General features: G+C 42.3%; 1 protein-coding gene and 1 pseudogene across 3 annotated transcripts in view; both read right to left on the reverse strand.

Moving 5' to 3' along the window:
• Positions 1 to 23,868: 23,868 nt before the first annotated feature.
• Positions 23,869 to 45,550, reverse strand: NNMT (nicotinamide N-methyltransferase). Of its 2 annotated transcripts, none has more exons than XM_081241434.1 (3): positions 45,278 to 45,550; positions 44,083 to 44,290; positions 23,869 to 24,339 (listed from the first exon to the last, which is right to left on the reverse strand). In XM_081241434.1, exons 1-3 carry the CDS (start codon positions 45,429 to 45,431, stop codon positions 23,907 to 23,909), a joined length of 795 nt encoding a protein of 264 aa, XP_081097560.1. In that variant the 5' UTR covers positions 45,432 to 45,550; the 3' UTR covers positions 23,869 to 23,906. The 2 variants fall into 2 exon arrangements, with proteins under 2 accessions (XP_081097560.1, XP_081097559.1); XM_081241433.1 differs by having other exon boundaries at positions 44,083 to 44,293.
• Positions 45,551 to 67,486: 21,936 nt separating this feature from the next.
• LOC308620050 overlaps positions 67,487 to 72,089 on the reverse strand; it is an 8,109-nt pseudogene continuing 3,506 nt past the window's right edge. The window contains exon 3 of the transcript in view: positions 67,487 to 67,573. The product of the transcript in view is annotated as an uncharacterized misc_RNA (transcript). The remainder of the gene's footprint in view (positions 67,574 to 72,089) is intronic.

A 72,089-nucleotide genomic window follows, 5' to 3' on the forward strand; every position in this document is an offset into this window, starting at 1 on the left:
TGGGTGTTCCTGGCCACAGCTTTCCATCAGGCATGCCCAACTAACCTTAGTTGTCTCATCTGTAAAACATAGGGAATATGCCCTATCTGTAGGCTTTTTCCATCTTTACTCGTGTATGATATGTCTATAAATAATATTAAATAAAAGAACAAATAATTCTTTGTATATTGTTTCCAACTTTGTTTAGCAAACTATAAATATGGTTAAAGACTAGAAGAGATTAAAAATATATAAGTAGTTGCATTATGGTAAAATTGGGGATATGCTTTTAAAAATAAGCTATTGGAATATTAAATAATTTTGAAAGAAATGGTGAACAACAATGAAGGGATGTCAAGGAGGGTGAGAACTAAGAAAAAACTTATGAATTTAAAAAAATTTTTATTTTATATTGGGGCATAGTTGATTAACAATGTCATGTTAGTTTCAGGTGTACAGCAAAGTGATTCAGTTATACATATACATGTATCTATTCTTTTTCAAATTCTTTTCCCATTTAGCTTATTACAGAATCTTGAGCAGTGTTCCCTGTGCTATACATTATAGACTTTTGAATTTGAATGTGGTGATTGTGACATCATTGGTGACTTTAGACAGAGCAACTTAGCACAGCCATAGACATGAAAATCATCCTGGGATGAAGGAATATGGGGGTGGGCAGTAAAGGGAAGTGAAAAGAAAAAGGGTGAGCAGTAACTCCAGGGAAAGGCAGAGTGAAGACAAGATATCTTTCAAGATGGAAGAGTTCTTTGTAGAGAAACCAAAGTCCCAGGAGACTGTAAAATTCAAAGCACATTGTAAGGAAATAGACTTAGCAAGAAGATGTGTTTTCTCATAGAGGAGGAAGAAGAAAAGATCTAGTACGCATTGTTCATCCAAGTTGGGGACATCAGTCAACTTCCGAGCAGTGCCTATATCTTATGCCACAACGGTATATGCCCCCTTTCTATTTCCGTGGTTTCAATTACTTGTGGTCAACCGTGGCCCGAAAATATTACATGGACAGTTCCAGAAATAAACAATTCTTAAGTTTTAAATTGAGCATTGTTTTGAGTTGTATGATAATATCTCTCACTGTCCAGCTGTGTCCTATCCAGGAGGTGAATCCTCCCTTTGTCCAGCGTATTCCACCCATTAGTCACTGAGTAGCTGTCTAGTTGTCAGATCCACTGTCATGGTATTGCAGTGCTTGTGTTTAGGTACCCTTATTTTACTTAATAATGGCCCCAAAGTATAATAGTAGTGATGCTGGTAATTCCAATATTCTCTCTGTGCCTAATTTATACATAAACTTTATCATAAGTATGTATGTAGAGGAAAAACATAGTATATCTAGGATTTGGTACTACCCACAGTTTCAGGCAGCCACTGGGGGTCTTGGAACATATCCCCTGCAGATAAGAGGGGAGTACTATAATACATTTTTTTTTTTTTTTTTTTTGCGGTACGCGGGCCTCTCACTGTTGTGGCCTCTCCTGTTGAGGAGCACAGGCTCCAGACGCACAGGCTCAGCAGCCATGGCTCACGGGCCCAGCTGCTCCACGGCATGTGGGATCTTCCCGGACCGGGGCATGAACCCGTGTCCCCTGCATCAGCAGGCGGACTCTCAACCACTGCGCCACCAGGGCAGCCCTATAATACATTTTTATTCAAGCACATCTGGAGGAGAAAAATCTCCTAGCTAACAATCAAGGTTCTGGTGCTTGGAGGAGAAATGTTTCTTACAGAACTGACATCTGTATAAGGCCAATTCCCAGGAGAGAGCATCACTCCTTACATTATCAACTGGGGCCTAGTGCTACCTTACATTTGTGCTTGTTTTAACTTCTCAGATACCTTCAAATATAGAATTTCATGCCATTGGCACGACTCCCCTAATAAGGCATTAGAGGAATAGGCTAGGCCTTTATACCCACTTCTATCTTCTCTCTTCCCTTGCCCATTTTCCTCAAGTCTTACCTGGGTTCCTGCCAAAGGAACCCATGCACAAAGGTCAATAGCCAACTGGGAAAGAACACTAGTTTTTAGAGTTGGCAGGACAAGAAGCTAATATTCTAATGCAAAGGTCTGGTAAATGCTGAATGGGGGGCCATGAGCTCACATCAAAGTGGGGTCTCCTCTCTCCAAACTCATATCCAAATGCAAGAGCTGCACCCTCAGGGCACCTGAGGCTAGAGAGCTGACTGGATTCCCCCAAGGGCTCTGCTTACCAATTTCACTACAAGAAGTGATGGGGAAAGGTGTCTAGGTGTGCCAGGACAGGTCCTGACTGGTCCACTCACCCACAGCAAGGGGCTGCACCAAGTAAGTATGGGAGCAGACCTACACCACCTTCATACATAACCCCGCCCCCCAGTGTAACTTATGAGTGATAGATGGCTGACCAATCAAATGTGTGACTCCGCTTTCCTTTGGGAAGGGCTAGCACGGAGGAAGAAAGAGAAGCCAGCGGAGGTGGGTGTGGGGTGGAAGTTCCCACCATTATGGGCCAAGACTGAAACATGGGACAAAGAGCAGAAACGTTCCCTCTTGAAATCCTCAACATAAAATAAGCAAGGCAGTTACCAGGATCCCATTATCCTCATTTTACAGATGCAGAAACGAAGGAACAGGAAAGTTCACTGATGCAGTTATTATCATAAAACTGGTGAATATTCGTATTGATCTGCTGATGCTTCTTTCACGGTTAGTGGTGATAAATGTGAGAAGGTGGCCGACATCCTGAATCTCCACACCCTATGCCTACCAGCTGCCTACTAGGCTAGTCCACGTGACGCCCCGTGGACCAGGAATCCTGGCCGATGCACACTGTTACTAGGGAGGGTCTTAACCAGGTGAGCTGGGAGGACACGGGTGAGCCTTTTTGTCTCTCCAACCCCGGAGCTAGACTAGAGGCTGGCCTACTCCGGGCTTCCTTTCCTGGGGCCTCATTCCTGTCCTGACTGAGTCCCCAGTTCTTTACCCTCCAAGCCCAGAGAAGGGAAAGTGAAGACACTTCTCTCTTGAAGAAATAGGCCGTTTGGGAGAACCTGCCATCCGGTCCCTCTGACTCAGTGCCTTGATTTCCATTTGGATGTCCATCCCTCCCTCACGCAGCTCATGTGCTTGAGGGGAAGCTGACCACACACAGATTCAAGGCATGGACCCTGACTGACTTAAAGCAATCCGTAGGTTCCACCCCTCCCCCACCGCCGTGACTGGTTTAGGGATGAACATCTCACCTAATTAGGGTCAATCAAAGCAAAGACACAGTTTCTGAAGGATTCTGGGGGAAATGGCTTCGCTCTTCCTTTGAAACGTCCCGAAGATCCTTCTTTTTCTTTTGGATTTGAACAAGTCCTTAGTGCTCACAGCTACTTACAGCCATCTTGTGGCCATTTAGGGAAGTACAAGTTGAGGAAGGCAAAGAGGAGGAAAAAAAGCAACTGGGTCCTCAGTGTTAACCTGAGTTGCTGGGTAAAGCCTTGACTGAAGCCTGGTGTTTCCAGTCCTTTCAGCATGTGAACAAGTACATTCCCTTTCATGTTTAAGCCAATCTGAGTTGCATTTTCAGCAATTGCAGATTTATAATTAATATGAACCGCAACACACAAGTATATAAAGGGATCCTATTCCACTGTTTCCCCTAATCCTGCTAAAGTTTTCCAAGGGCAAGGTGATCTCCAGAGTAGAAAGTCAGATTTTCCTACAGATGGGAGGGAAGAGAGAACCAAGCTTAAGAAAACAGAAAGATCTTTAATAACATTCCTCCAACACACACATGTCCAAATGGAATAGGATAAGTAAAGGGCCTGGTATATAAACTCAGGATCAAAGCTAAATACTATTATTATTGTTAGTAGTAGTACACTTGTAACACCTCTCACTGAATGTTCCATCCCCTAATATGGTGGCTCCGCTGTGTGTCTTTGCAAATTCCATTTTAAACTAGTTATGGTGCTTGGGGGGAAAGGACAAACCTTCAACTACCTTCATAAGTTAGAAAACATGATCAATAGACCCCCCACTGATACTTTAGCTTCTCCATAGACAGGGACAATCACAAAAGATACAGAGCTTTGCCACATAGGATCTTGTGTCATCCAAGAAACTGTGCATTTTCTGAATCTTTGAAAATGAAGCCAGTGTGGAAAGCCTTATACTAGGAATCTCCAAATTCCAAAACCAATCAGGATGCCTCTTCAACTTGCTTGGAAACAGAAGTAGCCACCCCAAACCTGCTGGACAAGGGAAGGAGGTGATAGGAATAGATAAACATCCCAGTGATCCTTTAAAACATAGGTCTGGGGCCTCTCCCCTTGTAATCAGTGATTTTTCTTACTCTAATGAAACCCAGATGCTTCCAATAAAGAGAATGGCTGGTGTTGAAGCCATTTGCTAATTCTGCCTAGAAGTAGAGAGAGAGAGAAAAAAAAAAAGCTGTGCTCCACATCATTAATTTTAAATATCCTATTTTGTTTTATTTTCAGAATGAAATGGTATGGAACAGAGTAATGAGCAATAGAAATATGGAACCAAGAAGCAATTATATCTTCAAAGGAGCAAAATGAGAGCGAATAAAAAGCCTTGCCCAAGTTAGCACACCAACAGGCAGATCAGAACGTCATTTTCAGAGTCCAAATGCATGCCTTTTGGTTATGTCTGTAAATTGTCTTCCACAAACATCGTGTTATATCAGTGGAGACTCACTTCTGTGTTACAGTAAAAAATTGGGTTTCTTAAGAGGCCCTAAAACCCCTCAAATTCAGTTTTGCTAATCTACAGCTGTTGTGCTAGGCACTGGGGCAGCAAGACAAATAGGGCATGATCTCTGCCTTCAATGTGCCTACAGTCTAGTTAAGATGACAGGGCTATACATAAATAATCATAATATAATGTGTGCTGGGTAACACAGAAGAGAGCACATTTAATTCTGTTTGAGAAGATAGAGAAAGCCTTTATTAAAAAGTAGGCAGGAGCTGAAGCCATGCAGTACAAGCAAAACTGGGCCAGCTAGAAGGTGTGGAGGCCAGGGCTTCAGTCGTTCAGTGAGAAAGGTACCAAGAGCATCCTGGGAGTGGAAGGGAGTCAGAATCTAGCTCCTGCCTGAATCCTGGAGCCAAGCCAAAGGTATCCACCAGTGAAATGGGACTAAGATAGTACAACTAAATTTTTAGGACCTTTCTGTTTGGAGTGACAGGAATGGGGCCTATGTATAGCATCCAAAAATGGTGCTATATATAATGGATCAAATATTGGATCAAGCTGATATACTATACATAATGGGTCAAAATGCTTAAATCTTTATACAAAAACTCAGGTCAGAGCTGTGCATCTCAGAGGATCAGGCTGAGGCTACAATGAAATCATTCAATAGGGAAGAGCAAGCATGGGGAAAAATTCCCATGTACGATCAGCTTTCATACAAAAATTACAAAGCGTATAATGACATCAATCATAATAAGAGCTGGTTGGCAGATCCAACAAATAGGACAAATCACACCTAAGGAAATTAAAAAAAAAAAAATGGAGTGACTAGCCCAGGTATTTAAAACAAGTTTTTTTAGAATCCTCAAAGAAATAAGTGAGGAAATAGCATACTTAAAATGATAACAGGTTATTAAATTGGAAAAGTTATATATAAAAATGAACCAAAAACTATTGAAAATTTAAAAACTGAGTCAAAAAAGTAGTAATGTGATAATAATAGACTAGATAAGGTAAAAGAGAATCAGTATACTGGAAAGAGAACTAAATGAATGTGGCAGACACTGGCTACATGCTCACCCATTCCATTTCCTCTTCCTGAGCACATAGGAAAACCATATTTCCTGGATGCCCTTGCAGTGAGATCAGGGCTATTTGGCTGGAATGTGAATGAAAGTAAAGTTTGTCACTTTTTGGCCTGGCCACAAAACAACCTGGATGACCATCTGCTCCCTTGGAGATCATGAAGACCACATGTTGATGACAGCATCCCAAGAAGAAAGTCATATCTTGGAGGATACCTGTCAGAAGAGACCACCAACCTGCTTTAGATTGTGACATGTGCAAGAAATAAACTTTTGTCCTGCCTTCTGAGTGTGTTTGGTGTGCAACATAGCATAGCTTATCCTGAAAAGAAAATAAATCACCCTGAATGCAATAAAACAAGATAAATACATAGAAAAATGAAAATGAAGTTATAGAAGATAGACTGAGAACGTCCAACATATGTATAACTGGTGCCCCAACTGGTGAGAATAGTTAAAATGGGGGAGAGAAAATACTATAAGAGTATAAACTGACAATTTTCCAAAATTAACGAATTACATTAATCCTTAGACTTGAAAAAGTCATTCATTGTACTGGTTTACTTGCAGTCATAATTTTCACTATAATGATTATTTTAAAATTTTTGACCAAAGCTTAGAAATACACTGTTATGTATAGCACAGGGAACTCTACTCAGTATTCTTTGATAACTTATAAGAGAAAAGAATCGAAAAAAGAATGAATATATGTATAACTGAATCACTTTGCTGTACACCTGAAACTAACACACTATAAATCAAATGTACTCCAATAAAATTAAAATATTAAAAAAAGAAATACACTGTAATCTTTTTATAACTCTTTATTTATTCATTAATTCTTTCATTCATCCATACAAGAAATATCTTTAAGAACCCATTATCTGTCAGTTTACTTAGGGACTGGGAGTAAACAATCTAGTGGGAAATCAGAGAAGTGACTGACAATTACTGTAGAGAGCATAGGATAAAGAAGGGAGGGATTGAGGGCATTCTGACATAAAATGGCATGATGTATTAAGCCAGTTGCTAGTAATCAAGCAAGGTTAGAGTGAAGGAAACATGTGGGCAAGTAGATAGAGGTAATACTAGAACAGAAGTCAGGAACCAGATTCTGAACTGATCCATTTGCAAGATAGCTTGAAACCTTAGAAGCTGCATGCTCACTGGATGATTTTAAGAATGGTAGAAGATTTTCCTAAAATGAAGTCCCTGCTCTGTTCACTGATCTAAAATACTAGCACAGCTCAAAGGAACCAAGAATTTTGAGCAGGACAAAACACTTTGCATACCTCCCCCCAACACATGCATTAGAGAAGAAGCATCTTAGCCAGAAAACACCATGGCTGTGACCCATTCCTCTTATCGCCTTCCTTACTACCTCACAACATCTCTTTCTGTTGCTCTATTCCCAGGCTTTTATTGTGACAAGTGGGAAAAAGGATGAAAATGCAAAACTGAAGAAGCCCAGAAGATGCAGCAGATTACGGGGCTACAGAGCGAAGAATATCCAGGAGGCAGGAAAAGGTATCCCCACAGTGGGGTGGCTGGACCATGAGGCATAAGTGACAGCCAGGTGCTTGGGGCAGAAAAGTTTTGGGGAGAGGAGAGAAAATCTGATATTGTGAGGAATGAGACTAAAGAAAGAGATTCAAAAGGAGAATTTTTGGCAGTCTTTCTCTATGTGGTACAAAATAACACACAACTGCTTCAGGACACCTCTGAACACGCCTGTATTACTTTTCAATGCTTTTGGAGTCAGATTGGTTTTTTTCATGTTAAGATAATATTGGTGGAGGTTGGTCATTCATTTTATTTGATTTATGTATTTGGGTTATGTATTCATGCACTGTTTCCTAATCATGAAAGCCCCAAGGGTCCAGCACCCAAAACAGTAAAAGGAACCTGGGTGGGAGAAAAATGAAGTCACAGAGAGCAGCAGATTGGGAGCAGGAAGTGTCTGGAGAAGGAAGAGAACTGTATGGTATAGGTTAATGGAGATAAATTTCACCCACTTCTTCATTTTGACCAGATCCACTCTTGTTGTACAAATGATCACAAGTCCATAGCCTAAGACCCTGGAGAAATTAGATTAGACCTAGATAATATAAATTATGATCAAGGGAAAATTCATGAAAGGTGGAAATGTCCCCTGCTGGGGGCAGTACCCACCCTGACCCTATCCACACATGCCCCCTCTGAAGGAGGGAGAGAGAGGAGTGATGGTCCTTGAGAGGGTCAGTGTCTTGAGAAATGCTGGGGTGGGGAGGAGGTCGGTTTTTCACCAAGATGAAGTCATCAGAATGATGGCAGGTGGCAGAGGGCCATGAGGGAAAGGCTGGGCAGAGCTGGCGCTTTATGCATCTTGTGGGGGTGATTGAGACAAAGGCCAGGACTCCCTTGGGCAGAAGGAGAATCTGCACAGGCAGTGGCCATCCCTTCATCCCTTCTCTAGAGATCTTGGCCTTTCTGTTCCTGGAAACATCTGACAACTTGCTCTGAAGTATGTAAATTGCTCTCACTGGAGACAGTCCAGAGTCTTCTTCCAGCCACAGACAGTCTAAGCCGGCTCCCTGGCTCCCGTGACCATTGGAAGGACTCACAGGAGGCCCGTGAGCAGCTCAGCGTGTGAGTGGTACAAATATGTGTTGAGAGCAGAGCGCAGTTGTACCAGAATCAGAACATCCAGGCCACAAACAGGGCTTTGGGTGTTAGTTCCCTCCAAGAGGGAAGGAGTTATGGATGGCCCTGTACCCAACATGATATTTCTTTAATACTCATTTATTCCCTGAGCCATTTCCTCAAGACCCAGCAGCCTGGTCACACTGTCAGACAGATAATGGCCAATGACCCAAAAGCTAGGGCTCTGGCCTGGTCCGAGTACCCCACTCTGACCCTAGAGAGCATGGGAGACGATCGCTGAGGTGTCTGCCCTACAGAGGCTTCTCTCAGGCTAAACATGGCCTTCTAGACCTCGGGTAGTGGAAGCACCATCTTACCACTTCTGACATAACCAGGTACCAGGCTGCTACCTAAAAGACCCTCATACTCCAAAGTCATGCTCCCTCTGGGCCCCAAACTTTGCTGTCTGGGTGCCAGCTTTATCATGCTAGTGCCGCCTTGTCCCCAGCAAGGCCCATGCACTACCTATGCCACTGCTTTCAGGCAAATAGGTCCAATCTGGACAATTCACTGTCACAGGTAAGTACAGACATTTCACCCATAAGCAGAAACCGTTCTTTCCAGACAACAGCCTTGGCCACTTGTCTCCTCAAACTGAAACCGAGCAGGACCCTGTAGGGCTCCTGGGCACAGAAGCCTTTCTGTGTCCCCCATTTCTTGATTACAGGAAATAGACTTCATTCAGCCTCCATGACCTTCCCTGAGTTCCAACAGGCAGGTTCAAACAGTTGTTAATTAGGGAAGGGAGGGGACACGGAGACAAGGGAGGAGCAGCCAGGAAACAATAGTGCAGCAGCCAGGAAACAATAGTGCAGCCTTGGGGCAGGGTCCTGGTTCCCTCTCAAGGAATATACATAACAATATCTTTGAGCTATTTTGCAGATATTCCCCCACCAGGTGGGAGAAATTAACAGTATGCTGCCCACAAGCAGGTAGACCCAAGACCAGTTGGAACCAGAAGGCTGATGATGCTGACTTACCTCACCACCAACCAATCAGAAGAATGTCCACGAGCTGATCACGCCCTCCTCTTTGAACCATTACTGTAAAACTCCTCACTACCCGCTCCAGGTTGGGACACACAGTTTTGAGGGCATTAGCCCCCTGTGGCCTCCTTTGCCTGGCAAAACAATAAAGCTATTCTTTTCTACTTCACCCAAAACTCTGTCTCTGAGATTTAATTCGGTGTTGGGGTACAGAAGCCAGATTCCACATCAAAATCAATGAGTGGACTCAGTCACCTGGGCAACCACCCATGAGCGCTCCTGCCATCGTCTCTGCTTCCTCCTAAAAGCCACTCCTTCCTCTCCAGATGGGTTGATTGCCACTCTCAGGGGCTGACGAGAAGATTATGCTGAAGGTCTCATGTTTCCTTTTCAGGCAGTTCTCCACAAGGATTTAGATTCACAGGCAGGATAGCCCAGCAATTAAGCATGTGGGCTCCCAAGTCAGATAGCCTGTGCGCAAATCCAGCCTTTACTACTTACTATGTTACCATAGGCAAATGTTACTATCACCACTAAGCCTTAGTTTCCCCATGTGTAAAGTGAGAATAATAATAGTACATAATTCAGAGAATTCTTTGAGAACTGAATGAGAAAATGCACACCTCATATTAAATCCTCCATGTTAGTTGCAGTCATTATTTCCTGTTGTATGCTAACTCCTCAAAAAGCTCCCGGTGTAGTCACTTCACACTTTTGGAGGAAAAGAAGTGAATATCAGTTACTAACTTCAATTCAGAATAATAAAGATACAGTCAGTTCTCAATATTCACAGATTCCACATTTGTGGATTCGCCTATTCCCTAAAATTTATTTGTGACCCTAAAATCAGGACTTGCAGCGCTTTTGTGATCACTCCTAGACATGCACAGAGTAGTGAAAAATGTGAGTTGTGAACACGCACATTCTTAGCTGGGGTTGAACAAGGCAAACTCTCTCTACTTTCTTGCTTCAGCAGTCCTACTGTATGAAGTGTGCTTTTCGTGATCTATTAAGTGTTACATTTTTCACATTTTTGTGCTTTTTGTTGGTGATTTTGAGGCAGGAGATAGATGGGCTCCAGGCTAGACATTTACAACTGACCGCCTGTTCACACTTCCTGGGCTGAGAAGAAGATGGGCTCCAGGCTGGACATTCATTACCAGCCTCCTGTTTACATTTCCTGAAGCAAGAGACAAACGGGCTTCAGGACTACATATTTATGACCAGACTCCTGTCTGTATTTCAAGATCTGCACCTCGATATAAATACCAGCGACAGAAATAGGGTAAATAACCAGACACTGGACATTTTTATGGCAGGGCCAGAGTGGGAATAAACCCTGTTAAAAGATCAAGAGGTCATACATTTCCCACCCTTGGGGCAAGGGAAACATTGCACCTTGGGGATCAAAAAGGAGGGGGCACCACCCCATAATATGTGATGCTAAGGCCTCTGGGCTGTAATCCATCTTGGAGAAGAGTTGCACACACATGTTGAGGAGGGCCCTAGGGCAGGTCAGGTGTGGAAAAAGAAACCAGGTAATTGGCCAAAGGTAAACAAAGACCCGGAAGAACTGCCCTGTATAAATGACCACCCAACCGTGGCTCCCAGGGGAAATACGGGGTTAGTTTTCTGTGAGCCTCTGGTCACAACATCTTCATCAACCGATCAATGCATAACTTTGTTTTACGTGTTGCTATTTAAAGATAACTTATTTAATCCATATTGTTGATTCATTAACACTGAACTCACAGCCAACAGCGCTACAACTCATGCTTGAATGAAGCTTGTGTTATTGAATGAAGCTTGTTATAAATAACTGCCTCTTTACTGCGCTCCTCCTCATTACAGGGGAAGCCCACACCCTTCCTCTCTGTGTGTGCATCTCTGCCTTTCTTCTATCTTCAGTAAACAAACTGTTTCTCTGTGTGCTCTCCCACTTGTTGTGTGCTATGGCTCTAATAATAAACTTTGTACCTGTTTTTACAGTTTTGCCTGCGTGAGAAAGGCGTTTTTCACTGGGGGCAAGAGCCAGTGGGTGTGGTGGCTAGGATTCCTGGTTTTCATCCAGGCTACCCAGGTTCAATTCCTGGGCAAGGAGTTAAGAACTCGCTTCACACCACCACTCACTGCTGCCTCTCTGAGATCAAATTTGCTGTTTAAAATGGTCCCCAAACGTGGCGTTGAAGTGCTACTGTTCTTTAAGTGCAAGAAGGCTATGATATGCCTTAAGTGGAAAATACATATGTTATACAAGCTTCATTCAAGTATGAGTTATAGTGCTGTTGGCTGTGAGTTCAGTGTTAATGAATCAACAATATGGATTAAATAAGTTATCTTTAAATAGCAACACGTAAAACAAAGTTATGCATTGATCGGTTGATGAAGATGTTGTGACCAGAGGCTCACAGAAAGCTAACCCCGTATTTCCCCTGGGAGCCATGGTTGGGTGGTCACTAACCCAGTGTCCGTGAAGACTTTATACAATCTACCTACTGCGAACAAGAATCAACTGTGTGTAGAAAGAGCCCAGAGAACCCAGGGGAGGATCTATCCGCTCTGCCAGAGGAAAAGGCTTCTTAGAGGAGACATTTCTGAGCCCACTTGGCAAGAGAACAGTGAGAGCTTCTGTGGGTCCGAGGGCTGGTGTGAAGAGAGAGGGGGCTCAACACATGCAAAGCTCGGAGGCCTGGAGTCATGTTTGTGAGCGGCTGAGATAGAAGCCCAGAGGCAATCCATCCTCCTCTCATTTGAGAATATTTATTGAGTGTCAGGCATGCAGGGCTGAGGGCTGAGGCTTGCGGGGTGGGAGTGGGTAGAGGTGTGGGGGGCAGAGGTAGAGAAAAGCCCTGGATGCCACACTAAGGGCTGGAATTAATCCCAGGCCTTTAAGGCAGGAGCCTGTAGGGACCCAAGGTGGCCAAGAGCAAAAGTCTTGGGTAAAGCTAAACGCTTCCTTTTAGTGACACAGTAGACTGAACAACCCGAGGAAGCTACATTTCCTTCTCTGGAAATACTAGAGGACAGTAGAAGTCTCTACGTTTCTCAAAGCCAGGTTTTGCTATTTGCTTAGGCAACACCATCCAGGATCTGTCACTGTGCTGAGATTTAAGTACAAAAGCCATCAGCCTCTCTGACTCAGCCTCTGTTTCCCTCCTCAGTCCACCTTTGGCCACTTCCTTCTCACACCTTCCACACCAGCCACACAGAACTCCTCTTATCCTTCCATGAGCCGCACCCTCTCTTGGCTCCAGGTTTTGCTGTGTTTTGCCTGGATTATGGTTTCTCCTCCCCTCAGCCCTCTGCCTGTAACAGGCTTTGTTTACTCTCTTCATCCTCTAGGTCTCAGATTAAAAGTCACTTTCTCCAGGAAATCATACCCATGCACATTCCCTATAGGACACTCTCCATGCTGACTTGTTTTGCTTGATTTATTGTCCATCCTTGACAAATAGACCATAAGCTCTGAGAAGGCAGGAACCGTGTATGTCTGATTTACTGTCTGTAGCCCTCCTACCTAGTGCCTGGCACTTAGAAGGTGCCTGTGAGACCAAAGGCAAGGAAAAAACAGGTTTACCCCAGGGGACTTTGGCATCCAGCTCACTATGAACTACTGGGGTTTACCACTACGTTGAATGTTGAATGTTCCATTCTCCACTATGGGGAATGAACGGTCTCCCGAGCTCCAGATTTCTTGAAGCCCCATCCACTTCTAATGATTATTAGAAGTTACTGGAGGTGCTGAGTTTACCCTCCAGCCAGCAGGACCCTCTGTGAACTGTGAAACAATTGATTCTCCTCCAATGCATTAAATGCACTTAAATGTCTATAATTACAGTTGCATTTTCTAGAAGGACACTAATTAACTTTAATTCATGGTTTATACTTATTGCCTGGGAGCAAGAAACTAAAAAGTATATTGTGTTGGTGGGGAGACAGTCTGCTTCTTCGCTTTGAAGTGGGTCTTGTTGGAGTTCTTTCCACTCACACTTCAAGATCCAGCTCCCATCCTGTTCTACTGTGGTAGGTCATTTGCCCTGATCTCTAGGGGATGAAGGGAGAGAGGAAACCAGGAGACTATTCCAGGTTAGTCTCTGAGAGTGTCCGTGTCTTGATTTAGTGTCTGGTTTTGTAGGTTCAGAAACTTCATTTGTCACTGCATCCATGGCTGGTCTCTTCACTGATTCACACTGATCAGACTCGTAAGAGAGTGAGTCATAACCAGAAAGCAGACTCTTCTCACTTGGTGGGAGGATGGTGCATTGTCAGAATTTGGGATATTGGTGGTTGTGATCCAGGCATTCCTGTCCTCATATCCCAGAAGGTCAAAGGACATGAGATATTCTTGAGGTATATTTTATTCTAGCTATACCCCAATCAAGCAGAGAGAGCGTGGATTATTATTCCCACTTTTCAAAGAGACTGAGGCTCAGAGGGATTTTACCCAAATGTCATGATTTGCTGAGTCTTTGGTGTCCTTAATTACAAGTTCAGAAAGTTGGATGAAGTCAGGGTCGAGTTTTATGAACTGTGATCCTAGTCATCAGAAATCTAAATGGATATAACTCATGAGAATTTTTATTGAAAACAGCAGTAACTTAAGTCAGAAGAGCCCTAACTTGCTAATGGGATGGGGCTCAAATTTGGACCAAATGCGTCTGGAGATTTCAGTCTCAACCATTTCCCTTTGCCTCTGTCTTAGCTCAAGCACACAGTCACAATCCCCACCTCTCCCCACCCCGACCCCCAGGCAGGAGGACCAGCCTTTGGAATCCCTGTATTAGTCATTCACTGGCTGTGGGCTGACCTGGGGTGCAGGAGGGGGCAGTGGCCTGTAACTTCCTAGAGGAGGTGCCTCCTGTCAGCTAAGAGCAACTCCCCTGGGAGGGGGACAGCTGGGCCCTTAGTAGCCAACACCACAGCAGCAGCAGTGGGGACTGGGTGTGCTGTCCTGGAGAAGGGGATCTGGGTGCCCCACGATGGCACCTGCTACAGTCCCCAATCCTATGTATCGTCCCTCTCACCTCTAGGCATCTTGCTCAGGCTCTTCTCTCTGCCTGGAACTCATTTCCCCTCTTTATGGTCAGATAAATCTTACCTCCCCTTTAAGCCTCATCTTAAGTATCACTTCCTCCAGGAAGCCTTTGCCAACCCTTCAAGACTAGTCAAGGCTCTCCTGTGTTTTCCCATTTACACCACGTTATGCATCAAAGCTGACCTCCTGCTTGCCCGTGCCCACCTCTACTGTAGATGGCCAGAGACCATCTCTGTCTTGTGTTCTTCTCTATCCAGCATTTTGAACCATTATTCCTGGCACTCAATAAAGGCTTTTAGTGTAGGGAATTAATAATGCTCTTCTAGAGGATTTAAACTTGAAAAAAAGTCACTAATTGAGCTAGGTATACCACAGTAGAGGCAGGTAGGGGGTAGTGATAGCTATACTATCCTCCCCATTATCATGAACTGCAGGAGAGTTTTCAGAGCCAGAAAAAGCTGTGCTTATGTTGAACAACTGCTGGTCTATTTTGAATTCATAAGCACAGTGAACCTTGTAATGCATATTCCCCCTCTTTGCTTTGGGTTCTAGGAAGCTCAGAGCCCAAGCCCCCAATTAAGTAAAAAGAGTGAATTTTCTAATTCTAAAAACAAGTAGCAAAGTTCCTTTTAAGGAACCTTGAAGGCTTAAGGGAAGTGAAGATCCCAGGGTGGCATCTGGACTTGAAGCAAGTGAAATGAAGAGATGGGTACAGGTGTTTGGGAAGGGAGGCAAGAAGCCAATGAGGAGGGGGCTGGAGACCAGAGAAGGGAGGGGAGATAGCAGAACAGCATGGTGAGGGACCATTAGAGAAAGTGAGTCGCTGAGAAATCCCCCATAAGGATAAAAGCAAGGGTTTCGAATACCTTAGGTTGCTGTAGTCCTAGGGCATGAACCACTTCCATTGTCTTGAACCTTCAGCTACTCATATATTTTAGGGCCAGTGGAATTTCAGAGAATGAAGGGATCAGGAAGTGTCTGGTCAGGGGTCACGTGATACAGAAAAGAATCAGCCTATGCTTGAAGTGAGATGACTCACAAACTGAAACTCAGTGCCAGCAGGAGCTCAGATCCGGGGGGGATATAAGTCACTGCCCCTCCAAATTCCCTGACACATCAGAGGAAGCACGGGTTCATTTGAATCTTAAAGTGATTACCACATTAGAGGTAATCACTTGATTACCTCAGGTGGCACCTATATTAAAATTCTATTTTAACAACTATTGTTCTCTAATTCAGAAATCATAAACTGTTGGCCCTCGTAGCCACTTGATTCAACCCCTCATGTCACAGCAGAGACCGAGGCATGGAAAGGTGAAGTTCCTTATCCCGGATCACCGTCTCAGTTTCTTCACCTATAAAACAGGAGGTTTGGACTTCAAATTTTGTAAATCTTAACTCACAGGTAAGATCATAAATTCCACTAGGGCAAGGGTCACATCAAATAACTGGAATTTCTGTAACATTTAATGAATAGTGGAAGTGGTGGAAAGGTGACAGAAATTGACCCTTGGGAAGAAAGGGAGTGATAAACTAACAGCTTACCCTCCTCCTTCTAGAAACATCTTCCTCCTCTTGTGGCACATGGAGTGCTTAACTCTCTGCTCTTAAGGAGACTACCAGTCAATAGGGTGGTAAGCTGAAGATAAGTGAGTTGTTCCTGCTATCACTGATGTTTCTGAAGAGCCACCTAACTAGTGTTTACGATTCTTTAACTCCTCTTCTGTTTAAATGTTCAAGAGCTCTTCTCTGAGATGAGAGAGACCATAACCTACCAGGGAAGAAAATACTTCCTGGTCCTCAACATTGAAGTTGGAACAAAGGCAATATTAACTCATAACTATTTGTGGAGGGTTTGAAACTCAACCCCAACTCTTCCTCTGAATTCATCAGACACAATTAAATAAACATTAAAGTTTTAAGTATCATGATTTGGCCAGCAACCATAGGAAGACTTCTCCATTTTTTAAATATTAAAAAACTAGGTTTTGAAAAAGCACAAAAACTTCTTTTTCCTACTTTGAATAAACAGGAAATAGAAGGTAGTGGTGAGTTAACTGCATAATCTAATAGTTAACATTTCTTATGCTAATCTGGCAAAGAGCCTCTGTGTGGTTTATTAAAATTTGCATTTTGTGTATAGACCTAAAAGGGAAAATTTTTAATGTATATATCTATAAAAATAATTATATGTACTTTTTGTTAAAGAAAAATAGGCTGAATTCCCCTTCCTTTTTCTCTAGCAACCTCAGAAGTGGAGTATACAAAAGGCAATGCTGGGGAGAAGCTTCTTGTTTTGGAAGATTCAACTCAATTTAAATTCCTTGCTGTGTAAATGGGTAATTTCAGGAATGAAGGTCTCCAACAAGAGCTGTGTGCGCCCTCTGCTGGCGATCAGAGGGCTAAGGAAAGCATTTCCAATTCAGTGATTCTGGGCAGAAGTGCTGCCAGCCAGGAAGAGAGAAAGGGAGACTCCAAAAGGTTAAATCACTGCTTCCGCTGGAAAATAGGAACACAGCACAGTGGGGTTTTTCTTTGTGATAATCTTCCTTAAGCACTTTATCTGTAGCTCAAAAAATTTTTTTTGAGCAAAGCTGATCTATAAATGGACAAGTACGGCTTTAAGAAAGGCTTGGTTTGTCTCATTTTGGTGAGCTCTGTCAGAAAGGGCAAAGGTTCCTGACAGGCTGGACCTGAGAATCAAAAAGTCTAGTATTTATTCTAAGGTTCTGTACAAATGCATTACTTTCTGGTCTCCTTCTTAGGGAAATAAATCCCATGAGGCCAGAGGCTGTATCACCTTCAGCATAGCATCCTCAGCCTCTGAACCCAATGCCTGGCCCTCACAGGGGTGTAATAAATATCTGCCAAATGAATGACTAGCTGTGAAGAAGACTCTGGATTCAAGGTGCCTGTGCTGCTGACTTAGATATTGAGCACAGGCAAGACAGCTTTCCCTAGTCATGGCTGGACCCTCTCCATGACAAGGCTGAGAGCTTTTGAAGGGCTCTTTAAAGAGCTTATGAAGGCCATTCTTACTCAGTTTGTGAAGGGAACCTTCATGAACGTAGCACCGTGTGGCTCAGCGCCTGCCCTAGAAGGGGTTAATAATATCCAAGTCATCTAACAGCTATGAATCACTTCACAGGTTACACTATGCCTTCACAGGAATCTCAGTTGATCTCAATAGTCCTTCTAAATGATCATTCCTCCTCTTTTACAGAGGTAGCCCTGAGCCTGGCAAAGGTGGACTGCTGCTTTCATGGCAATCAAGTCATAAGACAAAAATGCACACATGGTTTCTGTCCCCCAATCCAGAGCTTTCCCCACCTCCTCCTAATCTCCGTAAGACTGAATGGTCCCCTCCCACTCTCCGAGTTGGTTGAGGCTAAAATTAGAGGGCGCAGTCGCAGCTTTTAAAGATCAGCCTAGTAAGTCATGTCGCGGACATCTTCTCTTATTACTGGTGACAGCCAGGTGATGGGAATTACAAAGGCTGGGCTGCCCAGGCTGCCTGTACCAACTGGGTGAACAACCCTGTAAATGGCTTTCTCTTCCCGTTGTCCAGGACATTACACATCGACTTCGGTCGTCATGCAAGTTTGCTCAGGGAGAGACTGTGAAACACTTCCCCAGAAAGCAGACTGAAAACCGCCTGCGCTGGGTCAGCAGTCAAAGAGATTTATACATTAGGACCGGAGTGACCCCTAGTCAGGGTTTGCTAGTGACTTGGTTGGTCTGTTTGATTTCTGGGAAAGCAAACAAAAGCCCAGCAGCCAAATGTTTGCTTAGGTCCTGGCTTCACTGGGAGAACAAACCCGTGAGGAGCGTGACGGTGGGAGGAGTTGCTTCGTGCCTTCGTACAGGACGTTCCTCATGTTGCCCTTTTATTCCTCATCTGCCAAAAAACACATCTCTGCAGCCAGCAAGACCCAGAGCCAATGCCAGCTTTCCTGACATCCCCCTTCCAAAGCACCCCGGGCTTACTCATCTCAGAGCCCTTATCACCCTGAGTTTTAACTGTTTACATGTCAATTCCCCCCAGTGACTCAGTTCTTTAAGAACAGGGACCAAGTCCTTCATCTCTGTATGAAAGAAAAACGTTGGCTACTACACTGAGTCCCAGAAGCCCAGAGCACAGTCCAGTGGCTTTTAAAGTTTTTGACACTACCTACAGTAATAAATACATTTTATATCATGATCCAGGCGGAAATATATGTGTTATATATATATAAACGTGTATTTATATACCTATGCATATACATGTAGTATTTTTGTTTGCTTGTTTGTTCTCGGCTGCGTTGGGTCTTCATTGCTGCGCGCGGGCTTCCTTTATTTGCGGTGAGTGGGGGCTACTCTTCGTTGCGGTGCACAGGCTTCTCATTGCCGTGGCTTCTCTTGTTGCAGAGCATGGGCTCTAGGTGTGCGGGCTTCAGTAGTTGTGGCATGCGGGCTCAGTAATTGTGGTTCGCGGGCTCTAGAGCGCAGGCTCAGTAGTTATGGTGCTCGGCCTTAGTTGCTCCATGACATGTGGGATCTTCCCGGACCAGGGCTCGAACCCATGCCCCCAGCAATGGCAGGTGGATTCGTAACCACTGTGCCACCGGGGAAGTCCCTACATGTAGTTTTTTTTTTTTTTTTTTTTTTTTTTTTGCGGTACGCGGGCCTCTCACTGTTGCGGCCTCTCCTGTCGCGAAGCACAGGCTCCGGACTCGCAGGCTCAGCGGCCATGGCTCACGGGCCCAGCCGCTCCGCGGCATGTGGGATCTTCCCGGACCAGGGCACGAACTCGTGTCCCCTGCATCAGCAGGCGGACTCAACCACTGCACCACCAGGGAAGCCCCCTACATGTAGTTTTTAATAAAACTAAAACAAAACTTCACAAAATAAGACTATACGGAGTGCTACTATCTGGGATTTTTTTTTCTAGTTCATTCTCTATTATTTTTCCAAATGTTTATTGTGACACACTAATTTGATTTTAATGAATGAATGTCAACTTGCAGTTTGAGAACTATTAGTGTAGTTGATTTCATCTGCCCCCCCATCCCCGCCCCCACCTCCATCTTCTGTCATTATTTATTGAATGCTTCACCCTGGGGGAGGAATAAGGAGTTATAATTGGGGGATGCAGCAGGGAAGAGAGAGACGGAGCACAGATGGAACATGGAGGAAACAGTGTTCTCTGTATTCCCCTTTCAGCCCCTTGGATTTGGGTTTGAGCTCCTATAAGTAGAATGGAGTATTTGAAATTAACTAGAGAAACCTTGTAAAACTTCGGGCACAAGTAAGGCTGCTTCAGGGTCTAGATCAGGAATCGGTACACTACAACCTTTGGGCCAAATCAACCTGTTCACCTGTTTTTGTAAATAAAGTTTTATTGGAACAGAGCCACACACATTAATTTGCATATTGTCTAGGACTGCTTTCCCTATAACTGCAGACTTGAATAGATCAAGATCCTATGACCGGGACTTCCCTGGTGGTCCAGTGGTAAAGAATCTGCCTTCCAATGCAGGGGACTTGGGTTCGATCCCTGGTCAGGGAACTAAGATCCCACATGCCACGTGGCAACTAAGCCCATGCACCACAGCTATCGAGCTCCGCGCCTCAATGACAGAGCCCACGTGTCACAAACTACAGAGCCCACATGCTCTGGAGCCCATGCGCCACAACTAGAAAAGAGACAACCCACATGCCACAACTAGAGAGAAGCCCGTGTGCCGCCACAAAAGATCCTGCATGCCACATCTAAGACCCGATACAGCCAAAAAAATAAAGACAATAAATTTTAAAAATAAATAAATATTTTTTAAAAAAAGATCCTATGACCTACAAAGTCAAAAATATTTACCATCTGGTCCTTTTTCAGGAAACGTTTGCTGACCCCTGGTGTAGATGGAAAGTGTTTTCTACTTCTCCTGGAGGAAACTGGCATGGCTCTGAGGCATCCAAGGCAGAACCCTGGGCATGGGGAGTATCTTTCTCAAGACAGGCCACGTCATTCTTCCCCCAGCATTTGCCTGCTGTGGACATGGACCACCAGCAGCACAGCCTGAGCAGGAGAAGCTGAACAGGGTGGATTCTGAGTGGGGACCACTGCTGCAGGCTGCAGTACTGCCTTTGGAAGTACCGGGAAGCACTAGATGTATCACTGTGACTGTAGTGACCTGCAAGCCAGCTGACACAGGGTTTCATTTGCATTCTCAGTGCCTGGAGTAGGAAAGGTACTTGGAGGGTGCTAAACAAATGTTTGTTGAATATTTCTTTAATGAGAAAGGAATTGGTGGCATGCAGTGTAGAAACTGAATTTTATCACAACCCCTCTGAAAGACAATGCCAGTAGTAAAAAAAATTTATTGTCTGGATGCCTGCAGCCCAGAACTGCAATCCTCTCTCTTACTTAGAGCTCAAGATATCTCTTCTCAGCTACTTTGGCAACTAATATCAAAGCTAATAAAATTATAGCTAACAATAAATAAATATTGTGTGCTTATCAAGTGCCAAGCATTTATTCTAGGTCCTTTATATGTAGCAATTCATTTGTATTCTTTTGACAGGAAATTCTATTTTAATCTCATTTTACAAATAAGGAGGCAGACACAGAGAGGTTATGTAACTTGCCCAAGGAGAAACAGCTGGTAAGTAGCAGAGCCAGATTTTGAAAATGGGATGATCTTTGTAGAAAAAAAAATTGGATGCTGAGATTATCAGAGCTACTGGCTTGTTCGCTGAATCCAGTGAGTTTTCTTTTTTCTTTTTGCTGTCACTTAAGAATTTATTCATTCATTTAACAAATCTTTAGTAGTGTGCCCTGTGTCTTTTCTGTTTTGTCTGCAATTGGTCTAGAGGTGGGCATGTTAGTCTGGTCAGTAAGAGGTAGGAAGCCTGCTGGGGCTTCTGAAACAGATTTTCCCCCATGAAAACTCCACTCACAGGCACAGGCAGAGTAGAAAGATGGATATGACCGGGATGCCTGATCATGCTATAGAGCCACCACTTTCTCCTGCAAGTGCCTACCTCTGAGTTTCTTCTTTGTGAGATTAATAAACCCCTATTTTTAAAACCATTTTTTAGTCAGATGTTCTGTCAATCAGACAGTCTCCAGCCCATTATCCTGTTATAATGCCTTCATAGCTCTGATTGCTATCAGAAAATATCTCATTCATTGATTAGTTTCCTTATCTTCCTGTCCCCCCACTTCCTCTTCTAGAACATAAACTCCCAGAACAGGGTTCTAACCTCCGCTATTCACTGCTCTGTGCCCAGAGCCTAAACCATGTCTGGCCAAAAGGTTGGGGAATCCAAATATAAACCCAAGAGGCTCACAGTTCAGTGGGGAAACAAAAAGTGTTACCATAAATGTCATCTTAGAGGTAAAATCACAGAAGACTAACCTGCTCAGGGACTGTGCCTTACAAAGCTGTTGTGGGTCATCTGGTCTCAGTTTCTTCCCCTGGCATCCACTCCCCTCTTCCCCGCCACCAGCCAAAATTGCATAGGTCAAAGTAGAAAACCTATAGTTTGAAAGCTTGTTTTAAAAAGAAATTGCTGTTTTTAAAAGAGGTTGAAACCAGGAAATCCTGTTTTAAAAGTAGGCTTATGTTTTTCTTCGCTGTTATGCAAATGTAAGCAAGGGCCATTGCCTTGGGTGGGCTGGGGTGTAACCAAATGCAGACGTTTTCAGACGCTGTGACCTTCATTCTGGGTGGAGGTAGATGGTACAGTTTTGGGAGAGCCCAGTCTCCACAGACTTTGTTGCTTCCTTGGAGCCGGGGTGACTGGTGCTGGCTGCTGGGGAGCTAAGTGTGCTGCCTTCTGGGAACAGTTATTTGGAGAAAGGATGCGCAGGTCTGACCCTCCCCACCTGCTTACAGGAACAGAGCTGGACTTGGCCTTCTTGAGGCAGCCTGGACTGGCCTGTTAGTGGCCTTCAGGACAGAATCTCTAGAACTCGTAAACAGGTTAGAATGTTGTGATGTGAATGTCCTATGATAATTGAACAATTGGAAATGTCTCGGAAATGGACCAATACTGTGTTATTTACAACCAAGTAAACAAAAATGGACTGGTGTTGGACTCTCGTGCCCTGATGTGATTGTCATTGCATGTCGGGGGACTGGGGAGGAAGGACTCTCCCTTGTGAGAAGCAGAAATGTCCACTGTCAGTAATCCTAGGAAGAGAGAAATCTTGGGATGAGAAATGAAGACCAGAGAAAGGGGCCTCAGACCAGGGTGAGGAGGAAACTCCTTCTCTCTCTTGGGTAGGGGAAGGCAAACTTTTTTAAAAAAAAACATCCAAATAATAGATATTTTAGCTTTTTCAGGCTATACATACAGTTTCTCTCATAATTACTCAGTTCTACCATCACAGCAGGAAAACAACCACAGACAGTATGCAAATGAATGGCTATGGTTATGTTCCAATAAAACTTTACAAAATGGGCAGCAGGCTGGATTTGGTTCCTGGGTCGTAGTTTGTCAACTTCTGTTTTAGAGCCTCGGGGTGACAGGCATAGGACCCAGAAAGGGTGGCCGTGCCATATGGAGGAATGCTAACTCCAAGTAGATAAGTAGATGCTTGGCCAAAAGCTATGCCAACAGGCTACCTTCCAGGACCCTCTACGGATGTGGGCTCTGAGATACTTGTTTCTTTCTTTCTTTTTCTCTTTTTTGGCCACACAGCCTGCCTTGCGGGATCTTAGTTCCCTGACCAGGGATTGAATCCAGGCCCTCAGCAGTGAAAGCATGGAGTCCTCACCACTGGACCACCAGGGAATTCCCAAAGATACTCGTTTCTAATAGCACCTGTAAGACAGGGTCTCTTTTCTCTCTTGCTAACTCCTAAACTTCTCTTCAGGTATAAAAGTCTCAGCCTTGGCTCAGGTGTGTTGAGGGAAGTAAAAGAAAGGCCTACCCCATTCTTGAGACCAAGAGGCAAAAGTGACAGCTGTTCTCTGACCCTGGGTGGTGGTAGCACCAGTAGACCCCAGAGGAGGACACTGTCCCCAGAGAAGGCAAGAAGTGAAGAACAGGGCAAGCCTGTTTCTGGGAGAGAAGAAGGCATCAGGGCCCCCAGGAAATGAGGAGTGAATAACCGCAGACACTTCTCTATAGGCATGTGTGGGCTTAAGCCATCATAACTGGGATATTCAAGGAAAATGAGGTATTCTTTTGTAATCATAGGCAGGGAAGACTAGACATGCCCATTTGTCATGTTGGAGTCCTCATAACACCAGCACACATGGGGAGCACAGAGTAGGTGGTCAACCAATGGCTCTAGGCAGACTGACCACTCCAACCCTGCCCTAGATGAACCATTGGGCCCCAGCCATTAGCCTCTACTCAGTACAATGACCATGGCGGTTAGAACCAAGGATTGAAGTCAACTGGGTAAGCCAGAGGAATTGCTTTAATGGCGATCCCAAGGTATCATACAGATGTGCTCAGCTTCCGCCCCACCAGGCAGAAAAGCCCTTCATTGTTGGCCATGTTGGAAGAATAACTTTGGGAAATCACTTCAAACTGTTCAATGGTGTAGCCGGCCTCCCTCACGGCAGCCTCCACTGCCTCCCGGCCCAGGCAGAGGCTGGAGAACCTCTGCTCGCCGATCATGTAGTAGCTGCTCTTCAGAGCATCCACGAGCACCAGGAAGCCCCCCGGCTTCAGCAGGCTGCCGAGGTTCCTGAGGGCCGTGCGGTAGGCAGGGAGGTTCGGGCAGGCGGTGTCCAGGCACAGCGTGCTGAGCAGGCAGTCGGCCGGGGGCAGTGGGACAGACCCCAGCGGCCAGCTCTGAGTCACGTCACACTTCAGGACCTGCTTGATCGCCCGCCTCAACTTCTCCTCCTTCTCTGGCCCCTTGACTCTGAAACACACAAACCGACAAAGATCACTGGCTACCCCACTCATGGGAACCCCAGATCTCTTAGGTCAGCAATGAAAATGGCATTGTCCCAAAGGTTATAACCTTAGGGCCATCCCTGTTGTAAAAACAGATAAAGAAGAAATGAGGGACCATTTTGGTATCTGAATGTGACCATATTACCTTGTGCTGGGTTAAATCTTTTTACAAAGTAAATAATAATATGGAAATGATAATAAAAATACCTAGTTGCCTGCTTCTACAGTGGACTGCCCCCATGAAATTCTTCTTCTTCTACTGCTTAGAATAGTGCCTAGATCATTTATTATTGCTGTTATTATTATTATTATTATTATTATTATTATTATTATTACCCTTGTTCCCTCTGCCAAACTGTAAGGTAGTGACTGTTTGGCCACATGTATCAAGCAATAATGGGTTTAAATGTAGAAATGGTATCTTTGTAGTAGCTTCAGATCAATAGGAGGTCATCCATAGACATTCGTAGAAACTGTTGATCATGTCACACAGCCGTGGCCAGGGCCTTTCTAGAAAGATGAAAACTCCTTGTTTCCATTCTCAGGCTCCAAAAGATATTGCAGATAGGGAGTATGTTTCCTGATGGAGATAGTTTTCTTGGTAACCTTGCTAGGAATCCTATCCTTTTCTGCCAAATCAATGGGGTTTCTTGAGAGAAAATTCGTTAATGACAGAAGGAGAAAAGGCAAGGGCAGGAGATGGAATCCAGTGCCTCAGATCCTTTTGGAATTTATTAGTGGAGGAATAAAGGAACAAACTAACCAATAAATGAAATTAAATAAACACATAGAGTGAGCAAGAGAAACTGGAGAAAGGGAACAGACAAAGGAAAAGAAGTAGCAGAAAATCAGAGAGGTAAGACAAAGAGAGGAATTGCTGAGTGTATAAAGTGCCCAGAAGGCCACTGAGCCCAAATAGTATGAGTGATGATGAGTATCCAACACTTTGAGGAAGTTAATCAACAAAGCACCAGGGTTGCAAATCCAGGCTTATGTGCAAGGAACACACAGTCGCTGGCTCCAGAAGAAGACAGCCACTCAGGCAACGATGCTTGATAGAGAGCACAGAGGATGGCCCAACATCAGAGCAAATGAAAGAGATTGATACTGGGACCATTTCTGGTCATGAGGAAAAGTTGATGGTTTAAAGAAAACTTGGAGATTTACCTCCAGGTAGAATGATTTGAGATAATAGCAATTAGCTGTGGGCATCCTATTTAAATACTTAGTTAAAATCTTAAGCCTAGTGTGTATGATCAGTTATTTACAAACATCCTTTAATTGTGCTATAATTTTCCATTTAAGAAGCTTAATAAGCATATGAAAAGATGCTCAATATCGCTGACATCAGAGAAATGAAAATCAAACCATGAGATACCACTTCGCACCAACTAGGATGATTATAATAAAAAAGACAGATAATAAGTAAGTGTTGGCAAGGACGTGGAGAAACTGGAATCTACATACACTGCTGGTGAGATGATAAAATGGTCCAGGTACTTTGGAAAACAGTCTGGAAGTTCCCCCTCCCAAAAAAAAAGTTTTAACATAGAGATTTAACATGACCCAGGAACTCTGTTTGTTTTTCTTTTTAAAATCTTTATTGGTGTATAATTGCTTTACAATGGTGTGTTAGTTTCTGCTTTATAACAAAGTGAATCAGCTATACATACACATATATCCCCATATCTCCTCCCTCTTGAGTGTCCCTCCCACCCTCCCTATCCCACCCCTCTAGGTGGTCACAAAGCACCGAGCTGATCTCCCTGTGCCATGTGGCTGCTTCCCACTAGCTATCTATTTTACAGTTGGTAGTGTATATATGTCCATGCCACTCTCTCACTTCGTCCCAGCTTAACCTTCCCCCTCCCCCTGTCCTCAAGTCCATTCTCTACGTCTGTGTCTTTATTCCTGTCTTACTCCTAGGTTCTTCATAACCATTTTTTTACTTAGATTCCATATATATGTGTTAGCACACAGTACTTGTTTTACTCTTTCTGATTTACTTCACTCTGTATGGCAGACTCTATGACCCAGGAATTCTAATCATAGGATTATACCCAAGAGAAATGAAAACATGTCCACACAAAAACTTGTCCATGAGTATTTATAGCAGCATTATTCATAATAGCCAAAAGATGGAAACAACCCAAATGTCCAACAAATTATGAATAGATAAATAAAATGTGGTCTATCCATACAATGAAATATTATTCAGTAATAAAAAGGAATGAACAATTGACACAGGCTACAACATGGAAGAACCTTGAAAACATGATGCTCAGTGACAGAAGTCAGACACAAAAGGCCACATATTGTATGATTCCATTTATATGAAATATCTAGAAAAGACAAATCTGTAGAGACCAAAAACAGACCGGTGGTTGCTAGGGGCTGAGAGGACTGGGGGAAATGAGAATGACTGCTTATGGGTATAGGGTTTCTTTGGGGAGTTATGAAATGTTCTAAAATCGTGCTGAGGATCACACAATTCTGTGAACATACTAAGAACTACTGAATGGCACCCTTTACATGGGTGAATCATATGCTATGTGAATTTTATCTCAATAAAGCTGTTCTATTAAAAGAGAGAGAGAGAGAGGACTTCCCTGCTGGTGCAGTGGTTAAGAATCCGCCTGCCAATGCAGGGGACATGGGTTTGATTCCTGATCCGGGAAGATCCCACATGCCGCGAAGAAACTAAGCTCGTACACCACAACTACTGAGCCTGTGCTCTAGAGTCCACATGCCACAACTACTGAGCCTGTGCGCCACAACTACTGAGTCTGCGCTCTAGAGTCTGTGAGCCACAACTACTGAAGTCCGCGCGCCTAGAGCCGGTGCTCTGCAACAAGTGAAGCCACTGCAATGAGAAGCCCGCACACTGCAACAAAGAGTAGCCCCTGCTCGCTGCAATTAGAGAAAGCCCGCTCGCAGCAAAGAAGACCCAGTGCAGTCAATAAATAAATAAATAAAAATTTTAAAAAATGCCAACCAAAATATTAAAAACAAAAAAAGAGAGAGGAAAAAAAGCTTTGCAAGATATTACTTTCAGGGAATTCCTACCGACCAATAAACTGGGAGATACAGGGAATGATAATTTCTTTTGACTGGGTCTACCTGTTCCCCTTCTTGGGGTAGAAATGGTAGTAGGGTGACAAATTTGTCCCAGTGGTCTGGACTTTTCTGGGTTTTGCACTGAAAATCCTATGTCCTGGGAACCCGTCTCAGTCCTGGACAAACCGGGAGGGTTAGTCGTTCTAAAAATAGGGAAATTAGTTACAAAGCTTCCACCCCGCCTGACAACATGCATAATTTGACAGATCATTTTAAGAATAAAAAATAATAATTCAACATTATGAAAGTCTGTGTGAAACATGGCTTTGAAAAGGTAAATTAATCTAGAATAGAAAAAATTCAAATAACCTATCTTCACCTATGGATAACTTAAGTGTATACAAAAAGCTAAACAAGTGACAATGTAGTTAGTGTTCTTTTGAACGTGTCCAAAGATGATGCTGTCTCTTGGGAACATTACGGTAATGTGTATTTAAGTGATTACGTCAGAGGCCGGTTGGACCTCTGGGCCCTACTGTGTACGAAGCTATTTTAAAAACACAAGTTGCCACAGAACTAGTACTTGCCAGTTAGATGATGATGGAAATTGTTCCCAAACTGTGAGACACACTGTGAAGTCTGGAAAGCTGGCAGAGAAGGTGCCAATTTGAGAGGGAAATTTGTTAGAAACACCCACTGTTGTGGATACCTGCTTGTCTTCGGATGCACTACAAACACTGGTGAACTCAGTTGCCAAGGCAGCAGTGTAAAGATTACACCTCAGGGCTCCTCAGGGCCTGTGATACACCTGCAACGAAATGGACTCGCCTGGAGACACAGGCAATTACCACTCAGCTTCATGTTTAGCTCAAGGGGTAGGGAATAAATACACACCAGAAAAATGTTATGCAGTTTTACAGAAAGCTAACCACCGTGTGGCCGTTTCTCTAGCTCTAAAGATCTAGCCTTTCAAAGGAATCAATATGCCAAAGAAAAAAGAAAAAAAGGAACCACATCCTCTATAAATATGCTGTCTATAAAAGCCTGAAGGAACTGGGGAGGGAGAGGGGGAGGAAAGGATAGAATGGGACTCCTGGGAAGAACACTTCGTAAGATTGTCTTTCCAGAACCTAGGTAGTTATCCTGAGATTTAAAGCAGGATCTTCCTGCTCTGATGCTGCAAGGCGGGGGGTGAATCAGAATCCCCTGGACAAGCTTTTTTCCATTACACCTACCTCCCCAAGCCCCATCCCCAGAGGTTCCAGCAAAACTATCAAGACGTGTAAAGGAAATGAAAAGCTGAATAAGCTTGGTTGTCAACGTGAGAATTGTAAAAGCAAAAGGACTCATCACTGGTGAACCTTCCATACAGGCCACAGCTGAGTGACGCTAGGAGGCAGCGTCTGGAAAGCAAAATGCATGCAGTCACTTCTTTTATAAATATTTTTTGACCTTCTATTGTGCGCCAGGAAGAGCACCGGGCAGTGGGGACCTAAGGTGGGTCAATGAGAAACAAATCCTATCCTCATGGAGATTACAGTCTGGTGTGGGAGGAAGACATAATCCAACGATCATCCACAAAACTGAAACATTAAAGCTGTGATGAATGCCAGGCAGGAGGGGCACATGGCACTAAGAGAAGAATACTGGGAGCTTGACTCAGTGTAGAAGCATCAGGGAAAGCTCCTCCAGAAAGGCGTCAGGTGAGCAGAGAAACAGAGGATAAATAAGTAGGAGTGAACTGGACCAAAGAGAGTAGGGAGGGAGGAGGATACTCCAGTAAGAGGAAATAGCCAGAGCAAAGGCCCTTTGGTGGGAAGAAACATGGAGAGGAGAATGCCAGTGTGGCTGAACCTCAGAAAACAAAGCAGGGCATGGCAGAACGGGAGGCAAAAAGGTAAGCTCCCACTAGTTGACATGGAAGTTGCTAGTCTGGGGACCACAAGGCAGGTGCCAGACTAGACAGGGCTTCGTGGACCATGTTAAGAATTTTGCTTTTTATCCTAAAAGCCATGGGGAGATATTAAGGGGGTGCTAAGGAAAGGAGTGATATGATCAGATTTATACTTTGAGGCAATCAATTTGGGACAAGAATGGAGGTGGGAGGCCATTTAGGAAGGAGAGGTTGGTAGCTTGGACCAAGAAAACAGCTTGCATGGAAAATACTGGAAGAAATATACTGGTTTAAGAGGAACTCAGGAAGTGAAGTGGACAGAACTTGCTGCTGGTCATGAAACATGACTGACAGGGAGATGACAAGACTGACTTCCAGGTTTCTGGCTTCTCCAATTAATTATATTATGGTGCCATTCTAGGAGATAAGAATACCAGAAATAAAGCAGATTTGGGGAAGATCATAACTCTATTTTGGGCACATTCAGTTTGAGATGCTTTGACACACAGGAATAGATATATTTACCATTTGAAGAAATGGACAGTTGAAGGTTTTTCAACCTGTCCTGTTAATTTCCCCCAAGAGATAATGCAGTGAGAGCCCGTGTTCAAGAGAAAGTCATCCTTGTAAAAGGCAGAAGCTTTTCCTAGTCATCCCTGAGACAATCATCATAACCACCAAGATTGCGAGCTTGAGAAAGAATATCAATCTTTTACAAGACTTGGGAATAAAGAGATGCTTTGGGATAGAGGCAGTTCACTAGTTCACAGAACAAATTTGGCACAGGTATGTCTACTGAGGGCCCTAGACAAACATCTTTTTCAATAGATATGAAAATCTTTGTATGGAAAGTATTTATTTCAGAGAACCACCACCTCTACAGGTGCTCAAGCTTTCTCCTGTCAGGTACACGGAGGTAAGTGGAGGAGCTGCTGTCTGTAGAGGCAACCAGGAGGGGCTGCAACCTCCCCAAACCCCTCCCAGCTGCCCCAAGGGCTGAGGGCTGAGGAGAACCTGCAGAGCACACCTCTAACACATCCCCACCAGCGTATCCTGACATACCCATTGGGGAGCTCCGTTCCAAACACCAGTGCTTCACAAACTGTAAAATGCATACAGTCCCCTGCAGATCTTGTTAAAATGCAGATTCTGATTCAGTAAGTAGGCCTGAGAGTCTGCATTCCTAATAAGTTCCCAGATGATATGGAAGCTGCTCATCTGTGGACCACAAGGCAACGTGTTCCAGGTTCCAGGTGCCAGAGGTAAATTAATGCTGTTTCTAGGATTTCTTAAGGTGACACTCATTTTCCTTGGTTCGTTCTTGAGTAGTTAGTTATATCTTAGTATTTGACTTGCTGACTTGATGAATATGTATAGTGTGAGACAAGAATTCGGTACCAGTGTCTTACAACTTTTCGGATAATTGTAAAAATGAGTGGTATCTAAACGTCTGAGTCACACTCCAGAGGAACAGGAGGAACAGGAGACAGCTCAAATTGTCTTTGGAAGCAGTCAGCATAAGAAATAGCTTCAGATAAAGAAGAAATAATCTCAGGGGAAATAGGTTATTGGTTGATAGAGGAACTTGAAGATGCAAGAAAGACATTAGTTGAATGGGATCACTATCATTCTCAAAACAGTTGAAGCCACAGGATCTAGCAGAAGGATAAGGGTGAGAATGCAGAATTTTACCACCAAAAATACAGTTCCTTAGTCTGACAGAGTGATTGGGAATGGACAGTGTCTCAGGAGCAATTGTTACGAGCTGACAATTCTCGCTTGAGATAAGTAATGCTTTCAGTATCCTGCTAGACGTTAAGGGTTCATTTCTGAATAAGATGGAAAGGCTTGTGATAGCTTGGGAAATTGAGAACAAAGTTCTAAAAGCCTCTTGACGCATGATTTGGACCTTGGAAAGATGTGCTGTCTGACAATGACTAAGAACTTTTTGATAAACTTTTCCTGATAGTCTATAAGTCCTGGGAATTCCTTATTTAATAATTTTGAATATTGTCTAAATCCTCATCACTACAGTTTTCTTCTAGTTAATGTTAAGTTCATTCTGTGAAACCACATAGCCCATTTAAAAAGTTTGAAATTACTGTCATCTTGAAGAACATATCTGAACTTTGAAGGCTCTAGCCAGCATAAAATTCTAAGTAAGGGGTTTACAGGTTTCAAATGGCATGTGAAAATAGCCTCTCTTGATTTCTTACTTAATGCGGGGGAAAAACATGGAGCAATGTTTAAGCAATATTAAACAATTTTACAATGTTGCTCATGAGTAATGGCACCAAAAATACCTTCCCAATATTCATGGGCATAGAAAATATGTCACTTTTGTGTTCTTCTTGAAAAAGGTCCAAAGACCTATTCAGTTGACTATGACATGAATCGGAATTAAAAACTCAACAACTAAAAAAATCATATAAAATGAGCATAAGATACGTCCACATAATTGCAAATATGATTACAAACTGAGAGCATATGATGTTCAAAGAAAATATAAAAATAATATTTTAAATTACAATATTTGGATTTAAAATCTCAAAGTTAACAATAAACACTGGGAAGGAAGATGCCAGAAGGACTTTGGGTGTCAAAAATTGTTAAATTCCTCATATTACGAGGAAGAAAAGAATTATTGATTCTTACCTGATATTGATAAGTTGAGAGAATTTGTCTCCAGCAGAAATACATTATACAAAAACACTAAAAGAAGTTCTCCAGGTGAAGGGAAATGATGTCAGATAGAAGCCTAGATCTGCAGAAAGGAGTGAAGAATACTAGACAGGACAGATTTGTGGATAAACACAGAAGACTTTATATATATTTAGTGAAAATACTACTGACTGATGTGAATATACTTAAAACTACAAAACTGTACACTTAAAGAATTAAGGTGATAAATTTTATGATGTGTGTTTTCTTAACCAAAATTAAAAATAAAACAATAAAGCAAATAAAAGCACTGCTGACTGCTTAAAGTAAGAATTATAACAGTGTATTATAGTGTTATAGTTTATAAAGAATAAATATATGACAAGTGTATAAGGGGCAGGAGAGTGGGTTAAAGGAATTACACTGTTGTAATATCTTACATTGTTCATGAGATGTTGCAAATATGTAATTTCTAGAAAAATCATGTGCACACGCACACATACACACATACAAAACACAAAAGAGGTCAACAGAGGAGATAAAAGTTAATAGAGGAGATAAAGCCATACTAAAAATGTGTATAATTATACTATATAAATGGAAAAACAAAAATTATTTCATTTACCAACAAGAAGCAGGACAAAGGTACAAATGAACACCAAACAGATGGGACAAATAGAAAATATATACCAAGATGGTAGATTTAGACTCAGCCATACAATATCACTAATTACATTAAATGTAAATTGAGTAAACGATCCAGTTAAAAGTTAGAAATTGTCAGGTTGGATTGAAAAGCAAGACCTACTACATGTTATTTGAAAAAAAGTCATTTTAAATATAAAAACACGGACAGGTTGAAAACCAAAGGGTAGAAAAAGCTAGACCATGTATATTATTTATCTATTGTTACATAATAAATTACCTCCAAACTTAGCAATTTAAAATGACAAACATTCATCTCACAGTTTCTGCAGGTCAGATACTTGGGTACAGATTAGCTGAGTGTCTCTGGTGCAAGGTCCCTCATGAGACTGCAGTGTTGGCCACTCTCAGAGTTGTCCAGTGTCATCTGAAGGCCCACCTGAGGGTAAATTTGCTTCCAAACTCACTCCTTAGGACAAGTGAGTGAGTGTAAGAGAGAGCACCCAATAGGGAAGCTGTAGTCTCTTTGTATCCTAATCTCAGAATTGATGTCCCATCACTCTACAGCACCATATTTGTTAGAATCCAGTCATTCAATCCAATGGACATTCATAGGGAGAGAATTAAGCAAGAGCATGAATACATGAAGTGAAGATTAGTGGGGACCATCTTAGAGGCCCCTACCACCTTATGCCATCACCAAGAATAGGAAGGCTGGTGTGGCCATATTAATATCAAAGTCAACTTCAAAACAAAATGTATTACTGGAGGTAAAGGGAGATATAATGATAAAATAATCAATTCATCAAGAAGACATAACAACCCTAAAAGTGTATGCTGCTAATAACAAAGCTTCAAAATGCATGAAGCAAATGTTGACAGAACTATGAGGAGCAAAAGATGAATCCACAATCATAATTTGAGATTTTTAACATCTCTCTCTCCCAGTAATTGATAGAATAACTAAACAAAAAATCATGTAGAGAGTTTGAACAATATTGTCAATCTACCTGACTGAATTAATATTTATAGAAATGACACCAACAACTGGACAATATACATTCTTTTCAATGTAGAGCACATAGAATGTTCACCAAATAGATCATATGCTGGGTCACAAAATGAAACTCTGATTACAATGAAATTTAATTGCAAACGAGTAACAATATCTAGAAAAAAAATTCCAACAATTTTGGAAATTAGGCAACACAATTACAAGTAATTCATGGTCAAAGAAGAAATCACAAAGAAAATTAGAATATATGCCGAATTGGATAATAACAAAAATATGACACTCAAAAATCATGGGATGCAGCTAAAAGAGTGCTGAAGGAAAGTGTGAGAATAAATGACCTAAGCTTCTATCTCAAGAAGCTAGAAAAAGAAGAGCATATTAAAACTAAAGTAAGTGGAAGACAGAAACTAAGAAAAATTGGAGCAGAAATCAATGGAATACACAATGGACAACTGAGAAAATCAAAAAAGCCAAAAGCTGGTTCTTTGAAAAGATTAATAATAATATCAATCTCTAACAAGATCAATCAAGATTAAAAGAAAAAGACAAATTGCCAATTTTAAGAATGAAAGAGGGACAATCACCAAAGATACTACAGACATTAAAAGAGTAATAAAGGAATATTGTAAAAAAACTTTATGACAATAAAGTTGACAACCAAGATGTAAAGGACAAATTCCTTGAAAAATAGTACTTATCAAAACAGACAAAAGAAGAAATAGACAATCCAAATAGTCATCAAAGGAATACTCTTCTTAATAAAAAACCTCCTCACACAGGAAGAAACCTTCAGGTTCAGATAGCTTCACTGATGAATTCTATCAATCATTTAAGGAAGAAATAATACAAACTCCTTCAAAAAATAGGGGAGGAAGAAACACTTCCAAATTATTATATGAATTAGCATCATGCTGATATCAAAATCTGCCAAGCATATAACAAGAAAATAAATTTATAGCTCAATATCCCTCATAAATATAGATGCAAAAATCCTTAACAAAATATTGGCAAATCACATCCAGTAATACATAAAAAGATTACTACTTCATGACCAAGGAGTTTATGCCAGTTTGGTTTAAATACCAAAAATCATCCAACATAATTCAAGTTCGCAGAATATGGAGGAACATCACATGACCATCTCAGTAAATACAAAAAAAAATTTTGACAAATTTTAACATTTGATTAAAACCCCCCAAGAAACTAGAAATACAAGGGAACTTAGTCTGATAAAGAATTTCTATGAAAAACCTATAAATAATGTCATTCTTAATGATGAATCATTGAACATTTTTTCCTAAGATATGGAAAAAGGCACAAATGTCTGTTCTTATCATTTTTGTTCAACATTGTTTTGGTGGTCCTAGTCAATGTAATAGGGCATAAAAAATAAATAAAGGCATAAAGTTGAAATAGAAGAAGTAAAAGTATTTTTATTTGTAGATCATATAAGAATGTACATAGAAAATACTATGGAATCTACCAAAAATGATTAAAATTAATTAGTGCAATATTTTGTAATAAACTATAATGGAAAAGAATAGAAAAAAGAATATAGATATATACATATATATGTTAAATGAATCACTTTGCTGTACATCTGAAACCAACACAAGTATTGTAAATCAACTATAGTTCAATATAAAAAATAAAATAAAATATGAAATTAGTGAAGTCAGTAAGATCTAATATATAAAAAAATCAATTGCACATCTATATACTAGCAAATGAAACTAATAAAATGAAATAGAAATGAAATTTAAAAGATACAATCAACAGAGAACACCTACTGAATGCTGGCAGAAGACCCCAGACCTCCCAAAAGGCAAGAAACTCCCCACATACCTGGGTAGGGCAAAGCGGAGAGATTCCCGCACAGAGGATCGGTGCCGAGCGGCACTCACCAGCCCGAGAGGCTTGTCTGCTCGCCCACCAGGGCGGGCGGCGCTGGAAGCTGAGGCTCGGGCTTCGGTCAGAGCGCAGGGAGAGGACTGGGGCTGGCGGCGAGAACTCAGCCTGAAGGGGGCTAATGTGCCACAGCTAGCCGGCAGGGAGTCCAGGAAAACTCTGGAGCTGCCGAAGAGGCAAGAGACTTTTTCTTCCCTCTTGGTTTCCTGGTGCGCGAGGAGAGGGGATTAAGAGCGCTGCTTAAAGGGGCTCCACAGACGGGCGCGAGTCACGACTGAAAGCGCGGAGCCCAGTGACGGGCGTGGGACGCTGGGGCTGCTGCTGCCGCCGCCAAGAAGCCTGTGTGCGAGCGCAGGTCACTGTCCACGCCGCCCTTCTGGGAGCCTGTGCAGCCCGCCACTGCCGGGGTCCCGGGATCCAGTGGCGGCTTCCCTGGGAGAACGCACGGCGCGCCTCGGGCTGGTACAACGTCACGCCGAACTCTGCCGCTGCAGGCTCGCCCCGCACTCCGTGCCCCTCCCTCCCGCCCGGCCTGAGTGAGCCAGAGCCCCCGAAGAGGCTGCTCCTTTAACCCTGTCCTGTCTGAGCGAAGAACAGACGCCCTCCGGTGACCTACACGCAGAGGCGGGGCCAAATCCAAAGCTGAGACCCAGGAGCTGTGAGAACAAAGAAGAGAAAGGGAAACCTCTCCCAGCAGCCTCAGAAGCAGGAGATTAAAGCTCCATAATCAACTTGATGTACCCTGATTCTCTGGAATACATGAATAGACAACAAATCATCCCAAATTGAGGAGCCAGGAGTCAGTGCTGTGCCTCTGAGGTGAGAGAGCCAACTTCAGGACACTGGTCCACAAGAGACCTCCCAGCTCCACATAATATCAAACGGCGAAAATCTTCCAGAGATCTCCATCTCAACACCAGCACCCAGCTTCACTCAACGACCAGCAAGCTACATTGCTGGACACCCTATGCCAAACAACTAGCAAGACAGGAACACAACGCCACCCATTAGCAGAGAGGTGGCCTAAAATCATAAAAAGTCCGCAGACACCCCAAAACACGCCACCAGACGTGGACCTGCCCACCAGAAAGACAAGATCCAGCCTCATCCACCAGAACACAGGCACTAGTCCCCTCCACCAGGAAGCCTACACAACCCACTAAACCAACCTTAGCCACTGGGGACAGACACCAAAAACAACGGGAACTACGAACCTGCAGCCTGCAAAAAGGAGACCCCAAACACAGTAAGATAAACAAAATGAGAAGACAGAAAAACACACAGCAGGAGAAGGAGCAAGATAAAAACCCACCAGACCTAACAAATGAAGAGGTAATAGGCAGTCTACCTGAAAAAGAATTCAGAATAATGATGGTAAAGATGATCCAAGATTCTATTTCCCAGATCCAAAATCTTGGAAATAGAATAGACAAAATGCAAGAAACAGTTAACAAGGACCTAGAAGAACTAAAGATGAATCAAGCATCGATTAAAAACACAATAAATGAAATAAAAAATACTCTAGATGGGATCAATAGCAGAATAACTGAGGCAGAAGAACGGATAAGTGAGGTGGAAGATAAAATAGTGGAAATAACTGCTGCAGAGCAAAATAAAGAAAAAAGAATGAAAAGAACAGAGGACAGTCTCAGAGACCTCTGGGACAACATTAAACGCACCAACATTCGAATTATAGGGGTTCCAGAAGAAGAAGAGAAAAAGAAAGGGACTGAGAAAATATTTGAAGAGATTATAGTTGAAAACATCCCTAATATGGTAAAGGAAATAGTTAATCAAGTCCAGGAGGGACAGAGAGTCCCATACAGAATAAATCCAAGGAGAAATACGCCAAGACACATATTAATCAAACTGTCAAAAATTAAACACAAAGAAATCATATTAAAAGCAGCAAGGCAAAAACAACAAATAACACACAAGGGAATCCCCATCAGGATAACAGCTGATCTCTCAGCAGAAACTCTACAAGCCAGAAGGGAGTGGCAGGACATAATTAAAGTGATGAAAGAGAAAAAGCTGCAACCAAGATTACTCTACCCAGCAAGGATCTCATTCAGATTTGATGGAGAAATTAAAACGTTTACAGACAAGCAAAAGCTGAGAGAGTTCAGCACCACCAAACCAGCTTTACAACAAATGCTAAAGGAACTTCTCTAGGCAATAAACACAACAGAAGGAAAAGACCTACAATAACGAATCCAAAACAATTAAGAAAATGGGAATAGGAACATACATATCGATAGTTACCTTAAATGTAAATGGACTAAATGCTCCCACCAAAAGACACAGATTGGCTGAATGGATACAAAAACAAGACCAATACATATGCTGTCTACAAGAGACCCACTTCAGACCTAGAGACACATACAGACTGAAAGTAAAGGGATGGAAAAAGATATTCCATGCAAATGGAAACCAAAAGAAAGCTGGAGTAGCAATTCTCATATCAGACAAAATAGACTTTACAATAAAGATTACTAGAAGAGACAAAGAAGGACACTACATAATGATCAAGGGATCGATCCAAGAAGAAGATATAACAATTGTAAATATTTATGCACCCAACATAGGAGCACCTCAATACATAAGGCAAATACTAACAGCCATAAAAGGAGAAATCGACAGTAACACAATCATAGTAGGGGACTTTAACACCCCACTTTCATCAATGGACAGATCTTCCAAAATGAAAATAAATAAGGAAACACAAGCTTTAAATGATACATTAAACAAGATGGACTTAATTGATATTTATAGGACATTCCATCCAAAAACAACAGAATACACATTTTTCTCAAGTGCTCATGGAACATTCTCCAGGATAGATCATATCTTGGGTCACAAATCAAGCCTTGGTAAATTTAAGAAAATTGAAATTGTATCAAGTATCTTTTCTGACCACAATGCTATGAGACTAGATATTAATTACAGGAAAAGAGCTGTAAAAAATACAAACACATGGAGGCTAAACAATACACTACTTAATAACGAAGTGATCACTGAAGAAATCAAAGAGGAAATTAAAAAATACCTAGAAACAAATGACAATGGAGACACGACGACCCAAAACCTATGGGATGCAGCAAAAGCAGTTCTAAGAGGGAAGTTTATAGCAATACAATCCCACCTTAAGAAACAGGAAACATCTCGAATAAGCAACCTAACCTTGCACCTAAAGCAATTAGAGAAAGAAGAACAAAAACATCCCAAAGTTAGCAGAAGGAAAGAAATCATAAAGATCAGATCAGAAATAAATGAAAAAGAAAAGAAGGAAACGATAGCAAAGATCAATAAAACTAAAAGCTGGTTCTTTGAGAAGATAAACAAAATTGATAAACCATTAGCCAGACTCATCAAGAAAAGAAGGGAGAAGACTCAAATCAATAGAATTAGAAATGAAAAAGGATAAGTAACAACTGACACTGCAGAAATACAAAAGATCATGATAGATTACTACAAGCAACTCTATGCCAATAAAATGGACAACCTGCAAGAAATGGACAAATTCTTAGAAATGCACAACCTGCCAAGACTGAATCAGGAAGAAATAGAAAATATGAACAGACCAATCACAAGCACTGAAATTGAAACTGTGATAAAAAATCTTCCATCAAACAAAAGCCCAGGACCAGATGGCTTCACAGGCGAATTCTATCAAACATTTAGAGAAGAGCTAACACCCATCCTTCTCAAACTCTTCCAAAATATAGCAGAGGGGGGAACACTCCCAAACTCATTCTACGAGACCACCATCACCTTGATACCAAAACCAGACAAGGATGTCACAAAGAAAGAAAACTACAGGCCAATATCACTGATGAACATAGATGCAAAAATCCTCAACAAAATACTAGCAAACAAAATCCAACAGCACATTAAAAGGATCATACACCATGATCAAGTGGGGTTTATTCCAGGAATGCAAGGCTTCTTCAATATACGCAAATCAATCAACGTGATACACCATATTAACAAATTGAAGGAGAAAAACCATATGATCATCTCAATAGATGCAGAGAAAGCTTTCGACAAAATTCAACACCCATTTATGATAAAAACCCTGCAGAAAGTAGGCATAGAGGGAACTTTCCTCAACATAATAAAGGCCATATATGACAAACCCACAGCCAGCATCGTCCTCAATGGTGAAAAACTGAAACCATTTCCACTAAGATCAGGAACAAGACAAGGTTGCCCACTCTCACCACTCTTATTCAACATAGTTTTGGAAGTTTTAGCCACAGCAATCAGAGAAGAAAAGGAAATAAAAGGAATCCAAATTGGAAAAGAAGAAGTAAAGCTGTCACTGTTTGCAGATGACATGATACTATACATAGAGAATCCTAAAGATGCTACCAGAAAACTACTAGAGCTAATCAATGAATTTGGTAAAGTAGCAGGATACAAAATTAATGCACAGAAATCTCTGGCATTCCTATATACTAATGATGAAAAATCTGAAAGTGAAATCAAGAAAACACTCCCATGTACCACAGCAACAAAAAGAATAAAATATCTAGGAATAAACCTACCTAAGGAGACAAAAGACCTGTATGCAGAAAATTATAAGACACTGATGAAAGAAATTAAAGATGATACAAATAGATGGAGAGATGTACCATGTTCTTGGATTGGAAGAATCAACATTGTGAAAATGACTCTACTACCCAAAGCAATGTACAGATTCAATGCAATCCCTATCAAACTACCACTGGCATTTTTCACAGAACTAGAGCAAAAAATTTCACAATTTGTATGGAAACACAAAAGACCCCGAATAGCCAAAGCAATCTTGAGAACGAAAAATGGCGCTGGAGGAATCAGGCTCCCTGACTTCAGACTATACTACAAAGCTACAGTAATCAAGACAGTATGGTACTGGCACAAAAACAGAAAGATAGATCAATGGAACAGGATAGAAAGCCCAGAGATAAACCCACAGACATATGGTCACCTTATCTTTGATAAAGGAGGCAGGAATGTACAGTGGAGAAAGGACAGTCTCTTCAATAAGTGGTGCTGGGAAAACTGGATAGGGACATGTAAAAGTATGAGATTAGATCACTCCCTAACACCATACACAAAAATAAGCTCAAAATGGATTAAAGACCTAAATGTAAGGCCAGACACTATCAAACTCTTAGAGGAAAACATAGGCAGAACACTCTATGACATAAATCACAGCAAGACCCTTTTTGACCCACCTCCTAGAGAAATGGAAATAAAGACAAAAATAAACACATGGGACCTAATGAAACTTAAAAGCTTTTGCACAGCAAAGGAAACCATAAACAAGACCAAAAGACAACCCTCACAATGGGAGAAAATATTTGCAAATGAAGCAACTGACAAAGGATTAATCTCCAAAATTTATAAGCAGCTCAGGCAGCTCAATAACCAAAAAACAAACAACCCAATCCAAAAATGGGCAGAAGACCTAAATAGACATTTCTCCACAGAAGATATACAGACTGCCAACAAACACATGAAAGGATGCTCAACATCTTTACTCATCAGAGAAATGCAAATCAAGACTACAATGAGATATCATCTCACACCAGTCAGAATGGCCATCATCAAAAAATCTAGAAACAATAAATGCTGGAGAGGGTGTGGAAAAAAGGGAACACTCTTGCACTGCTGGTGGGAATGTGAATTGGTACAGCCACTATGGAGAACGGTATGGAGGTTCCTTAAAAAACTACAAATAGAACTACCATATGACCCAGCAATCCCACTACTAGGCATATACCCTGAGAAAACCATAATTCAAAAAGAGACATGTACCAAAATGTTCATAGCAGCCCTATTTACAATAGCCCGGAGATGGAAACAACCTAAGTGTCCATCATCGGATGAATGGGTAAAGAAGATGTGGCACATATATACAATGGAATATTACTCAGCCATAAAAAGAAATGAAATTGAGCTATTTGTAATGAGGTGGATGGACCTAGAGTCTGTCATACAGAGTGAAGTAAGTCAGAAAGAGAAAGACAAATACTGTATGCTGACACATATATATGGCATTTAAGAAAAAAAATGTCATGAAGAACATAGGGGTAAGACAGGAATAAAGACACAGACCTACTAGAGAATGGACTTGAGGATATGGGGAGGGGGAAGGGTAAGCTGTGACAAAGTGAAAGAGCAGCATGGACATATATACACTACCAAACGTAAGGTAGATAGCTAGTGGGAAGCAACCGCATAGCACAGGGAGATCAGCTAGGTGCTTTGTGACCGCCTGGAGGGGTGGGATAGGGAGGGTGGGAGGGAGACGCAAAAGGGAGGGGATATGAGAACATATGTATATGTATAACTGATTTAATTTGTTATAAAGCAATAAATAAATAAATAAATAAATAAATAAATAAAAGATACAATCAACAGTAGCATTAAAAAACATGAAACACAGGGACATTTTAACAAAATATATGCAAAATATGAGAACTGAGAGAAACTGAAGTCCTAACTAAATATAGAGATAAACCATGCTCATGGACTGGAGATGCAATATATCCATTCTCCTAAATTGATTTGTAAATTCAAAGAAATTACAATAAAATCTCAGTAAACTTTTTTTGAAGAAATTTACAAGTTTATTCTAAAAGTAATGGCACTAAATTTGCCAAAATATCTTGCAAAGAACAAAGTTGGAGGACTCAAACTATCTGATTTCAATACTTACTATCTGGTAAAGGGAATAAAAGACCAACAAAACCCAGTGGAAGTTTAGTGACTCCACATGATACCAAAAAGGTTAACTGGGAACACAAGGTAAAACTTCTAGCTTATTCATACTTCTGTACTATAAGGAATTGTACCACGAAAGAGTCATCTTGATAACTTATATTTGACAATCCACATTTACTACTAATAAGACAATGTAGCAACAGTATGTAAGAAAATGAATATACAGTTTAGAATACTCCTAATAAGCTAAAGTCAGCAGACCTTTAAAAGAAAATGGGAGGGTTAAAGAAATAGAAGCAGACTTTAGAGAAATTTTCAGAAGAGAAGTTGACTCAGGAATAAACAACAGTTGGTAAATAGATGGGAATCAAATATAAGTGCAAGTATAGAAAAATGAATTGACCATCAATCACTCCAGAAGAACATGGAGGTAGGCATACTCCTGAGGGACATGTTGAGACCACATGATTTTATATTTATACTTGGGATTCAGGAATGGTACCTCAATCCCCCTGTTGTTCGAGTTCAGGAACATGGGAGTCATCCTTGATACTCCCCTTTCCTCATTCCCACTAACCAATCAGTACCAACTCTTATTCATTCCTCTCTCAAAAATTCATCTTAAAATCTTCTGTCTCTCTCCATCACCTAGTCCAAACCACCATCATCTCTCCCTTCTGCATCTCTTGTTCTCTAAAACTCCAATCCATTCTCTACACAATAGCCAGAGAGATCTTTGTAAATGTAAATTGGGTCACATCACTCTCCTAGTTATACCTCTGATGTCTTCTTGTTACACTTCAAGTCCACAAGCATTAACTTGGCCTTGAAGGCCCTAAATGATTTGGCATTTGCCTGCCTTCCCTGATGTGAGCTCTAGGAGACAAGGGACCTCCTCTGCTAAACACTAGAACACCAAAGTGGTTTTTTGTGCCATTTACAAAGGAGTCTCTGGGGTCTTGGCAATATTCATAGCAGCAAAGCCATGATGCTCCAGGCACTGATGGTCGGCTGGGTTGTAGAATGGGAGGCACATCAGGACAAGGGAATAACAAAGTGAAGTGGTTGACTCTTCACCTCTGGCTGGTAGTCTATTGCCAATTTCTTGCATAGGGAGAAATTAGTAATTTAAACAAACTTTGTTTGCTTAAATTTACTTATAGATAGGGTACTATAAGATTTTGATCATTAGTTGTCAATATATAAAACCCTAATTTTATGGATGGTGAGTAACAAATTCTTCTCAAATAACTCATTTATGCTGCTGATCTCAGTTTAAAAACCTAGTCAGATTTTTATTATATCTGGTGGTGTCAGCATTAGCCACTTTCACAGCAGAGATCTATGCATTTGGATGGCTAGCAACAGAGTGTCACTAGGGCGGCAAGCCGTGACCTGAAACCTTCTAGCGAGGAGCTGGTCTGGCCTCTTACTTGAAGTTTTCCTAAAACAAGGTCCTACAGTATCTGGCCTGCACACTGCATCCATACACAGGCCTGGAAAGGTTTTGTGACCTCTCATCTTGTCTCGGTAACCAAGTCTTCAGTTTTTTCAGCTATGTCTTCTGCAGTTCTGGTGCACACACACACACACACACACACGCACATGTGTGTGCGTGCACACAACACGCGTGCGCTTCACGCTCGTTCTCTCTCTCTAGCTCTCTCTTTCTCCATTTGGATTTCTCTTTGGTCCCTCTCTCTCTGTTTCCTTTGCTTTTCAACTTGGACTCTAAGGATAATTTTTGGTTCTGAAAAATGAACTGGCACCCAGGTACCCTAAGAAAGCCAGGAAGAAGACCCGAGTTTCTCTACCTGTTCCCTTCAAGCTCACACACATAGGTCACCACTGGGGACCAATCAAAGGCCCCTGGCTCCTTCTTCAGCCACTTCTCCAGCTCCTGCAGGTTCTGATCAGTATAGTCAGTGGCAATGATCTCCTTGAAGGATTCACAAGCAGAGAGGAGCTGATAGATGGTGGGGCCAGAGCCAATGTCGATCAGGAGGTCTCCCTTCACACCATCTGCTTTAGAGGAGGGAATGAGGAAGGGGGTCAGGCATAATATGGTGGCAGATAGAGCTGATTTGCACTCTGTTTGCCAGGACTATGCTGGGGAGCCCCAAGGAGAGCCCCAAAGGCACACCTTCTCTCTAGTCACCCCTCTTCCCTCAATGTCTCTTTTTAAAACATTTTTTACTTTCCATTCCCCATTCAAGGGTGGAGCTGGTATATTTTTAGCTCTAGGAGGAGGGAAAAAAAGATCTGCATCTGGTGTACAGACCCCCGATCCAGAAAGACTGCCACACAGATAATGTAAAAACTATTAAGGAATGCTTTGAGAGAAAGTTAAAATTTTTTTAAAATTGAGTTTTTATAATGTCTTTCTCCAAAAAGCATCCAGTTCTTCAAAAAGCATCCTCCCTTCATGGGAGGTCTTTATCTCATGCACATTCACAACCTTCCTTTGAGTTAGGAATAGAATAATTACTAGAATCTCCATTTCTTTTTTTTTTTTTTGAGATTTTTTTTTGATATGGACCATTTTTAAAGTCTTTATTGAATTAGTTACAATATTGCTTCTGTTTTATGTTTTGGCTTTTTGGTCATGAGACATGTGGGATCTTAGCTCCCCAATCAGGGATCAAACCCGCACCCCCTGCATTGGAAGGCAAAGTCTTAAACCACTGGACCATCAAGGAAGTCCCTAGAATCTCCATTTCTTAAGTGAAATGTCTGGCTAGTGACCTAGCAAATCAATGTAGAATCAAGGACAGAACTCCAGTTTTTAGATTACCCTCTTGCAGGGCCAAAGGAGATAATGGATATAAAAGCACTTTGTAAACTGTAAAATATCCACCCCAATGTTAGTTTTTATCCTAGTTAAATGAATGGGTGCTGCCAAAAGGGCTGTCAAATAACAATGATTTGACACAAAAGAGTCATGCCCTGAGACTCTCTCTATATGACTCACATTTGGAGGGGAGACACACAGACAACAGACAAACTTACCTAGGCAAAATATCTTGAAAAGATTTTTCAGAAGATGCCTAAGAATCTGTTTTTCTGCAGAGTGTCTGGACCCAAAGTTATAATATTTTTCTAGATAAGCCTGAGGGTTAAAATGGCTCAGATAAGTGTCCTTGGAGGTGAAGCCAGATTCCATTGTGTCTCACTCCTGTGCCAACAGTCCACTGCTCTCCTTCTCTCCCCTCCAGGAGCCAGAGAGGCACCCTGAAGAAATGGTCTTCCTGAGTCTCTGGCTATCAATATTTCTTCCATCAGTTCAGCCCATCCCTTAAAGGTAGATGTTTAGTTAAACACTAACTGAGAGAAATATACCAAAAATGTTTTGGCAGTTCTGGGAAGTGATGAAATTCCTGAGGAAGGGAGCCTAAAAGAAGGGGGAAGGGGAAGGGGGAGGGCTATGAGCTGTATGCAATGCTCGGCCAAGGGGTGAAGTTCAGCTGCAAGGGACTAGAGACAAGAAGACTCACCTGGGCTCACCAGGGAAGTTATTTAACGCATAGAAGAACCTCTAGGTTCAGACAGATGGGTCACCTTTCCATGGCACCATCATTCTTCTTGCAGTGATTCTCCCAGGAAAGAGACTCACAAATAATAGTTTAAATTTAAACAACTTAAGAAAGAAAAGAAAAGAAAAAGAAAAAAGGGAAAAATGAGGAGAGGAAATGTGCTCAGGGCTAAGGTATGTTGGCTAAAGGAGGAATCTTAGATGAAGTCTAGAAAGAGAGTAAAAGAGCAATTTTTAAGCACTAGATCAATTAACTCTCTCCTTGTACTCGACACACACCTTCATCCCCTCTAGTCTGCAGCTTCACCATCCCCCCCAGTGCCATTTCTCAGCAACTGGAAAGCACCTCCTCCCCAGCCCCCCACTCTTCCATGTCAATCCATATCCTGACAGTTCTTTCAAAGTGAACTTAAGCCCCGTATTTCCTTTAAGAATTCCTTAAATTCCCGATTCTGAACTCATACTGCCCTTAGAATTAGTTCAACTAGCCAAGCACTTGATTTTGTGGTGTCATGTATTTGTTCCTGGTTTTGTCTGTGTCAATTTTACTTCCCAAACTAAATTTTACATATATGATGCACTAAAAACCACCTCAAGGACCATGGCTCAGTTCTCTTTATAACCCCTACTGCACATCACTGGGGAGTCAACCTAATAGGTGTTCAAAACACTGAGCGATTAGTTGACTGTTGTCATATTGTACCAAATGCAATTGCAGCAAATGCATGGTATTCCATGGGTGATGACTTAGTAAGGGCCCATTTGGTTACAAGGCAAAGAGACTCACACAAAGAAGCTCAGGGAATTATTAATAGGAGCCTATAATGACAATAAATTGCAAGGTATCTAACTGGGTCCCATGGACCAAAAAAAATCATTAGGCAGCTAATCTCTCTCTCTTTCTTCCCCTTCATTTTCTTCATCATCTTCTTCTTCTTCCTCTGCCTCTTCTTTCCTCCTCCTCCTCCTCCTCCTCCTTCTTCTTCTTCTTTTCTTTTTCTTCCTCCTCTTCTTCTCTCTCTCTTCCCCACTCCCTTCTGTGCAAACTGGCTTCTTCTTTTGAGCATCCACTATACACATGGCTCCATTCTGGCCATTCCATATGGTGGCCCTGGCCCCTGAGTTTAGAGAACCTTCTGGCTCATCTCCTCACAGCTGGCTGACTATGTCTGCATGGTGGGGGGAGTAAAGGATCTTTTCACCTCCCATTGCAGCAACTGATATGGGACAGACAAATTGGCTCAGGTTATTGCCACTGCTGGATCTTCAAAAGTCAAATCACAGACTTGAAGGATGTAGAATCAAAACAAGGTGTCTTTGGGAGTGGTTCTGAGGGGCTGCTGCACCACTGGTACTTCCTGCTTCTCCTGACTTCCCTGGGGATGGAATACAGCAGGAAGCATCCAGAACTCAGCCAAAAGACAGAAATTGCCATCCTGATTTGCTACCAACAATTTGTATGAAAATGTCAGTTAGAAAAACTAACTTTTGAGATTCTTAAGCCTCAGTTTGGGTGTGTAAAATTGGGATAATAAGGGAGGAAAAAAATCTCCTCTATCCCCTTAGGGTCTCTTTCTGGACCTAAGAATTAAATGAACATAAGACAGGTTAACAGGAGAAAAGAATATACATTTAATAAATTTTTTTACATGTACAAGGGTGTCTTCACAAGAGAATGAAGACCTGAAGATGTGACCAGAGCAGGGAGCTTTTAGAACTTTTAGACAAAGAAATAATACATTTGTGAAGAATTGACAAGACAAAGCCATTTGGGGTGGGATACTAAATGGTAAAGAAGTAACTAAGAAGGTAAAGTTTGGTTCAACAAAATTTGTTTGTACAGATTTCTCAGCCCCAAATTCCCTGTCTCTGGTGATTGAAATGTCTTCTTTCCTCCTGGTATAGGGAGGGTACCTTTCATATGGGAGTTTTATCTCCTGCTTTCAGGAGGAAAAAGAAGGGTCAGAGTATCCTTGTACCTGCTGTTTCTTTTTTTAAAAAATAAATTTATTTATTTTATTTATGGCTGTGTTGGGTTTTTGTTGCTGTGTGTGGGCTTTCTCTAGTTGCGGCGAGCTGGGGCTACTCTTCGTTGCGGTGCATGGGCTTCTCATTGCGATGACTTCTCTTGTTGTGGAGCATGGGCTCTAGGTGTGTGGGCTTCAGTAGTTGTGGCACGAGGGCTCAGTAGTTGTAGCTCGTGGCTCTCGAGCGCAGGCTCACTATTTGTGGAGCATGGCTTAGTTGCTCCGCGGCATGTGGGATCTTCCCAGACCCACAGGCTTAAACCTGTGTCCCCTGCATTGGCAGGCAGATTCTTAACCACTGCGCCATGAGGGAAGTCCTGTACCTGCTGTTTCTTAAGTGCCTTTAATTCAAAATAATGAATACGCCAAAGTGGTATATTTTAGGGTGATATATTTTGGTTTCCTTCAATAATATCTTTCCTATTCAAAGTTCTCTGTTCAAGGTACTGAGAAATTTAAATCATAGCTTCCCTTACATTGAATCCTTACATTGGGAAATGTACCCTCTGCCCACTGATGGATCAATTTACCAGGGAGCTTTAAAACTAATGGTTCTATAGCTTATATGTGGCCTTGATACTGTTGTACCCCTTTCCCCTTCACCTCATAATTCACTTTTCCCACCCTTTCCAGAAGCCACCAAGGTGGATAGTCAGAATCAGATTTCACTATATATAGAAATCTGCTTCCTCATAATGGCCTCTACCCACTCTTACAGGAATGTTTGTTATAATTATGAAGGCTTGAATGCACGTATATAGGAAGAAACAAAGATCAAGAAGGAAAGAGAAAGGGAAGAAAGAAGGGAGAGTGAAAGGGTGGGAAGGAAGGCAAAATGAAAGAAAGAAAGAAAATAAGCCATTCCCATCTAATCTGGGAGCTTGGTCCACTGGTAGCTTCTCTTTGCATGTGGTCAGCTGATAAAGTATTTGGTTCATTATTTCAGGTCATGACCTCATGAGAAAATAGTTCTATAATATTTAGTGCACAAAAAAATCAAAGTAGTGGGGCACTCTTTCCCAAAATACCACACCCTAGACTCGAGAGATTAGATCAACTCTCTTCTTAGAATACACTATACAAACCCAAAACATAAACATTGCTTACAAATTTTTAGAAAAATGATTCTGCATATTGACATATCAGTTTCCAGTAATAGGTCTGACTAGCCCTCAAGACATACCTTCTTTCTGAAAACCACTAAAAGTATTATTGTAGATACAGATATATCATATTTTTATACATTTTATTATATATATGTGTGTGTGTATATATAACAGTAAAGAAGTTTAACCAACTACAAGATATAATTTTTTAAATTAATTTATTTATTTTTGGCTGTGTTGGGTCTTTGTTGCTGTGTGCAGGCTTTCTTTAGTTTCAGCAAGTGGGTGGCTACTCTTCATTGCAGTGTCCAGTCTCCTCATTGCGGTGGCTTCTCTTGTTGCAGAGCATGGGCTCTAGGCACTCAGACTTCAGTAGCCGTGGTGCACGGGCTTAGTTGCTCTGCGGCATGTGGGATCTTCCTGGACCAGGGCTCGAACCCGTGTCCCCTGCATTGGCAGGTGGATTCTTAATCACTGTGCCACCATGGAGACCCCCAAGATATAACTGAAGAGGGAATTTGTAAATTGAAAGATAGGCTAAAAGATATTATCCAAAATGTATACAAGAGAGAGAAAGAGAAATGGAAAATATGAAAAAGAAAGAGTATGAAGTGAAAAGGTCTAACATGTTAAATCAGAGTCCCTGATGGAAAAGAGATATACAATGAATCAGAGTAACATTTGAAGAGGTAAAGACAGAGAATTTTCCAGAACTGATGAAAGTACTATATCAGAGTCTAGTCAAGAGACAGAAATTTGAACTGGAAAAATTTAATATAAGTTTAATATAAAGAATTATTAACTAAGTTTTAAAATGGTTAACTACTAAGAGGGTAAAAAAGAACTCTAATGTATACCTTAGAGTTACAGAGGTGGCAAATGTAAAAAGCCACTGGAAATGAAGGGAACGAGGGACAGAGTTGGAAATTTAGAGTACAGGCTGTGGAACTGAGAGTCACAGCTCTGATGAGAAAGCACAGCTGCTGCATGGATGGTGTCCAGCTCAGGAATCCAAGAAATGCCACTATATGGATCACACGTGCACTGGGCCTCTAGCTTAGTGAAGACAGTCATTGCTAGAGACTACTCTCAGCATCACAAGCCCACAACCAGAACTCAGGAAATAAACCCCAGGAAATAGCAAGTCTCTTCCTCCTTCTCAAGCCTTGTGTCTCTCCAGCATCCCCCACTGGCAGAACATAACAAAGAGGCAGTTGGCAAAGGATAACTGTGTTTGCAGAATCTAGCTCTCCCATCACAAAATACAGAAGGGTGGGATGGAGCTGTGAAGCAATGAATTTATAACAGGCACAGCTATCAATACACAGAAACAATCATAGGTAACATTTATGGAGCACTTATTTTGTGCAGCTACTGTTCTACGTACTTTACAAATATTAACTCATTTAATCCTTGTAACAGTTCTATGAAAAACTGCATTTAGAAGTCCAGTAACTCCCAAGAAAGATATGTAAAAGCAACCTGCTGCTAGACATTTTATTGCTGTAACTGCAGAACACAAAGACCATAAGAAGATGTTGAAAACATCCAGAGAAAAAAACACAGATTATCTTCAAAGAGTGACAGTTACAGTAAGAACTGATGTTGCAGGGCAAAAAAGGGAAGCCAGAAGACAGGAGAACAATATTGTTCTCCTGAAAAGAGAACTGAAAAGAGGTTGAAAAGGCTGAAAAGAGTCCCTGTCAGATTAGAATTCTATAATAAGAAAAAAATCTTTCAAGAATTTGAAAAAAATAAAGACATTTTGAGACAAAAAAGAAAGTTTGATTCCATACACACATATATATGGAATCTAAAAACAAAAAGAAAAAAAATGGTCAGAAGAACCTAGGGACAAGGCAGGAATAAAGATGCAGACCTACTAGAGAATGGACTTGAGGATACGGGGAGGTGGAAGGGTAAGCTGGGACAAAGTGAGAGAGTGGCATGGACATATATACACTACCAAACATAAAATAGATAGCTAGTGGGAAGCAGCTGCATAGCACAGGGAGATCAGCTCAGTGCTTTGTGACCACCTAGAGCGGTGGGATAGGGAGGGTGGGAGGGAGGGAGATGCAAGAGGGAAGAGATATGGGAACATATATATATGTATAACTGATTCACTTTGTTATAAAGCAGAAACTAACACACCATTGTAAAGCTATTATACTCCAATAAAGATGTTAAAAAAAATCTCAAAAAAAAAAAGTTTGCCACTAGTAGGTCCTCTCTAATGGAAATCCTGATAATATCTTTCAGACAGAAGGAATGTGAACCCAGATGGAAGGTCTCAGATGCAAGAAAGAATGAACTGGTGGGTAACTGGTGGGTAATTCTAACAAACATATAAAAAATAATGTCATATGTGGTCATAAATAAGCAATGAAAAAGAGAACCTCATGACAGATGCTACAGACCTTTAAAAGACAACAAGATACTATGAATAACTTTATGCCAATATTTTAAAAATTTAGACTTACAAATTCCTAAGTAAATGTAAAGCACATACAAAACCTGAATGGACCTATAACCAACATATACTTAAATTGAAAAATTTTCCCACACAAAACCTTCAGAGTAGATGGCTTCACAGGTGAGTTCTACCATATATTCAAGGAATCAATCATCGTAATATTACACAAACTCAGAGGAAAGAAAAAGAGAAAAACACTCCTCAACTCGTTTGATAAGTTTAGCCAAACCATAATACCAAGGTTATTTATGAGAAAGAAAGATTACAAGCTAAAGTCACTCATGAACACAAGTACAAAAATCCTAAACAAATTATTGTCTAGTCAATAAAATAGCCAATACTTTTAGGGTGCTTACTATGTTCTAGGCATTGGTTTAAGCATTCTGGACATATTACTAAACTTTACAATAGTTCTGTGATTTAGGTACTTTCTTTTAAAAATATTTATTTGTTTTTATTTTTGGCTGTGTGGACTCTCTAGTTGTGGCACAAGGGCTTAGTTGCCCCGTGGCATGTGGGATCTTAGCTCCCCAACCAGGGATCGAACCTGCCTCCTCTGCATTGGAAAGCAGATTCTTAACCACTGGACCACCAGGGAAGTCCCTAAGTACTACTATTATTCTCATTTCAGCATATGAGAAAATGGAGACACAGAGAGGTTAAGTAATTTGCCCAGGTCACTCCCACATTGTGGTATGGCTGGGTTTCAGACCTAAGCAGTCTAACTCATACATCCATTTTTTTAGTAGTTACACTGTAACTGAGGTGGGCTTATCACCCAAACACAAGGCAATTTAACATTCAAATATTAATTAGTGTAAATCATTACATTTACACATTAAAGGAAAAATAGATATGGTCAATAGACATAGAGAGAAAAAAAGCTCAAATTCAACATCCATTCGCAATAAAAACAGCTTTTGGCAAACTGGGAATAAAACGCAACTTCCTTAATGTGATAAGGATTATCTACAAAAACTTCAACAGACAACATACTTAATAATGACACATTTAAAACCTTTCCCTTTGACTTGAGAACCGACAAAAGAATGCTACCAATTACCAATTTTATTCAGCATTCTACTAGGGGATCTTGGACAGCACAGTAGATAAGAAAAATAAATAAAACGTACAAGGATTGGAAAGGAAAAAGACAAAACTATTATTATGAACATATAATGATGATATATATAGAAAATGAAAAATACTCTACAAATGAACTACTAGAATTAATACAAGAGTTTACCAAAGTTTTGGGATACAAAATCAATATAAAAAAATTAGGTTTGTTTCTCACCAGCAGCAGCTATAAAATGAAATTTAAAACAGTCTTCATTCACAATGGCATTAAAAAATGTGAACTACCTGGGAATAAATCCAACAAAATATGTACAAGACATTAATGGAAAAAATTATAAAATTTTATTAAGAGACATTAAAGAAGACCTAAATAAATGGATAAATATACCAGTTCATGGATTGGAGGACTCAACATTGTAAAGGTGTCATTTCTCTCCAAACTGATTTACAGACTCAGTAAATCCCAATTAAAATCCCAATAGGTTTTTGTTCGAACTTGACAAGTCAGCTCTAAAATTTATATGACAGCGCCAAGGGCCAAGAGTAGCTACTCTTGAAGAAGAAAAATAAAGTAGGAGGACTTGCTCTACCAGATATAATACTTATTATAAAGCTATAGTAATTAAGACCGTGTGGTATTGGGACAAGGATTGACAAATAGACCAATGAAATAGAGTAGAGAACCCATAAAGAGACCTACACCTCTATGAACATTTGCTATACAACAGAGGTGACATCCCAGGTCAATGGCAAAAAAGATAGACTTTTCAATAAATAGTGCTGGCATAATTGAGTATCCATAGGGGAGAAAATGGAATTAGAACCTCTCTTGGCAATATAGTACAGAGAAATTAATTCAGGTGCATTCAAAAACTATATATGAAGAATATGTATATATTCTATATTAGAAGATAATAGAGAAGAATATCTTCATGACCTTGGGAGTAGAGAAGGATTTCTTAAACTGGGTAAAAAAACCATTCACAGTAAGTGAAAGATTTGTAAATTTGAGTATGTTACAATTAAGAATGTCTGTCCAACCAAGGCACACTAAGAGAGTAAAGGGACAAGTCAGAGAGGGAAATGATACTAACTACAATACATAAAAGTGGCAAAGGACTAGGATCCAGAATTTATAAAGAACTTCTGTGAATCAAAGTATAAAATAAAGAACAACACAGAAGATTTGAACAAATCTTTTATAAGAAAGGAAATCCAAATGGCCAATAAACCTATGAAAAGATGTTTAATCTCATCAGTAAAATGCAAATTAAACAACAACGAGATACTATTACACAGCCATCAAATGGCAAAAATAACATCTGACCAGCACCAAAGACCCTGACCAACAGGTATTCTCTAGTGAGCATATAAATTGGCATACCATTCTGGAAAACAGTAGAATAGTATTAGCTAGTAAAATTGAGTTTGTGCATACTCCATGCCCAGCAATTGCATGCCCGGGAACATACGTAGAGAAAAATCTGCACATACACAGAATGTTCTTAGCAGCATTGTCTGAAATAGTCCCCAACTAGAAACAACCTAAATGTCCAGCAGCATAGAATAAATAAATAAATTGAAGTGTACAGCAATGAAAATGGACCAATTACAGCTATAAGCATTAATAAGAATGTGTTTCCAAACGATACAGAGTGAAAGAAGCAAGTCATAAAGAAGACCTATGTTTTTACTCCATTATATAAAGTTCAAAACATGCAACAGTAAACAACATCATTTAATGATGCCTAAACGTGTGGTGAACTGTAAAGAAAAACAGTGAAATGATTACTTTAGATGCCAAGATAATGGTTGTCTCTGGAGGGAAAGAAAGGGGCTGTGCTCAGGTGGAAGAAGATTCTGTAGTGTTCTGTTTCTTGACTTGGGGATGGTCACCTGGTGTTCATTTTATATTAATCATTATACCGTATGTAAATATTTTATGAACATTTTTCTATGTATGCTGTATCTCATGATTTTAAAATACATCCTGCACATCTAGATGCAGAGTCACTTTCAAAACAAGCACAGATTTAGAGATCAAGTGTACTTGATCATATAGGTTTTCCCAAGTTTCCTCTGTGAGGCAGGCCTCAGCGAGTCTCTTTTTACTCAATTTAATGCAATGGGGTTAAATCACTCAAGGGCACTAAAGGGTAAGCGACTATCTCAACAAAATAGGGCAAGAATGGTGGGGAGCATTACAGAAACTGCCACTCAAGTTTCCCCCCAAGCTTCTCTTTCCAATTCTGGAAGAAGTCCTTCTGTGCTTCAGACATCAAGGCTTACTTTAGATCAGAGGCCCAGGATGCTCCAGAGATGATTCAGACCCCAGTCAGCAGTGATCTCTCCTTTTACACTCCATGGCTTCTGCTTATATCCAAGAAAGCAGTGGAAGCCCAGGCATGCCGCGGCAATTAGGAGCCTGCTCCCATCACCTCTGCCTGCTGCAGTGGGGGACCGGTCTCGCTTATGTGGCAGAGAAGCACGTCCACTGAGCCTCTTCCTGGCTCTTTGCTAAACCAGACCTGAGGCCGGGTGTGAGGTCCCAGGTCAGAACCCCAGGCAGAGCTGAATGAAGCAACTCTTGTCGTCAGAGGAACTGGCAAACTGGGAGCCTTTCATGTGCTTGGTAATTAATAAGAAATAAAATTACAAGCAGAATGATAGCTCATCAAATTTGATTTGGTCCCACAGGGCCTGCTTGAGATTCTAATGAATACATAGGGTGAGGCCAGGGATGATTAATGGGAGCCTCAATTGCAGGGACATGGGGAGGTTATTCTTTTCCTATTTATTTATTTATTTATTTATTTATTTTGACTCCACCAGGTCTTAGTTGCAGCACACGGGATCTCCGTTGTGGTGTGCAGGATCTTTAGTTGTGGCATGTGAGATCTTTAGTTGAGGCATACGGGATCTTCAGTTGTGGCATGCAAACTCTTTAGTTGCGGCAAGCATGTGGGATCTTAGGTCCCGGACCAAGGATCAAACCTGGGCCCCCTGCATTGGGAGCGTGCAGTCTTACCCATTGGACCACCAGGGAAGTCCCGGGAGGTTTTTATTTTTTTAAATAATTTATTTATTAATTTATTTATTTTTGGCTGTGTTGGGTCTTTACTGCTGTGTGCAGGCTTCCTCTAGTTGCAGTGAGCGGGGGCTGCTCTTCATTGCGGTGTACGAGCTTCTCACTGCGGTGGCTTCTCTTCTTGCGGAACACGGGCTCTAGGCATGCAGGCTTCAGTAGTTGTGGCACGTGGGCTCAGAAGTTGTGGCACGTGGGCTCAGTATTTGTGGCTCGTGGGCTCTAGAGTGCAGGCTCAGTAGCTGTGGCGCACGGGATTAGTTGCTCCGTGACATGTGGGATCTTCCCGGACCAGGGCTCGAACCCGTGTTCCCGGCAATGGCAGGCAGATTCTCAACCACTGCGACACCAGGGAAGCCCCCGGGAGGTTTTTCTTAAAGTCCACCACCCCTCGACTTCTCTCTTTTGTTGACAGTCCTCCTACCTGTGCGGAAGAAAGGAGGCTGTTCCCTCAGACCACGAGAGGGACAGTGTGAGTGTAGAGAGCTGCATTTCGTTGCCTGTGGCTCTAACACCGCATCCTCCCACAGAGTTTTTTTTTTTTTTAATTTTATTTTTTTTATTAGTTTCTGCTTTATAACAAAGTGAATCAGTCATACATATACATCTGTTCCCACATCCCTTCCCTCATGCATCTCCCTCCCTCCCACCCTCCCCATCCCACCCCTCCAGGCGGTCACAAAGCACCGAGCTGATCTCCCTGTGCTCTGCGGCTGCTTCCCACTATCTATCTACCTTACGTTTGGTAGTGTATATATGTCCATGCCTCTCTTTCGCTTTGTCACAGCTTACCCTTCCCCCTCCCCATATCCACAAGTCCATTCTCAAGTAGGTCTGTGTCTTTATTCCCGTTTTACCCCTAGGTTCTTCATGACATTTTTTTTTTAAATTCCGTATATATGTGTTAGCATACGGTATTTGTCTTTCTCTTTCTGACTTACTTCACTCTGTATGACAGACTCTAGGTCTATCCACCTCATTACAAATAGCTCAGTTTCGTTTCTTTTTATGGCTGAGTAATATTCCATTGTATATATGTGCCACATCTTCTTTATCCATTCATCCGATGATGGACACTTAGATTGTTTCCAGCTTCGGGCTATTGTGAATAGAGCTGCAATGAACATTTTGGTACATGTCTCTTTTGGAATTATGGTTTTCTCAGGGTATATGCCTAGTAGTGGGATTGCTGGGTCATATGGTAGTTCTATTTGTAGTTTTTTAAGGAACCTCCATACTGTTCTCCATAGTGGCTGTACCAATTCACATTCCCACCAGCAGTGCAAGAGTGTTCCCTTTTCTCCACACCCTATCCAGCATTTATTGTTTCTAGATTTCTTGATGATGGCCATTCTGACTGGTGTGAGATGATATCTCATTGTAGTTTTGATTTGCATTTCTCTAATGATTAATGATGTTGAGCATCCTTTCATGTGTTTGTTGGCAGTCTGTATATCTTCTTTGGAGAAATGCCTATTTAAGTCTTCTGCCCATTTTTGGATTGGGTTGTTTGTTTTTTTGCTATTGAGCTGCATGAGCTGTTTATAAATTTTGGAGATTAATCTTTTGTCAGTTGCTTCATTTGCAAATATTTTCTCCCATTCTGAGGGTTGTCTTTTGGTCTTGTTTATGGTTTCCTTTGCTGTGCAAAAGCTTTGAAGTTTCATTAGGTCCCATTTGTTTATCTTTGTTTTTATTTCCATTTCTCTAGGAGGTGGGTCCAAAAGGATCTTGCTGTGATTTATGTCATAGAGTGTTCTACCTATGTTTTCCTCTAAGAGTTTGATAGTTTCTGGCCTTACATTTAAGTCTTTAATCCATTTTGAGCTTATTTTTGTGTATGGTGTTAGGGAATGATCTAATCTCAAACTTTTACATGTCCCTGTCCAGTTTTCCCAGCACCACTTATTGAAGAGGCTGTCCTTTCTCCACTGTACATTCCTGCCTCCTTTATCAAAGATAAGTTGGCCATATGTGCGTGGGTTTATCTCTGGGCTTTCTATCCTGATCCACTGATCTATCTTTCTGTTTTTATGCCAGTACCACACTGCTTGATTACTGTAGCTTTGTAGTATAGTCTGAAGTCAGGGAGCCTGATTCCTCCAGCTCCGTTTTTCGTTCTCAAGATTGCTTTGGCTATTCGGGGTCTTTTGTTTTTCCAAATAAATTTTGAAATTTTTTGTTCTAGTTCTGTGAAAAATGCCAGTGGTAGTTTGATAGGGATTGCATTGAATCTGTACATTGCTTTGGGTAGTAGAGTCATTTTCACAATATTGATTCTTCCAATCCAGGAGCATGGTATATCTCTCCATCTATTTGTATCATCTTTAATTTCTTTCATCAGTGTCTTATAATTTTCTGCATACAGGTCTTTTGTCTCCTTAGGTAGGTTTATTCCTAGGTATTTTATTCTTTTTGTTGCAATGGTAAATGGGAGTGTTTTCTTGATTTCATTTTCAGATTTTTCATCATTAGTGTACAGGAATGCCAGAGATTTCTGTACATTAATTTTGTATCCTGCTACTTTACCAAATTCATTGATTAGCTCTAGTAGTTTTTCGGTAGCATCTTTAGGATTCTCTATGTATAGTATCATGTCATCTGCAAACAGTGACAGCTTTACTTCTTCTTTTCTGATTTGGATTCCTTTTATTTCCTTTTCTTCTCTGATTGCTGTGGCTAAAACTTCCAAAACTATGTTGAATAAGAGTGGTGAGAGTGGGCAGCCTTGTCTTGTTCCTGATCTTAGTGGAAATGGTTTCAGTTTTTCACCATTGAGGACAATGTTGGCTGTGGGTTTGTCATATATGGCCTTTATTATGTTGAGGAAAGTTCCCTCTATGCCTACTTTCTGCAGGGTTTTTATCATAAATGGGTGTTGAATTTTGTCGAAAGCTTTCTCTGCATCTATTGAGATGATCATATGGTTTTTCTCCTTCAACTTGTTAATATGGTGTATCACATTGATTGATTTGCGTATATTGAAGAATGCTTGCATTCCTGGAATAAACCCCACTTGATCATGGTGTATGATCCTTTTAATGTGCTGTTGGATTTTGTTTGCTAGTATTTTGTTGAGGATTTTTGCATCTATGTTCATCAGTGATATTGGCCTGTAGTTTTCTTTCTTTGTGACATCCTTGCCTGGTTTTGGTATCAAGGTGATGGTGGCCTCGTAGAATGAGTTTGGGAGTGTTCCTTCCTCTGATATTGTTTGGAAGAGTTTGAGAAGGATGGGTGTTAGCTCTTCTCTAAATGTTTGATAGAATTCGCCTGTGAAGCCATCTGGTCCTGGGCTTTTGTTTGATGGAAGATTTTTAATCACAGTTTCAATTTCAGTGCTTGTGATTGGTCTATTCATATTTTCTATTTCTTCCTGAGTCAGTCTTGGCAGGTTGTGCATTTCTAAGAATTTGTCCATCTCTTCCAGGTTGTCCATTTTATGGGCATAGAGTTGCTTATAGTAATCTCTCATGATCTTCTGTATTTCTGCAGTGTCAGTTGTTACTTCTCCTTTTTCATTTCTAATTCTATTGATTTGAGTCTTCTCCCTTCTTTTCTTGATGAGTCTGGCTAATGGTTTATCAATTTTGTTTATCTTCTCAAAGAACCAGCTTTTAGTTTTATTGATCTTTGCTATCGTTTCCTTCATTTCTTTTTCATTTATTTCTGATCTGATCTTTATGATTTCTTTCCTTCTGCTAACTTTGGGATGTTTTTGTTCTTCTTTCTCTAATTGCTTTAGGTGCAAGGTTAGGTTGTTTATTCGAGATGTTTCCTGTTTCTTAAGGTGGGATTGTATTGCTATAAACTTCCCTCTTAGAACTGCTTTTGCTGCATCCCATAGGTTTTGGGTCGTCGTGTCTCCATTGTCATTTGTTTCTAGGTATTTTTTTATTTCCTCTTTGATTTCTTCAGTGATCACTTCGTTATTAAGTAGTGTATTGTTCAGCCTCCATGTGTTTGTATTTTTTACAGCTCTTTTCCTGTAATTGATATCTAGTCTCATAGCATTGTGGTCAGAAAAGATACTTGATACAATTTCAATTTTCTTAAATTTACCAAGGCTTGATTTGTGACCCAAGATATGATCTATCCTGGAGAATGTTCCATGAGCACTTGAGAAAAATGTGTATTCTGTTGTTTTTGGATGGAATGTCCTATAAATATCAATTAAGTCCATCTTGTTTAATGTATCATTTAAAGCTTGTGTTTCCTTATTTATTTTCATTTTGGAAGATCTGTCCATTGATGAAAGTGGGGTGTTAAAGTCCCCTACTATGATTGTGTTACTGTCGATTTCTCCTTTTATGGCTGTTAGTATTTGCCTTATGTATTGAGGTGCTCCTATGTTGGGTGCATAAATATTTACAATTGTTATATCTTCTTCTTGGATCGATCCCTTGATCATTATGTAGTGTCCTTCTTTGTCTCTTCTAGTAGTCTTTATTTTAAAGTCTATTTTGTCTGATATGAGAATTGCTACTCCAGCTTTCTTTTGGTTTCCATTTGCATGGAATATCTTTTTCCATCCCCTTACTTTCAGTCTGTATGTGTCTCTAGGTCTGAAGTGGGTCTCTTGTAGACAGCATATATATGGGTCTTGTTTCTGTATCCATTCAGCCAATCTGTGTCTTTTGGTGGGAGCATTTAGTCCATTTACATTTGAGGTAATTATCGATATGTATGTTCCTATTCCCATTTTCTTAATTGTTTTGGTTTCATTATTGTAGGTCTTTTCCTTCGTTGTGTTTATTGCCTAGAGAAGTTCCTTTAGCATTTGTTGTAAAGCTGGTTTGGTGGTGCTGAACTCTCTCAGCTTTTGCTTCTCTGTAAACGTTGTAATTTCTCCATCAAATCTGAATGAGATCCTTGCTGGGTAGAGTAATCTAGGTTGCAGGTTTCTCTCCTTCATCACTTTAATTATGTCCTGCCACTCCCTTCTGGCTTGTAGAGTTTCTGCTGAGAGATCAGCTGTTAACCTGATGGGGATTCCCTTGTGTGTTATTTGTTGTTTTTCCCTTGCTGCTTTTAATATGATTTCTTTGTGTTTAATTTTTGACAGTTTGATTAATATGTGTCTTGGTGTATTTCTCCTTGGATTTATTCTGTATGGGACTCTCTGTGCCTCCTGGACTTGATTAACTATTTCCTTTCCCATATTAGGGAAGTTTTCAACTATAATCTCTTCAAATATTTTCTCAGTCCCTTTCTTTTTCTCTTCTTCTTCTGGAACCCCTATAATTCGAATGTTGGTGCATTTAATGTTGTCCCAGAGGTCTCTGAGACTGTCCTCTGTTCTTTTCATTCTTTTTTCTTTATTTTGCTCTGCAGCAGTTATTTCCACTATTTTATCTTCCACCTCACTTATCCGTTCTTCTGCCTCAGTTATTCTGCTATTGATCCCATCTAGAGTATTTTTTATTTCATTTATTGTGTTTTTAATCGATGCTTGATTCATCTTTAGTTCTTCTAGGTCCTTGTTAACTGTTTCTTGCATTTTGTCTATTCTATTTCCAAGATTTTGGATCTGGGAAATAGAATCTTGGATCATCTTTACCATCATTATTCTGAATTCTTTTTCAGGTAGACTGCCTATTACCTCTTCATTTGTTAGGTCTGGTGGGTTTTTATCTTGCTCCTTCTCCTGCTGTGTGTTTTTCTGTCTTCTCATTTTGTTTATCTTACTGTGTTTGGGGTCTCCTTTTTGCAGGCTGCAGGTTCGTAGTTCCCGTTGTTTTTGGTGTCTGTCCCCAGTGGCTAAGGTTGGTTTAGTGGGTTGTGTAGGCTTCCTGGTGGAGGGGACTAGTGCCTGTGTTCTGGTGGATGAGGCTGGATCTTGTCTTTCTGGTGGGCAGGTCCACGTCTGGTGGCGTGTTTTGGGGTGTCTGCGGACTTTTTATGATTTTAGGCCACCTCTCTGCTAATGGGTGGCGTTGTGTTCCTGTCTTGCTAGTTGATTGGCATAGGGTGTCCAGCACTGTAGCTTGCTGGTCGTTGAGTGAAGCTGGGTGCTGCTGTTGAGATGGAGATCTCTGGAAGATTTTCGCTTATGTGGAGCTGGGAGGTCTCTTGTGGACCAGTGTCCTGAAGTTGACTCTCCCACCTCAGAGGCACAGCACTGACTCCTGGCTCCTCAATTTGGAATGATTTGTTGTCTATTCATGTATTCCACAGATGCAGGGTACATCAAGTTGATTATGGAGCTTTAATCTCCTGCTTCTGAGGCTGCTGGGAGAGGTTTCCCTTTCTCTTCTTTGTTCTCACAGCTCCTGGGTCTCAGCTTTGGATTTGGCCCTGCCTCTGCGTGTAGGTCGCCGGAGAGCGTCTGTTCTTCGCTCAGACAGGACAGGGTTAAAGGAGCAGCCTCTTCGGGGACTCTGGCTCACTCAGGCCGGGCGGGAGGGAGGGGCACGGAGTGCGGGGCGAGCCTGCAGCGGCAGAGGTCGGCGTGACGTTGTACCAGCCCGAGGCGCGCCGTGCGTTCTCCCAGGGAAGCCGCCACTGGATCCCGGGACCCCGGCAGTGGCGGGCTGCACAGGCTCCCGGAAGGGCGGTGTGGACAGTGACCTGCGCTCGCACACAGGCTTCTTGGCGGCGGCAGCAGCAGCCCCAGCGTCCCACGCCCGTCACTGGGCTCCGCGCTTTCAGTCGTGACTCGCGCCTGTCTGTGGAGCCCCTTTAAGCAGCGCTCTTAATCCCCTCTCCTCGCGCACCAGGAAACCAAGAGGGAAGAAAAAGTCTCTTGCCTCTTCGGCAGCTCCAGAGTTTTCCTGGACTCCCTGCCGGCTAGCTGTGGCACATTAGCCCCCTTCAGGCTGAGTTCTCGCCGCCAGCCCCAGTCCTCTCCCTGCGCTCTGACCGAAGCCCGAGCCTCAGCTTCCAGCGCCGCCCGCCCTGGTGGGCGAGCAGACAAGCCTCTCAGGCTGGTGAGTGCCGCTCGGCACCGATCCTCTGTGCGGGAATCTCTCCGCTTTGCCCTACCCAGGTATGTGGGGAGTTTCTTGCCTTTTGGGACGTCTGGGGTCTTCTGCCAGCATTCAGTAGGTGTTCTGTAGGAGTTGTTCCACGTGTAGCTGTATTTCTGGTGTATCCGTGGGGAGGAAGGTGATCTCCGCGTCTTACTCTTCCGCCATCTTACCCGGAAGTCTCCCCCACAGAGTTTTGAGTTGAAAACCCACAGCCACAGACACTGATTCGGTTAGAAACTCTGGTTACCCAGTTATCTCTCTGGTTATCTATACTCTTAAGTGTCCAAATTTTAAACTGGTCATTGAATCCATTGCCCAGGTTGCAAAAAGCTTTGCGAAGGATGTCAAGGAGGGGAAGGAGAGGAATATGTGAGTGGCGAGCTGCTTGGCTACAGGAAGGAGAGTGAGGGGAGACAAAAGATATTGGAGATGGGGCAGGGAGGGCTGCTCAGAAAAGAACAAGATTCCTGAGCCTCAGCCTCAGCCAACTTCATCATCCAGCCAAGAGGCGTCCAGCCCCTACCCATCCCCATTACACGGCTTGTGAACTGCAGGGAGATGACATTCGGGGCTTCTGGCAGAGCCCTGGACCAGTGGCTTTGCTGTATCAGGGGGCCAGCTTGCTGGAGATCAGCATGTGCCCATCAGATGTCATGCCGATCGAAGTACGGTGAGGCTGGAAATCAGGGTGGAGCTCCCACGACACCCACCCGGCAAAAGCTCACAACTTTAGTGGCTTCTGTGCTCTTTGGATTCTTTTGCTTTGTTTCCTTTCCTCCTTGATGTGATGCTCCTTTGGCACATGCTTCCTTACAATACTTACTAAGACCTGATTAGGGCTATCTTCTCTGTTCCACTGATTTTTTTTCTTGTTTCCTACTAATTACTGTAATGTTATAATACATATATATTTAGGACACCCGTCCTGTCACTAATAATGCTATACAAATATGAGCACAATGTATTTCATTCTTTTCTCCCTCTGTTTATTACATATGTAAAAAGCAAGTCGTTTCATGTTCTGAGTGAGAGCTCTTTGGACTAAGATTGGATCTTATAATTCTGTTCCTCTTTATTGTTTAGTTTTTTAAAAAGCAAGAGGTCAGGAGATTAAAAGAGAATGCTTGTGAAATTGGAAAAAGCACAGTGAAGGCTGCACAAGGGCTTTTTAAAAAATTGAAGAGAGGTGTAATAACCTCATGGAAATCAGATTTTGTAAAGGAAACCAAGCCTCAGAAATCAAAAGCCGTGATTGTCAGTCTTCAATCTCTTGTCAGAAAGCTTTTGAAAGGAAGAATCTGTGTAGTGCAAATGAATTCACTCATTCAATTCTATTTTCTTTTTTCCCTCCCATTTTCCACTATCATTCTCCCCTTAGGCAACCATTCCCAGGTGTTTAATGTATATTCTTTATGTGAATTTTTGTAAAATATGTACTGTTGTTCCATATGCATTTTAAAAATTTTTTATTTTATATTGGAGCATAGCTGATTAACAATGTTGTGTTAGTTTCAGGTGTACAGCAAAGTGATTCAGTTATATATACACACGTATCTATTTTTTATCTGATTCTTTTCCCATTTAGGTTAACCCAGAATATTGAGCAGTGTTCACTGTGCTATACAGTAGGTCTTTGTTGGTTATCTATTTTAAATATAGCATTGTGTACATGTCAATCCCAAATCCCAATCTATCCCTCACCCTTCCCCACTGGTAACCATAGTTCATTCTCTAAGTCTGTGAGTCTGTTTCCATTTTGTAAATAAGTTCATCCGTATCTTCTTTTTTTAGATTCCATGTGCAAGTTTTATCATATGATACTTGTCTTTCTCTGCCTGACTTACTTCACTTAGCATGATAATCTCTAGGTCCATCCATGTAATGGATGCAAATGGCATTATTTCATTCTTTTTAATGGCTGAGTAATATTCCATTGTTTATATGTACCACATCTTCTTTATCCATTCATCTGTTGATGGACATTTAGGTTGCTTCCATGTCTTGGCTATTGTAAACAGTGCCATATGCATCTATTTTTATTTACACCATTTCCACTATGCTTTGAAGGCCCATTCTCATTGCTATGTGCCCATGGGGTCCATTACTTCTGACCACTGCACTCTCCATGACTTGCATCCCTTCATTTATTATCTATTCCCCCAGTGATGGACACCCAAATTGCCCCTAACTCCCCAGCACAACATTCTGTAGATATCTATGTCTCCTCTATATAGACCTGTGTGAGCCTGTTCACAGGATATATCCCCAGGAGTAGAAATGCTGAGACACAAGATATCCACATATTTAATTTTACTAAGAACCACCCGATTGCCCCCAGCAAGGCTCCACCAGTCTACCTCCCTATCAGCAGTGCATGGGAGTTCCTGGGTTACCATACGCACATGCACACCTTCAAGCCCTAGCACACTTCTTGGAATGATCTACTTTACCAATTTTTGCCAGTCTCATGAGAACAAGTGAAGTGGTACATACACCTTTTTAAATTTTGCCTTTCTCTTGTGAGCTTGAGCACATCTAAATATGCATATCCGTGAGTAAGCTAAGTGATATAACAAACCCCAAATCTCAGTGGCTTAACAAAACAAATGTTTATTTTTGGTTCACATCACATTCCAGTGTAGTGGGGGTCAAGGGCAGAGTACTACTCCAGATGATCAGGCTTCTACTGTGTAGCTCTGTCATTTCCTAGGGCCTCAGGGTCCTCCGCTGGATTCTCTGCATCCAGCCAGCAGGGGAGGAAAGAGAGAGCCCTCAGAGAATGGCACAGGAGGTTTGTAGTGCCACGTACAGATACGGTCACATTCCTTGGGCCAGAGAAATGACTGGTGCCCCTGTGTACCAAAGAAAAGAGGGTATGGAAATTGGTGAAGAATTAGACAATCTCTGCCCCAAGATGTTTGTGACTTTTGGGGTTTCCCTTTCTATGTTTCCTCATCATATCCTTGTTCCATTTATTTTTTTCAGACTTCCTCCTGTCATTGTTATTCATTTGTGTATTCATTGTGTATTCTAGAAGGTATTGATGCCCTGTTGGGATATTTTTTTTAATATTTATTTATTTTCTTTCTTTTTTTTTTTTTTTTGGCTGCATTGGGTCTTCATTGCAGCACACGGATTTCTCTCTAGTTGCAGTGCTTGGGCTTCTCTCTAGTTATGGCGTGCAGGTTTTCTCTCTCTAGTTGTGGTGCGAGGGCTCCAGGGTGCATGGTTTGTGGTACATGGGCTCTCTCGTTGAGGCACACAAGCTCAGTAGTTGTGGCGTGCAGGCATAGTTGCCCCGCGGCATGTGGGCTATAAGTTCCCTGACCAGGGATCGAATGCAGGACCCCTGCATTGGAAGGTGGATTCTTTACCACTGGACCACCAGGGAAGTCCCTCCCCATTGATTTTTGTTTGTTTGTTTTAAAGGAGTTTTTTATTTTTAAAATAAATTTATTTATTTATTTATTTATTTATTTATTTTTGGCTGCATTGGGTCTTTGTTGTTGTGTGCAGGCTTTCTCTAGTTGCGGCGAGTGGGGGCTACTCTTCGTTGCAGTGCTTGGGCTTCTCACTGCAGTGGCTTCTCTTGTTGAGGAGCATGGGCACTAGGTGCACGGGTTTCAGTAGTTGTGGCTCATGGGCTCTAGTCTGCAGGCTCAGTAGCTGTGGCTCACAGGCTTAGTTGCTCTGTGACATGTGGGATCTTCCCAGACCAGGGCTTGAACCCGTGTCCCCTGCATTGGCAGGCGGATCCTTAACCACTGTGCCACCAGGGAAGCCCCCCCCATTGGTTTTATCATTGCCAATAATTCTACCAATCTGTCTGCCTGACCACTTTGGCTATGGGGGTCTTTCACCAATCATGAACCTAATTTTTATGTGACCTAGTCAATCAATTTTTAGTCTTATGGTTTTTATTTTTGAGATTGTGTTAGTTGTTTGTTTACAGTCTCAACCTCTGGATTCCTCTTGAAAGCACCCTGTCATTACTTCCTTTGTCAGTTTCCCCATCAGTCCCCAATTTGCAAGGAGGTCACTTGTTAAGGACAGGGATGTGGAAGGTCTCCAGACGGAAAGGCTCACCCAGAGGCCAATTACCCAGCCTCCAAGTCTCCCTTCCAGCATCCATTTTCCCCTAATCCTCTAGGCTCTGGCCTAGAAAAACTCAGTTCTCCAAAGCTCCTATGCAAATGTACAGAACTGCTCAGGAAACCGTTTCAACTGGCAGGAGAGGTGGGCAAGAGCCAGATCACAGAGCCTGAGCCTGATAAGATGGTTGCAGCATTAAAGGGTATTAGGCTGGAACTTTCTCAGACACATTAGAGTTTCTTGGAATCTCTCTCCCATGTCGTTTCTTCAATCTCTTGCTTACACTTTTCCCTTGCCTGAAAAGCCCTCTCTACCTTTGCTTGGTTAAACCCTCTTATCCTTAAGCCTCAACCTGGGCATTACTTCCAGGAAGCCTTCTCTGACCTTGCTCCACCCCACGCCCACATCTAGGTGAATGCACTTCTGAGCCTTGCACAACTCTCACTGAACTTACCACACTACATTGCAATGGTCATTTGCCTACCTGATCGTGAACTTTTGGGAAGAATCTGAATCCAATTCCCCTTTGTACTCCTAGCACTAGCTCGGGACCTTAACACATGCATAACAGCTGTTGGATGGATCTGATGGGCTTACTATGCCCTGTCCACGGTACTTGGCCTTCCTGTCCCAGCTTCATGGGCTTTGGGGAGGTTTTCATTACAGCAGAGAGGCCCCAGAAGGATGCCCTTCCAGAGGTCAGCTGGGGTGTCTCTCCCTTGGTCTGCGTGTCCAGGCTGCTTATGGGCTAGTCTCTAGCCGGGTCCTGGAGACGGCAGATCTGAGTTAGCTTTCCTGGGCCTTAGCCTCTATTGTGGATGGGGCAGGGCCTGTGAAAATTATATGTGGTTAAGTGAAGGTCAGTGAAGAACAGGACTCTCTCTCCTGGCAGTGGCCCTCCTCTTCCTGATTCCCGCATTCAGAGGTCACGTTGGACTGGAGAGCAGACCTCAGACAATGAGCGGTCCGTGGACAAGCAAGATGGAGGGAAGAGGGAATTCCCTGGTGGTCCAGTGGTTAGGACTCCGCACTTTCACTGCCGAGGGCGTGGGTTTGATCTCTGGTCGGGGAACTAAGATCCCAGAAGACATGCAGCGTAGCCAAAAATAAAGATTGAAAAAGAAAAAAAATTGAGGGAAGAGAGTCCTCCCGCCCCTTTGGCCCTGCAGCCTGCCAAGCTCAAGGCTCGGCTGCCCCCTTGTGTCCACAGCGTGAAGGACAAGGGAAACTTAATCCTAAACTGGGCTATAGGACTGGTCCCCTGGGAGTCCCCCGGCTAGGACTGGTCCCCTGGGAGCCACCCGGCTGTCTTGCCTCCTTCTCCCCAAGGGCACCCACACACGGGGACTCACATTCAGCAGGGCCACCTGCGCTGTCCCCCAGCAGTGCACTGCCCACTCAACTCACTGTTGTTTTTTGCCCTGGAGGTCTGAGGGCCTGGGATCTTCCTCTGGAAGGGAAGGCCTTGAACATTTTAAAGGGGGCTTTTCGGGACTTCCCTGGTGGGCCAGTGGTTTAGAATCCACCTTCCAATGCAGGGGGACACGGGTTCAATCCCTGGTCGGGGAACTAAGATCCCACATGCCGCGGGGCAGCTAAGCCCATGCACCGCAACTACCAAGCCCACATGCACTGTAACACGCATGCCACAACTTGAGAGGAGCCTGCACACCGCAACGAAGAGCCCGTGTGCCACAGCTAGGACCCAACGCAGCCATATATTAATTAATTAATTAATAAAACGGGCTTCTCCACCGCAATAAGCCCACGCACTGCAACAAAGAGTAGCCTCAGCTCGCCGCAAATGGAGAAAGCTCACATACAGCAACGAAGTCCCAAGGCAGCCAAAAATAAATAAATTAAATAAATAAAATTTTTTCAAAAAGAAATGGAAAATTTTATGTGAGCCAAATTTGAGGATCATAACCCGGGAAGAGCATCTCAGAAAGCTCTGAGAACTGTTCGGCCCGTTAGAACTCAAGGCACAGTTATATAAGTTTTTGAGACAGAGGGCTGTCCAACAAATGAAGTATTATTGAGTTTACATAATCCAGATCTAAGGGTCATCGTGGTAGGTCAGGTGACCCCTTACGAGATCAAGAAGGAATGTTATCATTTGAGTTATCTTGTTGGTGCTAGGAGAATGTTGCTCTTTATGGCTGAGCAGGTATTCCTGCTGATGGGGGAGGGTTGGTCGATGGGTAATGCAGATACACAATGCACAGTGTGGGGAGAGGGGCGGCCAAAATGCAGAGGAGAATTTTTTGCATTTAAACTTTTCTTGTCTTGCCATAAAATATGAACTTTATTTCACAATCATAAACATCATTTCATGATGTTTAGAAACTCTCTGAAAATGTGCCGAAGAGTTCCTATAGGTCCTCAATCCCTGGAAATAAAACAAAGACTGTCCTACAACATCTTTTGTAATGGCATCCCTCTGCTTGTTACCAATGACACAGAAATCGATGTCCTTAAATGACACAGAAATCGATGTCCTTAAATGACACAGAAATCGATGTCCTTAAATGTAGTGAATCATTGCCTTGGGCAATACTATGCAAGGGACAGATTGTACAAAGTTTTATATCTATACAACGAAATTAGCAGTGGAGCAACAAATTGCTTTAAATTTTATGGGTAGTGGCAATTCCCTGGTGGTCCAGTGGTTAGGACTCTGTGCTTCCACTGCAGGGGGCACGGGTTTGATCCCTGGTCGGGGGAGCTAAGATCCCGCATAACACGCGGCCAAAAAAAAAAAAAATTATGGCTAGTATGGAAACATAGATTAATTTTTAAATTGTCTCTTGACTCAGAAGACATTTTTTAGAAATCTACCTTGTAATATTAAAGCATCTATATGTGGGGGAATAGAATGGAGAATAATTCCTTGAAACATTGTTTGTACTAGGGGAAAAAAATAAAGCCAGGCATCCCTGTTGGCGCAGTGGTTGAGAATCTGCCTGCCAATGCAGGGGACACGGGTTCGAGCCCTGGTCTGGGAAGATGCCACATGCCGCGGAGTAACTAGGCCCGTGAGCCACAGCTACTGAGCCTGCGCGTCTGGAGCCTGTGCCCCGCAAGGGGAGAGGCCGTGATAGTGAAAGGCCCACGCACCGCGATGAAGAGTGGCCCCCGCTCGCCGCAACTAGAGAGAGCCCTCGCACAGAAACGAAGACCCAACACAGTCAAAAATAAATAAATTAATCTAAAAAAAAGACCTTTAAAAAAATAATAAATAAATTAATTAATTACATAAAACCAACTGAATGCCTAAAACACTAAATAAAGATGTTTGATTTATCTTTTAATGAATGAATAAATAAATAAATAAATAAATGGGGCTTCTCTGTGGGAGGGCTGCAGACAAGATACCCAACAGGCAGGCTGGCAGTTTCTGTCTGCCTGTTGGTTTTGCTTCCAGAGGCCTTCTCCGCATTAGTTTTGGGGAGCTCTGTCATAAAGAAGGGGGGCTGCTGGGCTTGGCACCCTTCCCCCAGGAGCTCCTGCTCTCACACCATTGACTGTGCGGGGCCCCAGTTAGGTCCGCTCATCCCAGGCATCTCCTCCCACCCCCTCTGCCTATTACTCTCCACAGCATCGCCCTGGTTGTTTCCTTCTTGGGACTTCTCACACTCTTGTTTTGGTCTACTCTATTATCACCTGCCTTCCCTGCCGCTCCCAAGTAGAATGAGGGCAGAGCCTTGTTGGACTCATTCACTGCATCCCCAGAATACAGAACTGGCCCCGCAGGGAACAGCCACTTGGCACGTGTTTCCCGACCGATGTTCCCCACACGTGCCCGATGTCCACCCATGGCTCCCATCTGGGCCAAGCTGCTTCCTCCTCCTGAAACGCCTTCATCACCCCGTCCCACCGCCACCTCCACCTCACTGCCTGGCAACCTGGTATTTACAGTTAGTTCAAGGCTCACGTTAAACATTACCTCTTTGTGATGCCTCCCTGACCTCTCCCAAATTAAGCACTTCCTTCTGTGTTCCCTCACTTCCTATAACAGCTGTCACAACTGTCTGTGAGCCCGGCAAGGGCAAGAATTGTATCATATTTGTTCTTGCACTCTCAGTGCCTGGCAGATGGCAGATGCTAAATAAATATTTACTGATGAACTCTGATGACCACTGGAGAGGCTCACAGAGCCCAATGCCCCACACTGCCCTCCTGGTCCCGCCTCCCTCTGCTCTCGCATAGGGAGCCCACACTGTAGGCAACGGAAACATCATTCACTCAGCATCTTCCCAAGGCCATGTTTTGTAACAGTATTGTTTCCTCCAGGGGGAATGCTTTTCCAACCATCATCCTCCTTTAAAACGCATCTTGGGGGCTTCCCTGGTGGCGCAGTGGTTGAGAGTCCGCCTGCCGATGAAGGAGACACGGGTTCGTGCCCCGGTCCGGGAAGATCCCACATGCCGCGGAGCGGCTGGGCCTGTGAGCCATGGCTGCTGAGCCTGCACGTCCGGAGCCTGTGCTCCGCAACAGGAGAGGCCACAGCAGAGAGAGGCCCACGTACCGCAAAAAACAAAAACAAAACAAACAAACAAACAAACAAAAAAACGCATCTTGGCTGCCACTTCCTCCATGAAAGCTTCCTCAGTTCCTGAGCAGGAACTAATCCCTCCCTCTTCTGGGTTTCCCATCATCGTCCCTCTCCCGAGCTAATTCTGCCTCACTGTAGAACTTAACAGAAGTGTGCTGCCCCTTATCTCAGCAAATTGTAAACCTTCTCCGGTCACCAGCCACGGCTCACACACATTGGTATCTCTCATCTCCCATGAAGCTAAACACTCAAATGCCCGCTCACAGGCAGCCCAAAAAGCATACACGGTAACTTGAATGTCCTGTCAAGAAGCCAATAGCTCCCAATGTGAAAACTCATGTAACTAACACTAGGACCCCAGAAGAAACTTCCCCAGGTGCACGTCCACACTTCCTGCAGGAAGGCAGAGACTGGGCACCTCAATCCTGCCAAGAGCTCCCGCCCTGGGCACCCTCCATATATGCCCTCCCACTTTGCTCTTTGCCTTGTGCTTTCCCAGCCCAGCCCAGCCCACCTTTCTGGCTGCACATGCCAGTGTATACTTGGAGCTCTCTTGGGATGGACTGTTAGCACTCAGCCTCAGGGTCCATCTACTGCAAGCAAGTTCTGGTAGCTAATCTTGATCTGACCTCAGCCTTTGGGAGTCAGCCTCACCTATAACTCATGTGGTGGCACCAGGGATAGAACTGACCCATCTCTACTACCATCCTCAGCATAAACACACACACACACACACATACATATACACACACGTGTGCACATGCCCACATACACACACAAGAATATACCCAGATGCACACACGGTGTAGAAAGTGATCAAGGGCTTAGATGTTGCAACCATGTTTAGTGTGAAGACCAATACTGGGCAAAGGTTCTGACACTCCTCACAGGGTCCAG

The sequence above is a fragment of the Mesoplodon bidens genome, assembly GCF_964165515.1.
Source record: "Mesoplodon bidens genome assembly, chromosome: 7".
Lineage (NCBI taxonomy): Eukaryota > Metazoa > Chordata > Mammalia > Artiodactyla > Ziphiidae > Mesoplodon > Mesoplodon bidens.

Bases quoted from the DNA above. Each gene is read 5' to 3' on its own strand.
- NNMT (XM_081241433.1), bottom strand. From the start codon at position 45,431: ATGGAATCTGGCTTCACCTCCAAGGACACTTATCTGAGCCATTTTAAC. The intron at 44,294-45,277 runs GTAAGTTTGTCT...CCTCCTCTAAAG, and splicing joins TTTCAAGATATTTTGCCTAG to CAGATGGTGTGAAGGGAGAC. The intron at 24,340-44,082 runs GTAGAGAAACTC...TGTGTGTTTCAG, and splicing joins TGTGAGCTTGAAGGGAACAG to AGTCAAGGGGCCAGAGAAGG.